This window comes from Varanus komodoensis, unplaced genomic scaffold (genome assembly GCF_004798865.1).
Source record: "Varanus komodoensis strain SLA01 unplaced genomic scaffold, ASM479886v1 scaffold16, whole genome shotgun sequence".
Classification (NCBI taxonomy): Eukaryota; Metazoa; Chordata; class Lepidosauria; order Squamata; family Varanidae; genus Varanus; species Varanus komodoensis.
In genome coordinates this window covers 16,174,578-16,246,666 of record NW_025335468.1, presented here as the reverse complement: position 1 = coordinate 16,246,666, position 72,089 = coordinate 16,174,578, and the positions used below count along the sequence as shown (strand labels likewise).

Here is a 72,089-nt window from a genome sequence, read left to right as displayed (position 1 = left end):
GAATTCAGTTGTTAACTATTACTGGGAATCTCAATGAGTCATTTATGGTGTAATTGCCCAGCCATGTTTATAGAATTTTATATATAGATCCAGACAACTTCCTCTTCTGTTTACACCCTTCCTGAAGTCACATCTTTAGTCTTTTTATATGATGCTTTTATTCTTCCAGTTTTGTAATCTGCACATTATTGAATGGATTAAAAACACAATGAATAAATAAATGTTGCAATCCTATGCACACCGAACAGGCAATCCTGAATGAATGCAATACAAAACTTTTCAAATGGTTAAAAATATAAGTCTAATGCTATGCACATCCACTTCTCAGTAAACCCCATTGCGCTCACAAGTAATTATGCACAGAACTGAGCTGTAAAACATTATCTGTATTCTGCATCCTCAGGAAAAGTGGGAAGAATGAACACAAATAAATAAATATGACCAATTATATTTTTGACAATATAAGATGGACAGGTCATAGCAGAGAGCTCTGACAAAATGTGATCCACTGGAGAAGGAAATGGCAACCCATTCCAGTATCTTTGCCATGAAAACCCCACGGACAGTACCAAAAGGCAAAGAGATATGACGCTGGAAGATGAGACCCTCAGGTTGGAAGGTGTCCAATATGCTACTGGGGAAGAGCAGAGGGCTAGTACTAGTAGCACCAGAAAGAATGAAGTGACTGGGTCAAAGCCGAAAGGACACTCAGTTGCTGATGTAGCTGGTGGTGAAAGGAGAGTCTGATGCTGCAAAGATCTATACTCCATAGGAACCTGGAATGTAAGATCCATGAATCAAGGCAAGCTGGATGTGGTCCAACAAGAAATGACAAGACTGAACATAGACATCTTAGGAATCAGTGAACTAAAATGGACAGGAATGGGTGAATTTAATTCAGATGACCATCAGGTATACTACTGTGGGCAAGAATCCCTCAGAAAAAATGGAGTAGCCTTCATAGTCAATAAAAGAGTAGGAAAAGCAGTACTGGGATACATCCTCCAAAATGACAGAATGATCTCAGTTTGAATCAAAGGCAAACCATTCAACATCACAGTAGTCCAAGTCTATGCCCCAGCCACTGGTGCTGAAGAGGCTGAAGTTGACCGGTTCTGTGAAGGCCTACACCTTCTAGAATTAACACCCAAAAATGATGTCCTTATCATCATGGGGGATTGGAATGCTAAAGTAGGAAGCTAAAAGATAACCGGAATAACTGGCAAGTTTGGCCTTGGAGTACAAAATGAAGCAGGGCACAGGCTGGTAGAATTTTGTCAAGAGAATACACTGGTCATAGCAAACACTCTTTTCCAACAACCCAAGAGACGACTCTGCACATGGACATCACCAGACAGTCAACACAGAAATCAGATTGACTATGTGCTCTGCACCCAAAGATGGAGAAGCTCTATACAGTCAGTAAGAACATGACCAGAGGCTGACTGTGGCTCAGATCATGAGCTTCTTGTTGCAAAATTTAGGCTTAATTTGAAGAAAGTAGGGAAAAGCACTAGGCCACTCAGGTATGACCTAAATCATATCCCTGATGAATATACAGTAGAGGTGACAAATAGATTTAAGGAATTAGATCTGATAGACAGAGTGCCTGAAGAACTATGGACAGAGGTTCGCAACACTGCACAAGAGGTAGCAACTAAAACCATTCCAAAGAAAAAGAAATGCAAGAAACGGCTGTCTGAGAAAGCTTTACAAATAGCTGAGGAAAGAAGGGAAGCGAAAGGCAAGGGAGAAAGAGAAAGATACACCCAATTGAATGCAGACTTCCAGAGAATAGCGAGAAGAGAGAAGAATGCCTTCTTAAATGAACAGTGAAAAGAAATAGAAGAAAACAATAGAATAGAGAGGACCAGAGATCTCTTCAAGAAAATTAGAGATAAGAAGGGAACATTTCATGCAAAGATGGTCATGATAAAGGACCAAAATGGCAGGGATCTAATAGAGGCAGAAGATATTAAGAAGAAGTGGCAAGATTACACAGAGGAACTATACAAGAAAGAGCTTAACATCCCTGATAACCACGATGGAGTGGTCACTGATCTCAAGCCAGACATTCTGGAATGTGAAGTTAAATGGGCCTTAGGAAGTCTGAGCAACAACAAAGCTAGTGGAGGTGACAAAATTCCAGCTGAGCTATTCAAAATCTTAAAAGACGATGCAGTAAAAGTGCTACACTCAATGTGCCAGCAAACTTGGAGAACTCAACAGTGGCCACAGGATTGGAAAAGGTCAGTTTACATTCCAATCCCAAAGAAGGGCAATGCCAAAGAATGGTCAAACTACTGCACCATTGCACTCATTTCACATGCTAGCAAAGTGATGCTCAAAATCCTACAAGCTAGGCTCCAGCAGTATGTGGACTGAGAACTACCAGAAGTACAGGAAGGATTTCGAAGAGGGAGAGGAACTAGAGATCAAATTGCTAACATACACTGGATCATGGAGAAAGCTAGGGAGTTCCAGAAAGACATCTGCTTCTGCTTCATTGACTATCCTAAAGCCTGTGATTGTGTGGATCACAACAAATTGTGGCGAGTTCTTGAGGAGATGGGAGTACCAGCCCATCTTATTTGTTTCTTGAGAAACCTATATGCGGGTCAAGAAGCAACAGTGAGAACTGGACACAGAACCACTGATAGGTTCAAAATTGAGAAAGGAGTTTGGCAAGGCTGTATACTGTCACCCTGCCTATTTAACTTATATGCATGAGAAAGGCGGGCCTATATGAATCACCAGTTGGAATTAACATTGTTGGGAGAAATATCAACAACCTCAGGTATGCAGATGATACCACTCTAATGGCAGAAAGTGAAGAGGAACTAAGGAGCCTCTTGATGCAGGTGAAGGAGGAGAGCACAAAAGTTGGCTTGAAACTCAACATTAAGAAAACTAAGATCATGGCATCCGGTCCTCTCACTTCCTGGCAAATAGATGGGGAAGAAATGGAGGAAGTGACAGATTTTATTTTCCTGGGGCTCCAATATCACCGCAGACGGGGACTGCAGCCAAGAAATTAAAAGACGCTCCTGGGGAGGAAAGCTATGGCAAATCGAGACAGCATACTAAAAACCAGAGACATCACCCTGCCAACAAAAGCGTATAGTCAAGGCTATGGTTTTCCTAGTTGCAATGTATGGCTGTGAAAGCTGGACCATAAGGAAGGCTGAGAGCCAAAGAATTGATTCCTTTGAATTGTGGTGCTGGCGGAGACTCCTGTGAGTCCCTTGGGCTGCAAGGCGATCAAACCGGTCAGTCCTAGAGGAGATCAACCCTGATTGCTCTTTAGAAGGCCAGATAGTGAAGATGAAACTCAAATACTTTGGCCACCTAATGAGAAGGAAGGACTCCCTGGAGAAGAGCCTAATGCTGGGAACAATTGATGGCAAAAGAAGAAGGGGACGGCAGAGGATGAGGTGGCTGGATGGAGTCACTGAAGCAGCCAGCGTGAGCTTAAGTGGACTCCGGGGGATGGTGGAGGACAGAAAGGCCTGGAGGAATGTTGTCCATGGGGTCAAGATGGGTCGGACACAACTTCGCGACTAACAACAACAATATTTTTGAGATTTACAGATGCCACCCACTGCAATTTAGGCTGAGTAACCATAATTCAGAATGTAGACAAGACACCAGAACAACAGACCCAAAGAACTCAAATTGTAGACTTCAAAAATAAGAAGATATCATGTAGCCCTTAACATTTCCTTAAGGGCCTTTTACCAGGGAAATGGTGACAAACCATCTCATGACAAAGTTTTAGATCAAGCAGTATGAGGGAATATAAGTCTGCTCCTAAACTAATATAATGCCAAATACTCTGGCATTATATTAGTTTAACAGAATGGTAGTGAGTGAGCTGACAAACCTTTTTCAGTTGTGGCATCCCAGTTATGAAATCAGCTCCCTGAAATGGTGCACCAGGCACCTACTCTTTATTCCCTTCCTTGCTTTCTTTCTGCCTTCTCCACCCCAGCAGGGAGAGCCTTTGAAAGGCAGGATCAAGCTGACTGTCACTGAGCAAACCCAGGTTCGACCTGGTTTTTTTCTCCAACTCATCTCAGGAGCCCAGGGCTATCATGGCAAGCAAGGCCAACCTTATCATTAGGCAAAGCAAAGCAACTGCCTTAGGCAGTACATATTGGGGGCAGTAGTGGCAGGACTGCAGAGGGTGGATGCCACTATCACTATCACTGTCATCGCAATACTACATGGTGACACCCCACTGATGACACAGTAGGCAACAGTGTGGCCCCCTTGAAAGTTCTCAAAAGGTGGCTGGGGGAATACAGGAGGAGGCAATCTGCGCGGTGCCCCACTCCAGTTTTCTGTACCGTTGCATGTTAGCAACATGGACTGAGTCCATAAAGGAAGTCACAGCCTTGAGCTTACAAGAACTGAGCAGGACTATCAAGGACAGGACATTCTGGATGGCATTTATTCATAGGGTCCCCATAAATTAAAGCTGGCTAGGTGCTATGGAACAGCAACACGTGAGCACCCCAGGCTTGAATGCAGCTCAGCAGCTCGTGCGAGAATTTTTAACACAGGTATAAGGAGAACCGCTGGATGCTGTACTGATCACGCTACCTGCACTTCCCAAACCAAGTGCAAAGACAGCCTCAGATTCTGTGCATTACAATCGTCTGAGTATGAGGTTGCCAGCAGTGCATGAGCCACAGTGACTCATCCAGCCCCAGTTATGTGAAATCCGAGGTGGTAAAGTAAGAGTAAAGACTTGTGCAATCTCAGCAAGAGAGCATGCATTCTCTCCTAATAGTTCTTAAAAGCTAAAAATAAAAGCGTCGCAGATAGACTCGGGGGGGGGGGGGGGGGGAGGGAGGGAGGGAGGAGGCAACCTTGCTATTTATGTTGAAGCCTCTCGTACCATGGACCACAGCAGGGAATGGACCCTGACTTCAGTGCACGCAATGGGCTGGCAGAAGCAGAGTTCCCCATGCCATCCACCTGCAGCGGTCTCTCCTGCCCCAGAAAATGATACTGAATGGGGACCCTAATGAATGGGGTGAGCTGTAGTGAGGAAGAGAAGATAGACCCCTAAAAAAAAGTGGAGCCCCCATTTGTGACTGGAGTCCTTCTATGGAGAGATGTCAGGCCTGGAATCCAACCACAGAAAGCAAACAGCCTTCACTAGCTTTGCACTTTAGAAAAGCCTGTCCAATTTTTAATATAGTTAAGTGCTTAGAGCAACCTTGAGTTCACAGCAGCATTCTGAGGGTACAATTTGGGGATTCTTTAGTTAATCTGTGTACTGTTTCCTAATGACATTAAGTTTTTGAGTAGAAATGTTGGCTGATTGTATCTCATGAGGCTACTTTAGTCGAATTAGCTTCATTCTGTATCAGTCAAAAAGAAATATTGCAATAGAAAGCCATATGTTAGTTAGTAGTAAACTTTTATCATAAAAAATTCCTTGCTTTATTTGTTCAGTTCATTTTTGCAGCAGTTCCAGGAGTACTTTGTTCCTAGTGTACATTTTTAATTCTTAACTGCTGCCGAATGCAGATATGAGCATGGAAATGGAAAGAACCAAGAAGTCAGACTGGGAGTTGATAAGCCTGAAAAGAACTGCAGGGAATTAATTAATGCTTGTAAAGTAAAGCTTAAGGGTGTGTACAAACAACCTTGTTAAACCTGTTCTTCCAAAGTGATCAGGCAGTGGTTAGAATTAAAGAGATTGTGCTGAAAGGTGTGAAGAATGAGGATTACAGGAACTTGCCAGTAGCTGAAGAGGAAGGATATGTAGCCTTGCAAACATTCCAATGCACACACAAACAGATCACTCAGATCACTGCTATTTCTACCTGCTGCATGCATTTGGCATGACCTTCCAAATAGGCAATGCATATACAAAGCGTTTGTGTATACTTTGTAGGGTTCATACTTACAGTGTACACTGTAGGGTGTTGTTTATTCAAGCTTTCCTGTTCACACATGCAGAACTTATGCGCATACGATTTGCACATATGCAGTCTATTTCACAGGGTATTCTGAACACATCCTGAAGCAGTGGCATTACCAGTAGGTACAATACAATAATTCACTCCTCCTTCGCTCCATGTGCATTCAACATAGTGATCTGGTTTGCATGACACAACTCACCAAGGGCAGCAAGCCATGGTTGACTGTCAAGTCATCTGAACCCGCCCCTTAATGTAATTAAAACAAAAAACCCTAACATAAAAATGTGCACTAACATTTTTTTCTGAAAAATTAAGAAAATTTCTGCCAGCCATGAACAGCCCTGGCAAGGTGCCGCCTGGGCATTTTGAAGGGGCAGTCAGTGGCTGCCAATATTAGGACTGGGGGGGGAAGCAGCTATTAAGCTGACTTTCATGATCTTGGAGAGGGGAAAAGTTGTAACAAGATGAAACCAAGTTGCAATTGTGGCAGGGAGTGAGGAGACAACTTGTTCCTGTTGAGGTGTCCGCTTGAAGGGAGCCTAGAGGACTGGGGAAGAAGGAGGGAGCTGACAACCCACAGTGAGTCTGATCATCTGTTCCCATAGATTGCTCAGAGAACAACCAGCCCAGGGTGGGTTGGCCTGATATATGGACCAATCCCCGCCCCTTTCAGTAAACTGTCATTTAAGCCTTTTAATAAGTTTGACATGGTGACCCAAATGGGATAGACTTTCTCCAAATACTGTCCCACCAAACCCATGATGTCTGTGCAGCCCATCTCATAAAGTCCATCCCTCCCCTTTGCTGTGTCAGTTTCAGGGTTGTCATCACTGTTGCTGTTGGGGCCAGTGTGCCTTTCCTGCCCTACCTGCCTTCTGCCAGAGCCAATTGTTGCTGTATGATCCATTGTTGTTTTGCATTCCAGCCCTAAGAGGATGTAACATTAAAGGATGTTTATAGAAGTTTAAGAGCTTTATCTCAGCCTCAACCATCGACAAAGCCAAATCACATTATTTCCATTTTAATGAGACAAGCTTTTTTGCCACATCGCAGAGTCTGTCTGAATAATAGACAAGGCAGTGTTTTTCATGGAAAATATGCTGCATGTTGTCCTACTTACATCTGTGTGAACTCCAGTAAAAAAAAAAGAAAAAAGGGTTTTTTTTAAGCTTCTGGAATTGAAGTTATACCAGGCTGAGTGATTCTATCCTTATCTTAGAGCACGGTGACATGTTCAGGTCCCTGCCAGGCTCCTACTGGTAGGCTGATCTGAAATGTTTATCATATGGGGATGTGGCAAACGGCTAGTGGGGCACGCAGGATATTGCATGTTTAGCACCTCCCCTGCTCCACCCACAGCACTTCCCTTGGGAAGGGCCATGGGAAAGCCATGGGGGCAGGGAAGGGAGGCCAAGGTCTGAACCCTCATTGCAGCCAGAACAATATGCCTTACCTCAAGTGGCGAGCCAGACTCCCCAGTAGCTTGTAAGATGAGGGCCCTTGAGGACTGCATCCTCAGGAAAATAGGCAGATGGCTTATACTGAGTCAGACCACTGGTCCATCTGCCTCTCTCCAGGGTTTCAGGCAAGCCCTACCTGGAGATGCTGGGGATTGAACTTGGAGATGGATGCCTTGTTCTCCCATTGAGCCATGGCTCTTCTCCATGAATTGTCCATGAATTGGACAATTCCAGGTAGCCATGCTGGCCATAAGAAAAAATCCAAAGTCTGTATTAGGGTGATAACTTTATTAGGTCATCTCACAGGTCACAAAATAGTGTGCAGTGTTTTGAATTCTCCAGAACACTTGCTTTTGACCAAGATATTGAGAAATAGGAACAGTATTCTCAATAACAGCAATGCTTGTATCATTCCTTCCCACAGCCTTCACTTATTCTGTATTCAGGAATGAAGAACCATTTATTTTGATGCATTACATACGACTTAAAACTTCCATGCTTACCAAGTGCCATGGACATAAGTATCCACTTTTAATTAATGCAGATTTTCATTAAGCAGAAAACAAGTGGAGGATATATGCCAAACCCTTCAGATTAGATCAGTGATGCGGGAAACCCCAGAACAATGTAAACTGAAGGGCAAGTTTCCAGAGTGCAGCTTCTTTATGAATTAACAGCACAACGTGCCAAAAATAATCCCACAGACATAAATACACCTTTGATTATGCTTTTATTACCATTTGATCAATCCTGACACCTTGGGAACAGAAGTAAACACATCAAAGTATCATGCATGTCTTTCGTCTAAGTTGAATTTAAACATTAGTAGACAAACAGTTAAATGTTGGGAAGTCAACATGTGCTTGTGAACCTCTTGCAAAGTGGAGGATGTGCAACAGGGAAGTGCTCAGTTTTCCCAGGAGCCTTTGAATAGGGCTTTTGTTAGCAGCCATTTAGAAGTCCAAGTACACAATATCTTCTACATGGCTCTGCTTATTGTAATACTCAGAGAATTTTCAAAGGTTAATGAGATAGTGCTTCACTGCAGAAGCCATGTTGATTCTTCTCCTGCAAGCTTGTCCTTTTTTATACTTGATAATTTTATCCTTGAAAATGCTTCTCACCAATTTACCCAGTACCTCTGTTAAACTAACTGGCCTCTCATTTCCTGGGGCTTCCATGGATCCCATTTTAAACATCAGTGTTACAGTGGCTACTTTTCTGTGATGGTTACTTGTTTATGCATCTTCTGCTTCTTCTAACAGAAATATAGAATTCTGGGATGAATCCCATCTATTTTCAAATTGTCAGTAAATCTTGAACCTAATCTCTCCTCAGCATTACTTGCTTAAGTTCTTCAGACTCCCTTCTGAAGAACTGAAAATGTCAGTTCAGGAAAAAATATATATGTCCTAATCTTCTGCAGTGAAGGCAGATGAAAATAATTCATTTGGCTATTAAGTAATACAGTATACCCCTGTGAAGTCGCGGTTCAGCATTCGCAGCCTCAGTCTTCCGCAGAATTTTCCGTGTGGTGGCTTGTTCACAAGGAGATCGTTTTCTCCGAGTGAGTCCAAACCGATCTCCTTGCAAGTAAGCCGGCGCCTCGCTGTGCTGTGGCTTGCTCACAAGGAGATTGTTTTCTCCAAGCGAGTCCAAACCAATCTCCTTGCGAGAAAGGAGACCGGTTTGGACTCGCTTGGAAAAATGATCTCTGCGCGCACCTGCCCCTGCCTCGCTGCGCACGTGCACCCGCCTCCCCCAGCCCTGCCCGCGTCCCCCCACCCTCACAGCCCTGGCAGCCCGCGCCCATTGCTGGCACCTTTCAACTGGCCCCCTGTTCAAAAATTTTGAGGACCCCTGTTCTAAGGCTTCTGGCAATGAACCTTTATCACATTCGTGGTTTTTCACAATTTGTGGGTGCTGAAGGAATGCAAACCCTGCAAATTTCAGGGGACTACTGTACCCATACCATCTATTAATAGTCCTTTAACTCCAGTGGTGTCCAGTGGTCCGACTGATCCTCCACAAAATTATTTCTGGAGTCCTCATTGTCTCCTTGCATTTCTTTTGTACACATTTGTGTTCTCTTTAGTTCTCCTCATTTGGGCAAGACTTCTGTTTTCTGAAGAAAGCCTCCTCTTCTCTAGTAGTTTCCATAACAGTGCTTCTGTAGTAGAAATGGGATTCATTCTGGTAGTATTTAATGGTAACTTTCTAGCTTACCTTCTACTGTGTAACCACCAAACATTCTGAATAGCTTTGACCCAGTTGGCTTTCTTTTTCATCTTCCTGTTTAGAGAAGGGGTTTCTTTCTTCGTTTTTCTTTTCTTTTGTTTTGCTTTTTTGTAGTCAGGATTGTGTTAGACTTGCTTGGCAATCTTACATATGTAAATTAAATATCATACCACTATGGTTGATGTTTCCAACAGCATTAGTTCAACATTAAAAAATGCACATATTTGGGAGCAAAAGTGACAGGATCCAGAATGGAAAATCACTGAGAACTGATTCTGCTCACGGATATGAGAAAACTACATTACCATCTTGGCCTCTCCCACAACCCATTTTGATTCATTTATGGACCACCCACAATTTTTCAAGGGAAAAAAGTACAAGCAGTTTACTGAGTAGGAAACTGGAGGCATATATAACTACAGAGCCAGAGGTCCAGTGGCATAGTGGAACTGGAGTTCATATGGATACAGCACCAACACTTTTTTGCTAGCAGGGATGCTGAACTCATGTCCCACCCTGTCACGGTTCCCTGTTACTTCTGAGCTCAGCAGTGAACTTGACAGTAGCTGGGGAGAAATGCCAGCAACTGCATATGGTTCCTTATTATCATGCAGAACATTGTGGAATGATTTGGTCTTGAACAGACAATTAAGATTTGTTCCTGGTGATGAGAACTTCTAGAACTGGTTTATTGATGTGGATCAACAGAGCTGCCTGAATGTTTGGACTTTTCTTGGGGCAGTGGAAACTATCCTAATAAATGCACAATACCATCACACCACTGCTGTGGCCAGAATTGCTGAACTGCACATGGCCAATTGCAGAGATGTAGAAAATCTATCATCTACATTCTGCTAGTGTCAGAGTCATTTGTGGACCTAAAGGTGGCTTGGGAAGCAGACCTCTGGGATCTCAGAGCTTTGTTGGGATGCAGTGTGAGCTAAAAACTTCTACAAACCACAATGGTCCAGAACAGAGACTTGTGCACAGAAGGGACAATACCCCAGCGAGACTACACTATGTGAGCAAGAGAATGTAAAACATGGGTCTCATGCATTCCTTTGTAGTGCCAATTCCCACACGTTCAGCAATTTTGTCCAAAAGTACTCAGAGAATTGTGGATGAGGGATGAATAAGAAATTCACTCTGCTGAGAGTTCCTCCCCACACCCATATGTAACTGATTAACAGTTCCTGGAGCTGAATACAGACTGAACTCAAATTGCAGTCAGAAATATTTGCAAGTTTGTAACGTGTTCTGCAAAAGACAAAAGCAAAACAGAAAACAAAATGTTGAATGTCATGTGCATATTTGAAAACACTGCAAGCAAAAAGTCAGGATCTGGGCAGCTTCAGGGTTTCCCCTGCTGGCCAAACCTTGGAATAACAGCCTGGTAGTTGCAGAACTCGTTCCAGATGCTACTGCAACTTCCAGTGCCTTCATGGGAGCCTAGCAGAAGAGCTATTTAAGAATTGGCTTCTCCCTCCAGAAGCTGCCTCAGTAACACCAGTCTCCAGTGTGCTGTAGCCCATCCTTGTGCTTTCAACTTTCTGTTCCTGGTCCTTGCTCCCACTCCTTGCTCCTGTTCCCGGCCCATGGCTCCTGCTCTTGGTCCCTGGTCCTGGTCCTGGTTCTGGTTCCTGCTCCAAGGTACCAGCTCCTGGTCAAATTGAGTCCCTGGTTCCTGACCTCTGGCCTGCTCTGACTATACTCTTGTTTATCGGACTATACTTGGCCTTGTTCCCCTATTTGCTCCTGGCTCTGACCTTGGCTTGTTTTGGATAAGAACTTGGACTTGATTTGGACTGGTGATTGGACTTTGGCCTTGTACTATATTGACTGTGTTGCCCAGATCCTGCCACACTTCTTGCTGCTGACACCATGGACTGTTACAAAAAACTGCAAACATTGGTGAAATATGCCTATGCACATGCTAGGCAATGGGAACACATGTGCATGTTTGACAAATGTACACAAAAAGCAAACATGTGCAAACACCATACAGATTTTTGTGAGAAGGGTGCTGTAAACTCATATACAACTGAAATTAAATGAACTGGGTTATGGAAATGCTTGACTCTTGATGGGGAGCTTGACAGAGTCCCCTAGTCCTGACCAAGAAAACAAACATTCTCACCAAATTCATTGCTGCCATTACAATTTATATTTAGTGACTACTTGAGCACTCTTTCTATAAAGAGTAGAGATTGTAGAATCCCAGAAATTAAATCAGTTAACCAATCAAGGCATGTCAGAATATGGTAGATACATCATCAGAGAAGCTGACTCACTATAGCAGATGGGTCAAGGGTATTTCAAAGCAAGATAATTTTATAGAAATATGGCATCCTTTTTATGGTTGAGAATAGATTAGGAACTCTAGGCCACAGATTTTCCTGAAGTCTTTCTGGAGTGTGTTAACCAAGGGAAACTTCTCAGCCAGCTATGTTTGAACAAAACTTGTCTCATAGACTTCATACTAGTAATCTGAAAAAATGACTCATCATACTCTTGTCTGTTTTGTTTTGATAAATTAAAATTAATAAAAATATATTTGAAGAAAAACACATAATCTTTAGAAAACATTAGGAATGATTTCAGGAAGTGGTAATTAATGAGTTCAGTTGTACTAGTCATTAATATTTTGTAATAAGATGGTATTGTTTTCTCAGGATTTTTTCCAAACAAAGGTTTTTGTTTTGCTTTTCTTTTTCTCTCAGATGTAATGAAAATATCAGGAATTCAATAGAGTTGCCCCCAGCTGAATGGCTCCCAGCACCAGTCAGCCACTGTTCTTCCACTGTATTCTACAAGCAGAATCACAGTTGACTGTCCACCCTATTTGGGATATTGTACTTTTTCCTTTATGTTCCTCCCACTGTGGGTTCCACCCACACTACTGGATGTGACATAACTGCTACAGGGAAGGAAAAGTTAATTCACTTGAGTGGCTATTTGAAAATACTTCTAAGGCATCCTTTAAAAAATCATTGATGTATTTAGCATGGGGAAAGTGAGGGTCCATGGGCAGGCTCCAGGATGCTGTGGATTCCCAAAGCCAAGGTCAGAGATAGAGCTCTAACTTTAGAACCTGAGGTCTGCACTCCAATCCTTCTCCCCCTCTGTCACAGCCAGTGGAGAAAGGACTGTAGTGAGAGCTGCTCTGAAGTCAGAAAATTGACCTTGGAGAGACGTGGAACTGGGCATGGGGAGGGGAGGAGACTGAGGCCATCACGGTATGGGGCATTCTGCTCCTTCATCCTGCTCCAAAGCCCAGAGCTGAATTGCAGAGAGAGAGGAGAGGAGGAGCAGAAATCTCCTCCACTGCTTCTCCTACTCTGCACTGCATACTCATGAGCCTCCGAGTTTGGAAGCAATTTAAATAATGTTTAGTTATTTCAGTAATTTTAAAAATTAAAAAGAAATAATAGCTATCGTGCTAATATGGAAATGCTTTTTTCAGACTTAATTAACAAAGCAAATGACATATAAGTGAAATAGACAAAACTTGAGAACAAGACCCTGTAGGCGACAATTTATCTGCATAGTTATTTATAGTGAAAATTATAGCTTGCCTTTTTAGGCATCTGCCAATTCAAGGCAATTTACATGAAGTTTTTTTCAGAGTATATAATAAATAAACTTTAAAATACTGTTATAAGATTAGGAGTTTGGTTAGGGAAGGGTCAATAGGACCAGTAGTAAAGGAACTGGCAAAAGAACTCTCAGAACCACTGCGTGTTATCTTTGAGAAATCATGTTGGATGGATGAACTGCCAAGTGACTGGAGGAGGGCTAATTTTGACCTCATCTTCAGAAGGACAGAAGGAGGATCTTGGGAACTATGGGGCAATTATTCTGACATCAATCCTTGGGAAAATTCTGGAGCCAGTAATAAAGCAGACAGCCTGTAAAAACTTGAAAATAATACAGTGATTACTAGAAGCCAGCACAGTTTTATCAAGAACACACCTTGCCAGGCAAATCTGATCTCTCTTTTTTTAATTGGGAAACCTTTCTTGTGGACTGTGGGAATGCTGTGGATGTAATACATCTTGACTTCAGTAAAGCTTTTGACCAAGTGCTTCATGATATTCTGATCAGCAAGCTAGGTAAAAATGGGCTCGATGGGTCAGCTGTTAGGTGGATCCGCATTAGGCTACAGAATCAAACTCAAAGACTGCTTATTAATGGCACCTTCTCAAATTGGGGAGAGGTAACGAGTGGCATACCTAGGTCCAATGCTCAGTTCTAGTCCCAATGCTCTTCAGTAATTGAATAAATGACTTGAATGGGGCACAGGGAATGCTGATCAAATCTGCAGGTGAAACAAAATAGGGTGGAATTGCTAACACCGTGGAAAACAGAAACAGAATTCAAAGTGATCTTGATAGGCTGAAACACTAGACTGAAAGCAAGCAAAATGAAATTTAATAGAGACAAATGCCCACTTTCACAGCTAGGAGATGGGAACCAAATACATGGTTACAAGATGGGGAATATTTGGTTTAATAACACAAGCAAGCAAGAAGGATCTTAGAGCTGTTGCAAATCACAAACTGTGCTGTGGCTGCAAAAAAGGCAAATGCTAGTCTGAGCTGCATTAATAGAAGTACAGCTTCAAAATCACTGGTTCCTCACTATTAGACACTAGTTAGGACCTATCTTGAGTATTGTGCCCAGTTCTGGGTACCACACTTTAAAAAGAATGTAGATGAATTGTTGGGGGTTCAGAGGAAAGTGACAGGGATGATCAGGGGTCTGGAAACAAAGCTCCCTGAGGATAGATTGAAAGAACTGGGCATGTTTTGTTTTGTTTTGTTTTGTTTTGTTTTGAAGCCATTTGATACAGTGCAAGAGTTCTGAATCATAGAAGTCAATCTTTGCTTCCATAAGAAGAGTCAGTGTTTTCTTGTTGTTATGTTATGTTCAGTCAAGTCACCTGTGACTTATGGCAACCATATGAATGAAAGCCCTCCAAAATTTCCCATCCATTACAGCCCTACTTGACTGTTCTAAATTCAAGGCTGTGCCTTTCTTTATTGAGTCAATCTTATTTGGGCTTCCTTTTCTTCTCCTTCTTTTTCTGCCTGTGACTTTCCTAGCAGGATGGTCTTCTCATAATGTGCAATAATTTTGTCATTTTGTTTGAAGGGAAAACTTTAGCTTTAGGACCCACTTGTTCACCTTTCTCTCAGTCCAGGATATTTTTAAAGCATCGTGTTCTAATGCATCAATTTTCTTCCTGTCCAGCTTTCACACCATTACATAGAAACCAGGAATACAATACTGTGGATGTCCAGTGAAACATCCTTACATTTGATATTTTCTCTTTCCTTCATTACTGCCCTTCCAAGTCTCAGTCTTCTTCGAATTTCTTGGCTGCAGTCTCCCTGTGAATTGGTGACTGAGTCAAGGCATAAAAAATCTGTCTCAATTTCAGTTTCTTCATTGTTGACAATAAAGTTCTGTGATTCTTCTGTAGTTGGTGCTTTATCTTATCTCTAACCTCTGAGACACAAATTCTGAAAACAGCTCTGACACATCTTTGAGAGTGTTCAAGGATAGGCTGGACATGCACATGGTAGGCATGTCATGAGCAGAGCCGGCTGGAGCCAGGGGTCAGGAAGCCCCTTCTGACTCACTCAGCTTATGTTTCTATGTTCTATGTCCTTTCTGATCAGCCATGATGAACAAGGCTCCAAGAGACAGATGGGCTCACTTCTCCAAAAGTCCTCATGTTCAACATACTGGACAATGTCTACATGAAGCCCCAGCAACCACCACCCTAATAACTAGCCTAATTATGGGGTCATCATCAGAGTAGATGTGAGGGACATTGTTGGTGACAAATGTTGCAGATCATTCACACCAATCTGAACTAAACTCTTACACATCCAGGAAAGCTTCTCTGGCCAATGCTGGATGAACTTAATGGTGGTGATGAAGTAAGAGCTGATTGCTACCATCACAGTGAAAGAGTAGGCCTTAAAATTGGCTTCAACCCATTTTTGTCAGATTTGGCCTGAGTCTTTTCCCCATTTGTGCACTAATCATATTCTTGCCCATTTCATTTAATGAAATGCCTTGAAAAACCAAGGAGGGGAACCTTTTTTACAAAGTGACAGAGGATATCCAGAAGCAAATATTAAAAGGTTGCCAGACTGTAGACGTTCACCTTTACAGACTTGGAAAGTTTGGAAAGAACATGTTTTTGGACACCCAATTATTTTGTTTAACCATGTATCTTATGGAGGTTGTGCTGCTAGTGCAACTATTGCTCTGATCCAGTTTTGATCCAACAGTTCAAGACCTATGTCCTAAATCCTAAGTCACAAGAGCTGGAAAATCCGCTGGAGATAGGAAGAAACCATGTCAATCCAACATTCTCCAAGGATGGACCATCAGGCTTTCAGACAGCAGAAGCTTATTCCACTCTAAAACCAGGGTGTTTCCATCACTTTTATCACACCATCACTCCACCTGATCCACAGAATTTCACAGGGAGTGCAGACATTATCATCTTCCACTTGTAACCCAACTGTGTTTGGCTACCACTTTTTCCATCCTGTTTCTTACCACAGAAAATAGTTAAGGAAAAAGAGACAGAGTGGGTGCACAATGCCTTCCCATTGGTTGCCCATATGGAAGCATCCCTAAACGGGAAGTTCTCTGTGTATGGCAAAGGACGTGCTCCTGGGTACACATTCTCCCACGTGGGGCAGAAATCCTAATCCAGTGTGTGAGCCCGCTAGACACTGCATTGGGCAATACACTACCAGAATTCCTACCCTGTCCAGACAACACAACTTCAGGTACAAACCACTGAAGTTGTCAGATTACTGGAAGGAGAGGTGGCATTCTACTGAAGCAGAGGGACCGTTCCCCTCCTTGCCCATAAAGTTTAGGCTATGCTACACCAAGAAATTTGGCGAGCTGTGCTGGGATAGAATCACACCTCCCCTGTCCCACCGCCAAGTCTCAGTAACACACACATGTTCAGCCTCATTTATGATTGATTCCTGGATGACTTATGTTTTACTACCTACTGATGTTAAACTGCAGCTCATAAACTCTTGATGCTAATGTGCATACCAACATTCCCAGTGTTGAAGGAAGGGCCAGATGAAGAAATAGCAAAAAAATTGTATTTTCTTCTGATCTGGCATGTCCCACCTCCATCAGCAGACCTCCTTCTGCTTAAGACATGATTCGAAATAGCGCTGTCTACCCACTCCCAGTTCTAACCCCAGTGCAGCATCTCAGTACACACCAATGACTCCCTGTCCCTGCACAGGACTCACTGAAAAATGATTCCCTGTGCAGAGTGCCCAGAAAAAACAGGACGATGGTTAGCTAAAAATGCGTCCTATGCACAGCAGCTCAGAACCATAAATAGGATAAACAGCAGCGGTCTATAAATGAAGAATCTGTAATTTCCTTTGTTACTCTATTTTCAGCAAAACACTTGAGGGACCTTTTGTGATTAGGAAATACAATGCTGGATGAAGAAGCCCTTTAGTATAAACAAAGTAAAATCTAACTGCTCTCTCCCTCTCCCTCTCCCTCTCTCTCTGGTGAGGATTGTCCCAATGTTGCCAAGGGTTCTAGCTCAGTAAGAGGGTTGGTATTTTGGCATTTGTTTTTGGCTGCAGGAAGAGAGCACCTATAAAGTTTTCCTAATCGCACTCACTAGCCTGCAATTTGTTGTTTCTCTGCTGAGCCAATGATCAAACTGGGGCACCGCATTATGCCAGCAATTAGCTTCATTCTGCAGCCCCCACACACATTTTATTGTTGTTATTCTGTTCAAGAGGGATCAAATCAGATTACATGCTTGCTTAAATGTTTAAAGAGAATAAACATGTTATGTATCTAGGTAACCAATTCCAAGACAGACTGGGAAAATGCAGTACTGATAAATATAGCACAGCATAATTATAAAGTTTCTTAAATAGAAGAAGAGAAGCCAAATGTAGTTTGTAAAGCCAGCATTTAAGGTTAGAAGATGACATTAGGAGAAAAAGAGAACAGCTGCCACTGGGCCTTTTCCTCTTCCTCCTCTTCCTCATAATGGCTAGCTTAACACAGTATGAAACATGGCACCATCACAAATGCAATGCTCAGATAAGTGTGTGAATCTAACCCTATGCAGGCATTCAGTGCATCACTTGCCCTAGCACAAGGGGGGGGGGGGCACTGTGGAAACATAGCCCCACCTTCTTTGTCTTGAATATTAATTAAATGGGTCTTCCATCCAGGCATCCACATGCATATCATAATCATCTACAGCAGGGGTCCTCAAACTTTTTCAATAGGGGGCCAGTTGAAAAGCAGTGGCGACACATGCGGGCTGGTGCACACAGGCCAGTGAGGTGTTGTCGGGTGTGCGCGAGGTGGCGTTGGGCGTGCGTGGCAGGGGCTCGCTCACTTGGAGATCTCCCAGGGAGTTCAAAACTATCTCCGAGAAAGCAAGCCACCACCTCCAGCCCACGCTGCGAGGCAGCGGCAAGCGTGTATGCACAGGGGAGGCAGGCGGCAGTGGCGGCTTGCTCACTTGGAGATGGTTTTGAACTCACTGGGAGATCTCTCAAAGAGTCCAAAACTAGCTCCGAGCGAGCAAGCCACCACCACCTGCCCGTGCGGCGAGCGCACGCGTGGGCAGCAGGCAGCAGTGCATGCCGGATAAATGGGCATGGTGGGTCAGATCCGTCCCGCAGGCCATAGTTTGAGGATCCATGATCTACAGGGAGGGGATCTAAACCTACTGAATGCCTGAATAGGGTCTATGCCCGTATGTACTCATATCCAATTAGTGCCAAAGCACTACAATCCTACAGAGGGGTTCCATACAGAAGGCATTTAGTGAGTGCTGATGCTTCCTCACATACAGTAGCTAGAGGAAGTTTTAGGCAGTGTTAACATCCTCCCAAGCCTCTCCTGTGCTTTGCAACCCTTTTGCAGCTTTTTTTTAAGGAAACAGCTTAAGGAAACATTTTCCAGAAAGCACATTGTGAGAAGTATCTGTATTTTCCCAGTTCCACTATTCTGCAGTGCCACCTTGTGATAGTGTAATGGAACATGTGGAAAGGTGAGGGTTGGGGGAACCAGGGGACAAATGGACCCAATCTTAATCCTGCAAAGAATCCCAAAGCAGAAGCCTTGGTGAGGAAGCAGGTTGAAAGCTGCATGCAGAGAAGCCTTCCATAAATCCAGGGTACAGCCGGACCTGGGTTAAATGTGAATTTAGAAATCTATATTCAGTTTATGTTACAATGTAGAGTGCCGCCTGTCAGAATCACTTAGGAGATTCTGAGGAGGAAGGGTTTCTTTTGTGCCATTTCTAAGGGAGAGGAGAGAAAAACAACCTGGTGGATTGATAAACCTGGCAGCCTATATAGCCCTGGACATCCTAAGGGGCAGTACACTGGGTGGGAAGCCCATGACCTCTGAACATAGAGGATTATGGGCATCCTGTGCATAGCTGGGGAAGTGGTGGAGGCAGCCTGCACTTCTCTGTTCTTTGCAGCCTGCAAGTCAGAGAGAGAGCTGATTTCACCTGTCCAGCCAAGGTGCTTCAGAGGGGGAGGGAAGGAGACTCAAAGACTGCCATGATGCCTCCTCCCTTCTCTGTCCCTTTGCCCCTTCTCCAAGGTTGTGTTTATGTCCTGAGAGAAGCAGCCAGCTCAGTGTTTTCCATGCCAAGAGCAGGGGGGGGGGGTCTGCATTTGGATCACTCCCTAGCTCTGAGGTTGCAGCTCTTTTTCAGTTTCAGATGTGGGAATCTGAAGAATCTTATGGCCTTCTAGATGCCACTTTACTTAAGATAAGTTTGCTTAAGATAAGCAAAAAGAGAAAAATGCCCATTTAATGTCTCAACATTCTATTGCTTAAAGAAATGGCACTAGTTGAGCTAAAAATTTGAAATTAGCCATTCAGAGTTTACTAATGAAGTCTATACTTTTACAAAATATCAGCCTAATCCCATAAATAGCCACAGGATCAGCAAGTTAAAAGGTGCTAAACACTGACATATATAAGCCTTTTGCTCCAATATATGGCATGAAAAATCATATATTTCTTTCACAATTTGAAAACTATAATGTACATTATTTAGGCTTGCCAATCCATTCCAAAGTTATTAACATTTTCCTGCATGTTATAGCCTATGGTAGCAACTGCTGATGAAATTATGTCAGACATGCTCAGTTTTCCTTCTGAAGCTAGAATGCTGCCAGCACTCCAGTTTTCCAAAAGGTCTTGCAGAGGAGATGTACCACATTCTATGTCAGAAGCCCATACCTGTAGGGCTTTTCTACATAAAATATCTATTGTGCACCTGTGATTGCTTACTCACCATTGTTTATTATTATTAATACACTGAATTTATATCCCACCTTTCTTCCTCTTGCAAGTAACCCAAGGCAGCATAAAGGTTCTCCTCCTCTCCATTTTGTCCTCATAACAACAAACTTGTGAGGCAGGCTAGCCTGAGAGGAACCCAGTGAGCTTCATGACTGAGTTGGGACTAGAACCTGGATTTCCCAGGTCCCCAGTCCAGTAGTCTAACCACCATGCCACGATGCTTTAGACAGCATTGTGAACTTCCAGTTGCTCTTCTGTTTTATCAAAACACTTTCCTGGGTTACTATGGAATAGAGAAAATGCTGTATTAAATTACAATGGAGAAAATAGTGCTTTACTTCCTGATGTAGTTCTGCTGTTCTACCATTGTGTAGCCCCACCGAGAGACTAGGTGCTGGAAAAGCAGGGAAGTTTTCAATTTAAAGCTTAATGTCTAAGGAGACTTGTGTATGAGATGAGGTCAGTATGTTGGGCTGTTTATATAAGTGGAGTATATAAGACAACCCAGATTTTTTGCTTACAAAGCTGAGCTCATCCCAGGGCTGAGGGAGGCAGTGAGTGTGGAGCAGACTGTACAAAGTGACACAATTAGCACCAGCCACATGAGCTCTCCACAACTGGGAACTTACCCATTTTGACCTTCTCTCCATTAACGATACTGCACAGAATGCATTGACGATCAAACAGGGATCCTCCTTTATCGGTTTGATTAAGTGACTGGCCTCCTCTTTCCCCCTTTTGCCAATTATTTCTGGCAGATCACAGCAATTCAGGCAATTCTGTTATCAACTGATGGAGCCAGATGGGTAGTGCAACTGTGATTTAACTATGTGTGTATGCATTTTAATAAATCAAATCTGCAGTATTTTCAGTCCATTTTTATTGCAGATGAGCTGCATGTAATTATTTTAATAAACCCAATAAGCATGTCAAAACAATTCAATAAATTACTGTATATATTGGTATATAAGGCAACCCTTGAAATTGGAAATAGCAAGGCAAAAATTGGGAAATCTTATACTCCAGGTGAAAATTTTTCATCATATTCATCATTTTAAAAGGGGATAGATAATAAAGACAATGGTATTTACAAGTTCAATTTTAAAAAAAAACCTTACTGGTACTGGGTGAACTCATCCTGAGTTGTGTTATGAGCTGTGCACACAGCTGCAGACCTGGTTCCAAGTCCAGCATCTGCCCCACCTTTGCCAGCGGGTGGCACACCATTCTGGGCCTGCTGTGGCAGCTAGGAAGGGGAGTGTTCCCCACATGGCTGTCTGTGCAGAGACACAGCAAGGCCCGGGCCTCCTTCCTCTCGTCTGCCCCTGCGCCGCTGGCACCAGCCGTCCTCCCTAGCCAACCCCAGCCAGCCAGCCCCCTCGTGGGCTGCTGTCAGCCTCCAACTATACAAAACCTTCAAGTGAGATTGGAACAGGAATGTGACTATTAACTAGCATACAATAACGTGACTTCATGAGACTCTATAAGTTCTGGCTGACAAACGCAAACATAAACCAGCATATAAGAGCCCCTTGGAACTGAAAACAGTGAAGCAAAAATTGGGGTCATCTTATATGCCCAACATATGACAAACACCAGGAAAACAGCTCAAAATATCAAGCTTGTCTTATACATGAGTCACATTATATGCCAGTATATAAAGTATTTATTAAAAAGAAGGGAGAAAGTGTCTTATACTTAGATCTAATATTTTATATTATGCATAAAACTATATTTGGCAGTATATTCAGGAAAAATAGGTTGGATGAGAAAGATCCTGATGCGAGCTCTTTTGTGAGGGAGTGTATGTTGAATTGGAAAATGTTACACTATGGGGACTGGATAGAGTGCAGTTACATCTTCATGGGAAGTCCCTAAAACTATCAGTCCCTTCGCAAAGCTACGTTCTGAGCTCATGTTGACAGCCAAGCCACCCTGCGCAGAGATCTTCCTCCTGGAATGGTCTGACCTTCTGAATCATCCTGATTAGAAGAACATAGCAGCCTGTCAGACGCAGTGGTGAAGCAATTTGTGCAGCAACATGCTCACCAGTAGTTGCTCTCTGCCATCTCTGAACTGTACCCAAGCCTTTTCATGTCATAAAGTGGCCACCGTACCTGTTAGTGCCTGGAGACTCCTTTCACTAGCTCCTTTCACTGCATGGGAACTGCTCCCACGCAGCTCCTCCCCACACTGTTGGGGCAACGTGCAAAGTCCCAGCAGTGCATCTATGTAATTTTAGACCCTGGGCTTCATTGGTCTTATCCCCACCCCACATTTAAACAGCCCCATGTGTTGCTCCAAATAATGAGATGCACATTCGGAGCCATGGATATGGTCAGCTGGCCACACCACACCAAAGGGGAGCCCTGGCATATTCATGCCAGCCTATGGACTCCTGCTGCTCTCGGAGTGGTCCTTTGGTGGCTGGATTGTGGAGCCCTGGGCCTCAGACCGGATGTGGAGGGGGCCCTGGATCCCAGACCCAATGTCTAGCTGTAGCTGCACCACTTATTGCGACTCCCACCCCAACCAGCGTTGTCCCTCTGGGAAGGCAGCAACAGCCTTCAAAAGATGATACCTCATGCTGGCCTATTGCAAGAAGGAGACCCCTGCTCTGCCACATGCTGCCGCGTTCCTTCCCACCCTCCCTGTTCCTGGGATTTGTTTAAGATTACTGTGCAGACAACTTGTTTCTACAAAGGGCTTAGTTCCTATTTACATCTCACTGGCACCACCTTAAAACCATTTATTCTAATTGCTCTGACCATATCAATTTCACAGAGAGCCACTGCTTCTAAAAAGCTAAAATCAGAGGTTTTGCGCTTGGCACCTGCCTGCAGGTCAGGCTCTCAGTGCTTAGGACCCCAAATGTGTGTGCAGGATGGCTGAGTAACTACTCAACAGCAAATGAAACGTAGTCTGAACTTTTTCCAAGTCATTCCAGTTCCCAAAATCAGTCTAGGTACAACCAGAATTTCCAGATCTCTGGGCTATCACCCAGGTTTGCCCTGCTTCAAACTAAACTGTTGAACAGTATCCTGAGTCAATAAATGTTATTGTTAATAATACACTGATTGTTTAGAAAGGGAAAACGTATGACCAACATTTGGAATTGCCAATGCTTTTCTAGTCTTGCTCTTGTCTCCCGATGCCAACTGTGAGACAGGAAGAAATTGAGCAGGAGAAGTTTTTCTTGGCATGCTGATGCCCTGGTAATGAAAGCCTGACCTGCTGGATCACTCCTTGGTGCAAGGTTGTTAAAAGCACAGAAGTGTGCGGCCAAAAAAAAAGCAATCTGACCCTTGCATCATCCGTAGTTGCATGTGTTTTTGCACATACAGGATTGAATGAGGATTTAATTTTAGTTTAGCTGTCTTATTACCATTCACGAGTGTTTGAAGAGAAAGCAGCAAATATTTACAGTAGCTATTTGAAAATGAAAGATAGATTGAGAAATGCCAATTTCAAAAGGGCTTGTTTGTTGAATATTTTAAAATATTGATAAACATCATGCTCCAGGAGAAGGAAAAAAAATCACTTGCTAGTTTTAATGTCCTGCTGAGTCATTCTAGCAGCTTAATATTGTGTAAGTACTTGGGAATGTTAAATAACTGGCTTCTTTAATTGTATGTATAAATCATCTCAGGTTGTTGTTTTTTCCCATCGTGTATATAGATAACTAAAACAGATCTGGGTTCATCAGTTTTTGCTTACAATGTATTTACTTAAGAGCAAGTGACCCTTTAAGGAACATTTCCTTGTGCATGAGGTAAATTATACTTGGGACTACAGCAAACTGTCTTCTTTCAAGCTGAAAAATAAACTGTAGTCATGTCTACTGTCACTGGTCTGTAAATGGGGAAGGGACCACTTTAGCTAAAAAGCTGTGGCTGAAAAATGATAGAAGGCTCACTTCAGTAAATATTAACCTGCGAAAAGCATTCTTAATTCACGGCATTGGCTGTAACCATTTTCTTACCTCCTGTCTAACCTGCTTTTCTTTATATGATATTTTGTGGAAGTTCTAAGCTTCATCGGTTTCTACAGAAATCTGAATGTTGCCAACCAGCAACAAGACCTCTCACATGCCATCTTGATGAAAGAGGTGGATGTGTCTAGCCTTCACCATGTAAAGGTGGCCTGGTCTCCATTCCACATAGGTTTTATTATATTATAATACTTAGAAAAATTATACCCTCTCCTCCTGCTGCTCAGAGCAGCTCCCAAAAATAAAAATCACTCATACAAATACAATAAGTAAATCATATAAGGATATCACCCAGAGATCAATATAGTTAGGTGTTCCCAACCTTTCCAAGCAGTGAGAAGTGCCAAGGCTACAAGGCTGCAGCTCTCCTTGGATTCATGTTCCTTTGGAATGAAGGCTTATGGTGATTTCCAATATTTGAATGTATTTACAAATATACACACTGAGCAAATTGAGGCATGGGTTGAGTACCCCAGTAGAGAGCCACATCAATTCACACCAGAAAGAGACAGTTTACTGAGCCTGAAGCCCAGGTATCTCTGCAAGCACATTTGCACATAGCGGGTGCTGTGATTTTCAGGGCAAAATACTCCCTACAAGGCAAGACACTCCATTATTTTTATACAGATTTATGACCGAGTCAAAAACCACTCACTGCCCTGTCAACTTCCCCCACCCCCATAAACTTGCTTACCAAATTTCCTTTTCCCAAGAAAGGGGCAGGTAAGATGAACTTCTGTACTTTCTTTCTTAAGAAGCTGGAGTTTCAGAGAAAAGTATAAAGGACACATGAACCTGAGGGCTGTCAGGGAAATGAAGGATCTTGCCATGAAGGAGGTATAAATCACACTACTCACTTTTCACGAGCAGCTCACACCTTTGCTTTATCTTGACAGCTTGTTTTTTGACAACTATCAAGAAGAAGCAAAGGGGGGGAAAACCCATCTGGAGCTGCTTCGAAGCATTGTCCGGGGTTGCTTCATTTCTGCAGCAAGCACCACACCCACACACCCACCCAGGACATTGAACCAGCCAAAGCTTCAAATTCCTGTACTCTCACCACTGCAAAGGTTTGGAGTGGTGCAAGTGCAACTACAATAACAAATAAAACACAAACATTTTGTACACATTTGGTGTGCACACAAAAAACTGCTACTCACCAACATCCCCTCCAAGGTGCCATTCAGTGAGACTTTGGAAGCCATCAGTCAAATTGGCTTTCGTGATCTCTTGGGGTGCGAGGAGGTAATGTGAAAAAAATAGTGTCAATGTAAAAACGGCTCACAATCACAGTAGGGGACATTCAGTCAGTGCTAGTCATGTCAGTGCTGCTTGGGCACTTGTGAAACAGCTGGCACTGGTGGATGTTGGGACAAATTTGGCAAAAGCAGCAATGGGTTTTTACCACCTTGCCATTAGAGTTACTAGACTATCTCTGGTATCCATGATGGATAGGTTGCCCAAGTCTAGATGCCATGACAACCCATCATGGATGCAACAAGCACTAGAACAAGCTTTGGATAGTCAGGGTGTCTTATTCTCCTCAAACAAGCCACCCTGGAGGAATCAGTCTGACTGCACATGACAGGATAAACCATTATTGGTAATAACCCATGATGGGTAGTTGTGGTGTGCAAACCCAGTCTGTTTATGTTTGTTCAAAATTCAAGCTAAGCTTCAATTGTTCCTTCACACTGAGACTTGTTTTGCATGATCATCATTGCCTGAACAATCCAGTGGAACCCACAGTGGTTTGTTTTAACTCCAATGCATGCTGCTTGCATTTACCAAAAGATTAGCCTGGGCATAGCTTATTGTGTCATCCAAAGCCAGGAAGTATGGGTTGTTGGATGAGGAAACAAACCTTTGAATAATGCATGGCCTGTTCTTCCATTATTTGAGGATTGCCTCCCATCCAACAAGTCATGCTAACTGAGCTTGGACATGGAACAAGCTGCATCCAAGTATACAATTCAGCAAATGGCACCTGACATGCCCTTCAGCTTAAACACACCATCATCCCCAATTTAAGCTGTGGTGATCATGCAAACCAGGCCAGAGAACTAATTATATTGTTTTTCACTGTGAAGTGGGGAGGCCCCTACCTACTCCTCTGACCAGTTTTTCCTATACCTATTGAGGACATTGCTGAGTGGGTCCTCGGTCAAGAAATAAGTTTAACAATGGGCTTCCATGGAGACACATCACCTGAATATCCTGGGCTATTTACACTCCATTGCCATGTTCAAGACTGCCTGAGGGCAATCCACAGAGATTGTACTGTTCTGACAGATATTTGACAGTAAACCCCTAACAATATAAACATTATTGTGGCTGCCAGACTATACTATTGATTTCTCCTTCCCTCTACCTCTGCCTAAAAGATGAGTTTCTAATATAGAGGAAACAATCTGGCAATCCGTGGGACAGGAGATCAAATTCAACCTATTCATTGCCTAGTGCCCACCCTTCTGGTATGATTGTCTCAGTATCCATACAATGTTCCTAAATACAATGTTTAATGGAAGATAGTTTGTCTTGTTTGTTTTGTCTCTTCTATTGGTAATGCTACAGCAATCTGCTAATTCTTAGTATACCAGACATGTGCCTTCTCCCATGTGCCATATTAAACTTATCTGTATTCTTCACTGAGGCCTACAGCACTGTTCATGTCTCAAGGCTTTAATCCTGTATCTGTCAACAAAGGATCACATTTACGTGAGGCTTTCAGGGTTCAGACATTGGTCCCCCTTTAATCTAATTCACCTGAAGCTTGTGCAGTTCCACAGGCAGTCTTCTCATGTATATAAGGTTTCTTTGATAGTGCTAGGGCTATGTATTCATTGGCAGTATGTCAACTACTTCGAATTAGGTGTTGTTTTTATAAAAGTAAACGCATTAATCTTGACTTCCAGGTGTTCTCTTGCATTATCTTCCAGAACATGCAAGGTCCATTCTATCATGTCAAACTTCAGCCATGTGTTAGGAACTATGATCACTTTACTTACCAGTGAATTCCACTGAAAATGAAGATTTCCTGGTATAAGTCACCTTGTTTATCCTAAACAGCATGCCAACTTTAAAATCTGAATATGTGATAGGCAAGGTTAGGCATGCTTAGTCAGTAGTAAGTCCCATTGTATTTAGGATGTTAGCCTTCCTAGTAACATGTGGTAGATTTTGTGTTAGGACTGTATGTTTTAAGGGTGGAAGAGCTTCCATACTCACTTTCTTTTCTCTGATATTGGCACCATTTGCTAAGAGTCCAGATTAAGAGTCCAGATTATATTCCACTAAGAGTCCAGATTATATTCCACTTTGCTAAGAGTCCAGATTATATTCCACTTTTTCTGTTTCTCTTTCCCCAGGTCTCATTCTGAGATAAATATTGGCTTGTCGCAATATTTTGAGCTTTATCACAATTTTAGAAAAGTTTTCCAGGTGTGAGCTAGCACTACTCTTTCATTTGATTTGGAGCTGTGACATGCTTTATGATTACCTGGCCACCTCTTCACCGTTTGCTATTCTAAAACATGGTCCTTCTCCTTATGCAGTTCCTGCAATTAATACTATAATATGTCTTAGCATGGGTTCTAGTTTCTTGACAAAACCTTGGCTGAACTTGACAGAGCTGGTGAATTTCACCTTCCTTCTTCCATTTGACCTTAAAAATATACACTGCAAGGGTGAAAAAGAACAAAGGATCAAGGTTTGCTTTAAAATATGCATTATAGCTCTAGAAGTGCAGTAGGTATAGGAAGACAGAGACAATTTCAGAGATGGTACAAACCAGTGATGTGTTTCAGTTCTGTACTCCAAGCAATCCACAGAAATAGTACTGTTCTGACAGATATTTGTCAAGACAAGTCTCGAGTCCTTACTCTCAAGTCCAAGTTGAGTCTCAAGTCATTGCAAGAAATTTGAGTCAAGTCTCAAGTCTCCCCATCCTCCTGTCCCTACTCCCTTGTCCCTCCCTCCCTCCCACTGCCTCTCTCATGTCAAAAAGAAGAGCTGAAGCCTAGCTTTGCCTTGCCTTGCCTTTCCCCTTTCACAACACACTCCTCCCTATCCTGCCCCAGCCCCCTTGAAAATTCCTCCCTCCCGCTGCCTCTGCCTTGTGCCTGCCTTCCAGGATATCCTGCCCCACAGTAAGGAGCAATTTGGTTAACAAAAAAGTGTAGAAATCTTGAGTCAAGCCCAAGTTGGTGAAACAACTTGAGTTGGACTTGGGAGCAAGTTGCTTGACTTGAATCCCCAACACTGGTACAAACTCTGTCATAGCGCACCTAACATAGTTATCTATGGTGAAATTTACAGAGAGTAGAGCTACTGTAATCCCTGACATCTGCAGGTAGGGCTGAAGGAGGCTTAAATCTTTGGGGTGGGAGGGCACTGTCAGTCCATGGAGACCAGAGGTGGGCAACCTGCAGCCCTCCTGATGTTTTGTCTTACAACTCCCATGATCCCTCATTATTGTGACTGATGAGAGCTGTGGCCATCCAGATCTTTTGGTCCACAAGTTGCTCACTCCATATACAATACTGAGCTAGATGGACCGGTAGCCTGATACAGGAAAAATCAGCTCCCTCAGTATCCCTAATTTCTTCATCCAGTGATGGCCAGTCTCTTTGCAACTGTGCCAGAAATCCAGTCAATGATATGTTATTGTGCCATCCTGATCTGCAGTGTATGGTGTTTGCAGTTCTGAGTGCCTTGGTATGTCTTTGCCAATAATTTCCACAGCCAGGGAGCTAGCTGGCAGTAATACAATGCAGGATAGACGCAGAGATGTAGACCTGACTCAGGCATAGCCAGCAGTACAGTCCCTCCTACTTCTGTCAGAGCCAAACCTGTCCACAGTTTGCACCATTTGTGGTAGATATGCCTCAGCTTGGCCATGAATGTCTTGGGCAGAACTTTAAGGGGGAAGGACAGTTGGAAAGATGTAGCTGGATGACAGCCTTTCATTCTTTCAGTGTATAAATAGATGATGTTTAATGTAAAGTAGATAATTTTTTAAGGGAAGCATATGAAATTCAGGCTGTGTAGGAGAAAGATTTCATTGTGTAGGTGTTTGCCCATCAGTGCTGACTCATATGCAAAACACTTTATTCCTAGTAATCCAGAAGCTAATAACATGGTATCTCATGGTTTTGAAGTATCTCATGACTATCTTCAGGTAGTCCTGTTGCGAATGTGACAACAATCTAGTCCACAATATGTAACTGCCATTTTGTTCTGTGCCGTGTTCTAAGTGACTGTGTTGAGGTCCAAGAAGCAAGTGGTCCTTGGACCTCATAGGCATCATAGGCTGACCATGACAACTATCTGAGTCCTGTGTGAGATAATATCCCCCATTTTCCCCAAGGAAGCAGAGGGTGGCTAGACAAAAGGACAAGCCATATCTTGTTGCAAAGCACACCCCTCCATCCCAAGTAGTGAGATGTTTCCAGAGGCAGCATTTCCTTGTGAGCAGGAATGGTGTCTCTATAATAAGTTTGTTTACAAAGCAGGAGGGAACAGGCAATTGCCCAGATAGACAACATCAGTCTTTAAACAGCTTCTCCATAAATAAACAGCATACCCTCAGGACCCCTCCGAGTCTCCTTTTCCCTAGCCAACTACAAAATCTCAGTTGTCTGTCTCCTTTGCTGGCTCCTTTCCAGTTCTTGCCTATTTCTCTCCAGTTCCCACCCTAGCAAGTAGGGTGTGGGCAATTGCTAGGAGAAACTCTGTCCTAGGCCATCACGCTCACCCAAGCAAATCTAGATAAAAGATTCTTTACACTTTCTATGGCAGTAGCAATATATTAAGAGTGCAGTGCTAATCACATAAGGAGAACCCTGCTTATGTGGATCAGAGCAAGAGTCCATCTAGAGCGGCATTGTGCTCACACAGTGGTCAACCAGTTGTGTGTGGGAAATGTAGAGTTAGAGCTCTGGCTCCCGTTCCCCAGCAACTGTTCTACCTCTGACACTAGAAAAAGCACGTAGCCACCAGGACTAATAGCCATTAATAGCCTTAGTCTCCACAAATTTGTATAAGCTCCTTTTAAAGCCATCATCTTGCAGTATCCTATAAACACTTACCTGAGAGCAAATCCCATTTAACTCTTCAGAGTTGGTTCTGACTATTGATCCTTACAGACTTGAATAGGCAATTCTTTTCAAACACTCTGTTCTATGATATGAAATTAAAGCTCTGTGTTTTGCAACTGCAATTTACTGATGTGTTTTAAACATTTAAATCCATGTCCTCTACAGTCACATGAGTTGTGAAGTCACCCACTATTGCACAAGGGTGGTTTGGAATGGATGGTTGTGTAACTGTGGTTAGGATGGACAAAGCCATGTGCTGGATTAGACGACCATCATGATTACAGTTAACACTAAATACTTAGTCCCTTTTGGGTAAAAGGGGAAATCTTTCAATTTTCAGTCAAATTATGAAATGGGAACCAACATAAGCCAGCCTGCAATCTCTTTACTCTCAATGGCAGTCTTTTAAAATGCTAATATTCAAAGCTATGGTGTGTGTGAAATCAGGTCTGATATGTTTTGTTTTCTAATGTGTAGTAATGGAAAGCACGGCAATTGGGGTTTTCAGCACCGTGACTGCGAGCCCTGATACAGATGTGCCGAGTCTTGCTGAAATCAGTTTAAAAGTTTGTGCATTAAGTACATCTGTGATTACAGCCAGGAACCACTAGCTCTTTTTCTAGAACGTTGTTCTTCAGCGCAACTCGGTGACATGGATTTAGTTTGCACAGACAGAGCAGAGGGGGGCGGTGTGCGGATGTGAGACATTAGCAAGGATTGCTTTCAAATCAGGAAAGCTACAATCACTGCACTTCTGTTTCTTCTCCTTTTTTCAAATGCCCAGCCCCGCTCGTTCATCCATCCTTGGCAATCTGCATCGGACAGCCCCGCTTTTCAGGGTACTCCACTTCGACTACAGCAGGCTTATAGTCACTGCGTCCTCATGCCCATTGCTTCTTAACGTGGCAGCACCTTAATCCTACAATTCTTGTCTGTTGGAACAAAGCCAGGGAACGGTTCCGCCAGAAAGCAATTTCGGGACCATCCCTCTGCCACTGGAAGCAGGATATACTGAGAGAGGGTCATGCACACATGAAAGCATACACAGCACCAAATGAAGTAAATCCTCTTGTCTGACGGAAACGGGGGCATAGCTGCCATTGAAACTCTCCGGGCGCGGCCTCCTCCTTTCTGTCACCGGAGAAAACCCGGGGATGGGGAATGGAGAGATACTCAATCCGCCCCAATTGACCTGATGCGCTACTTGCGCAGCCTACCCTTCCGGATCGCTTTTTACGCAGACCAGGGGATGTGTCCGTCTTTGTGAATGCGGTGCTGCACTGCGGCGCTGCTTCCCGTCAACCAACCTTTCCTCCTCCCTCTTCGTACTGTGCCCACCCCCTCTGCTCCCTGTGATTGGCTATCTCGTCGAAGTCTCTGCCGGGGATTGGAAGCCGGCATGTTGAGGAGGGTTTGGCTGCACGCGGTGTAATAAAGTTAGTGGGGCTGTCTCAGTACGCGTTAGAAGCGGCGGCGAGTTGGTCTGATCTCTATGGAGGTGACGGAGAGAAGCGCTCGGTGGCTGCTGTGGTGATTCGGAGACCCGTCCTGCCATTCACGCTCTCCCCCCCTCCCTACCCCAGCCCCGATCCCCGGCTCCCTCTCCCCCTCCCTTCTCTTGCCTCTCCCCAGCTCTCGCCGCCGCCGGTCCTGGGGACGCTGACGAGGCTCTAGGGAAGGTGAGGGGATAGTTGCGTCGGCTAAGGTGACGAGCTGGGATGGCGGCCGTCGTGGCGGTAGTCACGCTTGGAGCCGAAAATGCTTCGGGTTGGGAATGAGGCTGGAGAACGGGAGGTTGCGGGAGAAGCGGCTGTCGCTCTGCAAAATGGCCGCTACCTAAAACAGCCGCCATCTTGTCCTTACTGCTGCACGTTCGCTCTGAGCACAAAATGGCGGCCGTCGCCGGGTCCGGGCTCTCTCGGCCGGCGTCTGGAGCGCGGGCGAAGTGGGCAGACGGCCGCCTTTGTCTGAGCGCGGAGGCCGCCGCGCGATCAAGGGCGGGGTGGGTGGGCTTTGATTTTCTCGCCGCCGCCTTTGTACGTAGAAGGGGGAGAGACTTCTGGCGGCTCCCAACCGCATGTCTCTCTATTCCGCGGGGCAAGGTGAGGAGGGAGTATTTGGTGTGTTCTAAGATTTGTTCTCGCGTGCACCGCACCCCAGGAAGCCTCCAATCGGCCATCTTCGAGGTTAGTGGGTGGCTGATAGCCGGCTGAGATGCCTCCCAGCAGAGAACAAAGACCGGGCCTGGTCGTTGGCTGGGGCGGCTGAGCCCGGAATCGGGCGGCGCCCAGAAACGAGGGACGGGCAAGGGGCGGGGGAGCCCGAAGATGCTCGTGGCAGGCTAGTCCGCGTTCAGCGATCACGGGGATCTTGCCGGGCCGCTTCCGTAGTCGCTCTTTTGTTGAGCAGTCGCCATGCTGTCTCCCCTTCCCCTTTTACGCATTTCCAAGGATAGGCCGCCGCTGTGGAAAAATCAGCTGCACGTATTGCCGATGTGGTGCTGCTCTTTGAAATGAAGGCTATCTTTATTTTACTTGGGAGCAAGCCCTGCCTAAGTAAATGGGGCTACGCCAGTGAACTTACATGTGCTGAAGCGGCGAGTGTAACAGCTAAGTTACATGCCAAGGGAACCCTACTGGAGTGTTTTATCACTTCCGCCCTCCACTCAAGAAAGCCCAGGCTTTGTCGGCTGTTGACTACTTTGTTAGACAAGTGTGTAAAGCGTGTTCAGATGCAGTTCCTTCTGAGAGAGTGCGCCTAATTCCAGCTTCAGGAGTCATTTTTTATCAGCTATGTTTATACATCAGTGTTCTATAGCCATGAGGCTTGATGTTGGATTTGAATTCAGCTGTAAGATAGTACTTATGGTTGTATTATATACAATGTAGCATAGTTAAGAGCATGCAGTTCTCTACTAAAATCACTTAAAATCAAGATTTTGATTGTGAAGTCCTTTTTTACACAGAAATCTGCGTGGGATGTAGATGGGAAAGAAATTGGTGCCAAAGAAGCCCATAATAAAACTTGAAAGATAACTGCAAGATAATCTCCAGGGATTTTGAACTACAGTTCTTAGTTTCCCAGTCAGCATAGTTGGGGGAGTCTGGGAGTTGTAGTTCAAAAAAAATCCATAGAACACCAGGATGGGAAAATTAGAAAAGCAATGGTTTCAAAATTCTGATTAGCTTGAAAGATACATATTTAAGAGTTAGCCCTGAAATGCTCTTAAATTTTGATCAATGGGATTGAAAAGCTTACAGTACAAACTCTTCATTTCTTCCCAGGTTTTGTTTTTCCCTATCCTGTCAATTTATTATTCTTTTGAAGATTCTTCATTGTCAAGCCGCCAAAGTGGAGAGTGCGATTGCAGAAGGGGGTGCTTCTCGTTTCAGGTATGTAAAGCTAAAATTTTGATGGTTTAAGACAAAATAGCTATCCTGAAAAATTTAGACATTAATGCTAGTTGCCTATATGACTAGTCTGATCTACATTTAGGGACAAAGAGCAAGACCAAACAGGTTAGATGGCAAGTATTGGTATTTCTGTGATGCAACAACTTGTATAACTGCAACTGCGTGACAGAAGACCTTGTAATGTGACACTTACAGGGGGAGAGAAATGGCAACTTTGTCAACAAGTTACCCCCTTTGCCCATATATGTGACCATGGAAGCACAATATGAATTGTAGCTTTTACATGAGTACATCAAAGGTATAACCCACAATATATGTGGAAAAAGTAAGCTACTGTGCTTAGTGTGTGTGTCAGTGGACTCTTCAATGGAAGGATGTAAGCAGGTATTACTCAAAGGATATTGATTAGCTTGCAGCAGTACTGTCTGTACCCATAAAATTTGCTTCTAAATCTGTTTATGTATTTGAAAAAAGCAGTATGCTTTAACATTGTATAAAATGGGTGGACACCATGTTGGCTAAAATGTCTGGAGGGCAATAATTTCCATAAACCTTCATATGTTGACTCTGTTAGCTAGGGCTGATGATGGTTATAAATTAAAACATCTGGATCCCTGGCTTTCTGGACCTATTGGCTTCCTTTCTGTCAGCCTATTTGAAAAATATAAAATGTACTATGTAAGAGAGAAAAGAACTTTGACAGTTTCCAAGTCTTGCAATCCAGAGATTATTTGTTCTTGTGTATGCAGTTAGGTAACTCTTTAAATTATTTTTGGCTACTGTAGCAGAAACTACTGCTCTTCCTACAAAAATGCTCTCAACTAACTTTTGTTTCCAATAGTGCTTCTTCGGGCGGAGGAGGAGGTAGGGGTGCACCTCAGCACTATCCCAAGACTGCTGGCAACAGGTATGTCAGCTTATTGCTTGAGTTATTATGACTGCATGGAATGAATGGGGGTATTGCACTTGGGGATGTTGCAGAAGAACAAAGATTAGTGCGGAATTTGGAATACATAGGCTTTAATTTGTAAATTTCTAGATACTTCTATACCAGGAATGGTTTAGATAATGGTTTCGTATCCTGTTAACAAAGTAAACATGCTAAGGCATTAATGAAATTAGTGCTACCAAAGAAGACTGAGAAAATAACAAAAGTTGAATGGCTGGAGTTGAATGCAGACTTGAAAGCTCCCACTGTAGGCATGGTAGGAAGAATGACTTTTCAGTTTAAATTAAATATCTTGAACTTACATTGGCGCACACTGAGTTCTAATCTGAACTTTGTTTTTCCAAAATCAAGCGAGTTCCTGGGGAAAACCCCAGGGCAGAACGCTCAGAAATGGATTCCTTCACGAAGCACTAGACGAGATGACGACTCCGCAAATGACAAAGAACGACATGATGCAATCTTCAGGAAAGTAAGAGGGTAAGTTCTGTGATTATTATTTTTTTGACCTCAATTTTTAAATCCTTACAAGATTGAGCTTTGGCTAAAAGACTATAGCCATACTGGTTTAAATCTAGTATATGAAATAACCTCCCTGCACCTTGCTTTTACATCATTTTTTCTTCACTCTAACTCCTGTTGGTAGGTTCTAATTCTGCAGTAACAATATAAGCAATTGCCTTAATTTCCTGTCTGATGCTAGATCATCCTACCCAAGTTGTAATTTATAAGCTGAATGCAGCCCACCAGCTCATATTGGGCCTTCCAGGATGCTTGATAATCACTCTGTTTTGTAGTGTCATGTAGGGAGAAAGAAAGAGTTGATTGAGCTTGTTGTTTTGGGCTAAGTTCAGCTTTCTGCATTGAGAGGTTATGTTGACAAAGTATTGGGCCTTGACTGCTTCACCCACAGTCCCAAAACCTACCTAACCTCTCCATATTTACTGAGATTCCTGGTGTTCATTCTATGAAAATTAAGTCACTACTACGTAGCTTTTTCATACATGCTCTGAGGTTTTATCAGAGGTTCCTCATTAGGTCATTTTAGTTTCTTCCTGTTCTTTATTCTCTAGCTGCCTGTTTTATAGGTTCCCCCTTTTGTTTTCAGTTGCTGTACTCTCTACCCTGGCTTCAGAATCTTTTCTTACTGGCTTTGCTGTGTTTAGGGGGTCTTGTGACAAAACATGACCTGGTGTTCTCACAGATAGTAGACTGCAGTTTGTGTATTTCATGAGAAATATTTGGTGCCATATTAACCCATTGCTCTATAATGCAATGCAGATATGTACCTTTTCTATTGGGGGGGAATGCCCTTACCTGATGACAATTTCTGTTAGAAAAAGCTGGTACTGGCTGTGATTCCAAAAATGTTTAAAATGAATTAACAGATGGACTTTTGGTTAAGAGAAAAGTCTCAGCACTTTCCTTGTTCTGTTTCCTTTAGCATACTAAATAAGCTTACTCCTGAAAAGTTTGACAAGCTATGCCTTGAGCTCCTCAATGTGGGTGTAGAGTCTAAGCTCATCCTAAAGGGGATCATACTGCTGGTAAGAAAAAATACAATGGTTGGGAAAATGTTAATTTAATAAACAGCCTGTAATTCTGCACTGCAGTAGAAGTGTTGTATGGCTAAGCAGGGTGGGGGAGCTTGACCTACCTACATAAGCAGCATTGCTGAAGTTTTAACAGCATGTAAGGCAGTCTCCCAGCCTTAACCTGCTGAGGATGTTGTACTACAGCCTCCATCAGCCATGCTGGCTCTGGATGGTGGGAGTTGTAGCTCACATCTCTGGGGCACACAGGTGGAAATGGTGGTTATAGGGTATCAAGAATTAAAGTTTGACATTGTTCATAAAGGCTGAAATGTTTTAAAATAGTGGTAAAATCTGCTTCTGATTTTATACTATGTGAGGGTGCATTACTGTTTTCTGTGTCTGCAAGTAAAATTATCTACACTTAAATTTGTTAATAAATCTGTCGAATAAACTACTATGATAGTATTGTAATGCGCTCCAAGGATGGTTGTATCTTCCCTGTAGCCCATCATAGCAAATACTGTTGCACTGAATGAAGGCTAGCAAGTGCTGATGCAGTTTTTTTGGGTTGGTGTGCAAATACATAGCTCAGGCAACCACTTGCGAAACCTCTTGTTTCATTGGTAGGTGCATTCTTTAAATTGTTCATAATAAAATAATAGACTGGCTCTTCTCTGGTGTCCAAGAGTTGTCAATGGATGAGAAGCATTAGAACACATTTATCATTTGTAGTCTGCTGAAACAGTCTTGTAACCAATAGATTAGGCCAGTTCTTTGTTACTCCCTGTGGCGTCCCAGGGAATTGTGTGTACCTCACCATATCAATGCAAGTTAGTAAGGGTGTCTGGTTTTGGTCTGTATTTTGTGCTTGTATTGGCGATGGCTGTTCAGAGCTTAGGCTCTAGGAGCAGCTGTAACACTGGAAAATTAGGGAGAGGCTTCTGAGTGGCTATGAACTGTAGTGCAAGAGGCACCAATTAAGGGGTGTAGCATTTGGTACTAAAGAGCTAGATTTGAAGACCGTTTTTCCTTTTCAGATCGTAGACAAAGCCCTTGAAGAGCCAAAATATAGCTCGCTATATGCTCAACTATGTCTGCGACTGGCAGAAGATGCACCCAACTTTGATGGCCCATCAGCAGAGTGTCATCCAGGACAGAAGCAAAGTACAGTAAGTGCAAACATCTCTCAAGCTAAAGCTAATATGAGAATTGGTATTCTGCAGTGATGGGGCATTAAAACAGTTGCCTCTTTCTATTTCTAGACATTCAGACGCCTCTTAATTTCTAAACTTCAGGATGAATTTGAAAACCGCACCAGAAATGTTGATAGTAAGACATAATTCGTTTTGTATGATTCTTGTTTATATTCTTTCATCACAAAAGCAGAGCAATGTCTGTAAAAGTTAGTTTCTCTCTCTCTCTCTCTCTCTCTCTCTCTTTTAGTCTATGATAAGCATGATGGCCCCCTCCTCCCCGAGGAGGAGGAACAGAGAGCCATTGCTAAGATCAAGATGCTGGGAAACATCAAATTCATTGGAGAACTTGGCAAGCTTGATCTTATTCATGAATCTATCCTTCATAAGTGCATCAAAACAGTAAGTGGTGGGGATTTTCCACCTCCATATAAATTGAGACTGTTTTTACCTTAGGAAGAGAGCACTAATTACCGACAGAATGATTCAAAATGCACTGTAATTGATCCTAGTGATGTGCATATGCTTCCTGGATGAGAGTTACCCTGTAGTAAATGCTCTAGACATTTTGTCCTCAGAAAGTCCTTTCTGCTTGCTGAGAAAAACATACAGATCTGCAGAACCTCTATAAGCTGCAGGAATTTGGATCATACTGTTAGGGTCTTGACTAAGTCTGTTGGGCTTCACCGCTATACCATGTGACTACACATCAGGGACCACATTTTCATACGATTAGATACCTTGCAAGAATATTGTTAAAGGAAGCACAAACTGCCTTTTAGGGAAACTTGCAAGTTACTGTATATATTTTGTGTGTTAAGAACTCTTAATCTTCCAAGTAAACTTTGCGTTCTCAAGAATACAGTTTGATAGCAGCTGGTTTATAGTATTTCAAGGGATATCTTAATATTCACCTATAAACTCAACTTTTTAAAGAATACACAATATTCAGTAGTGGCCTTCTACATGAAAAGTTGTGAAATGGTAGCAAAACCACTTTACTAATAGAGTTATTTCTTGGCTTTAAAATGTTCAGCTTTTGGAAAAGAAGAAGAGAGTCCAACTCAAGGATATGGGAGAGGATTTGGAGTGCCTCTGTCAGATAATGAGGACAGTAGGACCTAGACTAGACCATGCAAAAGCCAAGGTAAGTATTGTCAGAGCATTATTGATTTATTGCCTAATAGTTCTATATTAATGGAAGTCTAGTAGAAAACAAAATGTATGCTAAAAATACCGTGTAGCTAGGAGGCAGTTTTTTTAAAAAAAAAATGTAAATATTGATGTCCCTCTGCCTATCCTAGAATAGTCTTAAGGTGTCCAAAGGATCCTTCAGCCTAATTTCAAAAGCCCTTTGCATGTTTTCAGTTCAGACAGACTGCTCTATCTGCCCCTTCCCTAAGAGAAAAGGAAGTGGCTGGAAAGCAGAAGGGGTGACCCACCCACTTTGGACCTTTGCACTATCCACCACCTGTATCCAGTTCCTGAGGGACCAGTTACAAGGGAATGCAGCCCTCGGCATGCAAATAAGGTTACCCATCTCTGTCCTAAGACAGGTTTAAAGATCTTTTGTTATCATTCAGGAGAAAACATTGTATCATTTAAAATGGCATGGTCAGTGATAGGTAGCTACTTTATAACAGAACTTAAGTAGGAAGGAAGAATGAAAGGTTTAGCATAGATCAGTCTTATTGAGACCTGGAAAGGGAAACATCCACTTTAAATTCTCGAACAGCATCAACTGAAGAGACATCCTTGCTGTTGTAACTTTCTGTGATATTAAATGGCCAACTTGACTGAACATGGCAAATTTCTTCCTTAACAGTCCTTAATGGATCAGTACTTTGCCCGTATGCGCTCCTTGATGATGAGTAAGGAATTGCCGGCAAGGATTCGTTTCCTGTTGCAGGTAAGAATGTATATTTGTTTGTTCTGGCAGGTCAGATGTTCTGGCATACATAGATGAACTTAATACTTCCGTTGCTTTGTGCTTAAAGGATACTGTGGAGTTGAGAGAACACCATTGGGTTCCTCGCAAAGCTTTTCTTGACAATGGACCAAAGACTATCAATCAAATCCGTCAAGATGCAGTGAAAGTAAGTATTTAACACACATTTAAATACATAGTTCAATAAAAGTCTTAGTGCAGGTTTCATGAGAAGTATGTCCTTGGAATTCGCCTTTGAAGTTAATGTATCTTAGATTCATTAAGTTGAATCTGCTTCTTGACTCTGTAATTAAACATTTTGTTTTTAAGGATCTGGGAGTTTTTATTCCTCCTCCAATGTCTCAAGGGATGAGAAGTGACTTCTTTCTGGAGGGACCGTTTATGCCACCCAGGATAAAATTTGACAGGGATCCACTTGGAGGGCTTGCTGATATGTTTGGACAAATGCCTGGTAATTTCAGTTTATTGTTTTATTTACTGGCTACATAATTGTTTTCTCATTTGAAACAATCATGAAATAGTTTACAAAAGAATAAAACAAAATATATGTACATACCAGTCTGGTGGTTTCAAGGATACCTTGTTACTGGGGGAAAGTCAAAGTAAACAGATATTCATTAAATGCCTAATATCAGCATTGAAGCCTGATCTCAGAAAGAGATCATTCGAAAGCCTGGGTGCCACTGCAGTGAAGGCTCATCTCCATATCATTGCCAAATGGAGATCTGTAGACTATAGCATGGACAGCAGAGCTTGTTCTGGTGGTTCTAGTGGCCTGGCAGGTTGGTATAAGGGGTATATAGCTTAGGAAGGGCCTTTAGATACTTTAAATGCCTTGATTTCAGACTGCAATATTGTGTGTGTTTGGTTTTATAGGTAGCGGAATTGGTACTGGTCCAGGAGTTATTCAAGATAGATTTTCACCCACCATGGGGCGACATCGGTCAAATCAACTTTTCAATGGCCATGGGGGACATCTCATGGCTCCTACTCAATCCCAGTTTGGAGATCTAGGCAAATCCTTTTTGAAAAATCCGGTAAATTACCTTTCTAGAATCTGAAGGATTAATTCAACTCCTGTAAATACTTCTTTGAAGGAAAACATTAATTTGAAGTGTTTGTAAGTGTTTGATGTCAAACTGCAGAAAACAACTTCTAATAGTTAATAATTTGTTTCCCAGGCCTTTCCTTTCCACCATGATTAAGAACATTTTAAAAATTGTCATTGTTCCATTAAAGTAGCTCTGTTGCATATTGGTGCTGCTGTATCATAGTGGTTAGTACTGAGTTAATGACCAAAAAGTCAAAAGATCAGAATTCACCTTCTGACATGAAATTATTTGGATATCTTTAAGCAAGCTATTGCAATAGAGCAATGCTCCCAAACCTTTTGGAGCATTGTAGGCACATCCGGAATTTTGAGAATGTGTTTTGGCTACCATTACAATACAGCTGCCAGGGGAGGAATTGCTTGTTCACAACATGGCTTCAGAGGCAGACATGGCTAGTCACAAAACTGGTTTCCTGGAAGGCATATTATTGCAACTAAATAAAAGGTAACTTGCATAAAAACTTAAGTATAGGAAGGGTCTGAAATCCGAAACACAAATCCACTCTTTTGAACCCACAGTTTGTTCCAATGCCCATTTCACAGAAGGCAAACTGAAAAAAAGGCTTAGAGACAAGTAGCTTGGACAAAAAGTGAGTACAAGGCATAGGTGGGGTCTGTGTCCCAGTACCAAAGCACATCAGCACACCAGTTTTATATAAGGTAAATGTGATATTCAAACATATGTTTCCTGCAGGACACTTCCTACTACCTCCCACCTAGTGTTTTCTAGGTGGCTGGAAACCCTGCAAAATGAATTGCTGGGCTGCAGCTACTCCCCATTTTTGTTTTCTCAGAATTCTTGGAAATGAAGATGGCATTGGAGTATTTGCAGCATACCTGACCCCAGATAATTTATTTTAAATCAGGAGAGATGAACAGCCTTACTCATGCCAGGGGAAGTGCCCATAGTTAAATCAGTACCCAATGGGGAACTTTTAAAGCATGCCTTAAATGATCTCCAAAGCTTTAAATGATGCTGAAGTGCTAAAATCTCTTGATAGCGATAGATGATAGTTTTCCTTCGAACAAGCATTCTAAGGAAAGCTAGTGAAGTGTTTCAGACACTTAACACTCTATATCAGAGCAAGTAATGAGATGTGGTTTCACTCTCCTTGAAAACAGGGGCAAAGCCAACTATACCATAATCAGAATCAGGGACTTCTATCGCAGCAACAAGGACAGTCCAAGGATATGCCGCCGCGATTTTCTAAGAAAGGACAGCTTAATGCAGATGAGGTATACATTGAGCCTGAACAGACTTGGTTTAAAACAGAATGCCCAATGATTATAACAAGACGCGTTATTACGAGGACTGGTGCTGGAACTCCCTTTCTATCTTCTTCCAGTTCTTTACTTTTTCTCTCAAGTCCTCCTCTCCTTCTTGCACCCTTCTTTTTTCTCTCCCCCCCCCCAAACATTCTTGGAGTTTCCAGTGTCCTGTGAGCAAGATTATGAGATATGAGGGCAATATCCTTAACCTAAAGAAGGAACAGTTAAAATGTTGAAAGTTTTGGATCCTGGTTACGGGGTGGTTTAGGGAGATCATGGTAATTAGTTCTTGTATCATGGAAATTAGTTCTTGCATTTCAGAACTAATTTCCACATAGTCATGATATTGATGAGGATAATTAATATATGTGGGCAAACTACAGTCCTACTCTGGTTAAGCGTGAGTCACTGCTGCAGTAACGGAAGCATGCTACAGAATTCTAATAAATTCACTCTTTCCACAGATTAGCCTGAGACCTGCTCAATGTTTCCTAATAAACAAAAACCAAGTGCCAAAGCTTCAGCCCCAGATAACTATGATTCCTCCCAGTGCACAGCCACCACGTACTCAGACACCACCTTTGGGACAGGTAAATACTTAATCAACTACTTGATATAAAGGTCCCAATGGATTATAGATGTGGTTAGACGTTTTCCCTGAAGTGTGTGTGTTTGTATAGATGGTTAAATAATGTGGAGCATTTGGAGTGATCATACCATTCTGTAGTCCATTGCATTTTCTGTGGAATCAAAGGTATTCACATGTACTGCAAATCTTGCAAGAGATTAGAATAGATGTTTTCAGCAAGTCATTCCGTTCTATTGAAAAGAAGTAATGCTTATAGGAAATCTCTTGAACTCTGTATACATGCTTGTTTGGGAGTAAGCCTAGGTAAACTTGCTGGCTAGTATGGATGTTTTGCACTAGAGTGTGGTGGTCCTCAGATCTCTTCATGGAACTTTTGTTCAGGAATTCCTGATGCTTTGGATGTAAAGGACTTACTGGGATATTTCAGCCCACCATTGTCAGCATGGCATTTTACTGGGTCCTGAGCTGTCTTAAGAATCATTTTGCTAACATAAGCTGATTAATACAACAGTTTCAAATCACCAACTATAATTCTGGATTATTCAGACTAAATACAATTTTGTGCCATTTGTTCAGTGTGCTAATGAGAACATCTATCTCTCTTGAAGCCACCTCAGCTTGGTCTCAAGACAAATCCACCACTTATCCAGGAAAAGCCTGCAAAGACAAGTAAAAAGCCGCCACCATCTAAGGAAGAGTTGCTCAAGTTAACAGTAAGTTTCATTAATCATTTTTGTAACAACATATTGAAGTTGCTGTAGACAATTTGGGTGGAAAAACATTTTTTGTTTTGTTATATCAGGAAGCTGTAGTGACTGAATATCTGAACAATGGAAATGCCAATGATGCTGTCAACAGTGTGAGAGAAATGAGGGCACCAAAACACTTCCTTTCTGAGATGCTGAGCAAAATAATACTTCAGTCACTAGATCGGTCAGATGAAGATAAAGAAAAAGCAAGTGCATTGATCAATTTACTTAAGCAAGAAGGGATAGCCACTAGTGACAACTTTATGCAGGTACTGTATGCAGATTTGTAATCTTGAATGATTACAAACATTGCTTAACATTGTTTAGTCATTTAAGCCAATATGGGTATCTAACTGGAGTATATTGAATGCTAGTTACTTTTTTTTTTAATTTTCCAGGCATTCCTAAATGTATTGGACCAGTGTCCTAAACTGGAGGTTGACATTCCTCTGGTAAAATCCTATCTAGCACAGTTCGCAGCCCGTGCCATAATTTCAGAACTAGTGACCATCTCAGAACTAGCTCAGCCATTGGAAAGCGGCACCCATTTCCCCCTCTTCTTACTTTGCCTTCAGCAGTTAGCTAAGCTACAGGACCGTGAATGGCTGACAGAGCTGTTCCAACAGAGCAAAGTCAACATGCAGAAGATGCTACCAGGTAAGGGAACAAAATAGTAATGACTTTAAGGGGGGGGGGGGCTTGAGATGTTGGAAAATGCTATTAAATACTCCAGACTTGGAACCTCAAGTGGTGGACTAAAGCAGGAATAGAGCAACACTGGTTCACGTTGACATGCAGAAATACCATTTTGGAAATTTTAAATATATGTTACAGAGATTGATCAGAACAAGGATCGTATGCTGGAGATCTTGGAAGGGAAAGGACTTAGCTTCTTGTTTCCTCTTCTAAAACTGGAAAAAGAGCTATTGAAGCAAATAAAGTTGGACCCATCCCCTCAAGCAATCTATAAATGGATTAAAGATAACATTTCACCGAAACTTCATGTAGATAAGGGATTTGTTAATATTTTGATGACCAGGTGAGATATGCAACCTTGAATGTTTTCTTTAGTAGTATAAATGATCAAAGCGTGCTATGTAGCAATTGTGTTTCCATAAAGGAAGAATCCTGATATTAATCCCACCATCTGTTCATGCATTTGATCCTGGTTATGTGAAGATGGAATTCATATGCTTTGTCATAGGTCTTGCCTGACTTCTCTTTTACAAGGGTGAAGGTTGATCAAAACTCAGTATTGATTCATTTCTACCTCTTCTTTCAGTTTCTTGCAGTATATTTCTAGTGAAGTAAACCCACCTAATGATGATCTAGATTCTTCATCTACTCCTTCTAAAGAGCAGTTAGAGCAAGAAAAACAGCTGCTTCTTTCTTTTAAGCCGGTAATGCAGAAGTTCCTTCATGACCATGTTGATCTACAAGTGAGTGCCCTGTATGCACTCCAAGTGCACTGCTACAACAACAGCTTTCCAAAAGGTAGGAATAAGATGGCCCCCTTCTTCCCAGTAGCTTGCTCTTGTCTTTTGGGGAGGAAGATGTTAACCTCATAGGAAAGGGACATTTTCATATCTTAAATGAAACATTCACTCCCTTTAATTAGGTGTGTATATAGATTTTGGAGGCATGAGTAACATGCTTCTGTTGTCAACCATAACAAAGTGTCTTACTGGAAAGTACAGATGGGTAGAAGATGTCTTGTGCTGCTGATGCTGAGGAAACACTCAGGAGTAAGATCACTGCTCTTCATCCATTTTTAATGGTAGCTCTTTAAAAATGGCAAATGTATACAGAAATGTTTTTATATAAAAATGGCAATGTGCTCTTTTGTTTTAGGCATGTTACTGCGCTTCTTTGTTCATTTCTATGATATGGAAATCATTGAAGAAGAAGCTTTTCTGGCATGGAAAGAAGATATTACTCAAGAGTTTCCAGGGAAGGGTAAAGCTTTGTTCCAGGTAAATTTCCCCTTTGCAGTCTCTAAGGGAGCAATCCTGTCACTCTTATGCAACATCTGAGGAGCCATAGGATTGTTTGGAGTCCCAGCTCTGAGGATTGAGACAGCATTTCAACCTCAGAAATCCCTGCATATCCCCCTGCAGCCCATCCAGAAGGGGCTTCATTAGCTAATCTCATGGTTTTGGCAAGGGGGAGTGTTGTGTGGTGGGGAAGGAGTTTAGGAAAAGCAGGATATCAGCTGTCCTGAGTCAATGACAGCCTCATTTCCTCTCCCTCAAAAACTCCTTCACTAGAAAGGGAGAAAATGGTGTGGGGCAGGAGGATGCAGAGGTGAAGGTTGCTTCTGTTGCTGCTCCCACCCTGCAGTGGATGATCGCAAATTTCACAGTTTGAAGGCTTATGTTCATCAGGGGTACAAGTGATAGGTTTCCATCCTAAGTTGCTATTAGAAGTTCCAGTCCAAACTTTTTTTAAGCAGAGGGTTTTTTTAATAAAGCTTCAAAGCATGGCTGTTAGAATGCATCCTGAAATGTACAAAGTCTTAAATTACTAATTGGTAGTATAACTGGGTTGCTACCTAGAAGGCAAGTGAAAGTGAAGCATATACATTTTCTGACTCTGCTGACATTTTCAGGTGAACCAGTGGTTGACCTGGCTGGAAACTGCTGAGGAAGAAGAATCTGAAGAAGAAGCTGACTAAACCAGCCAAAGCCTTAAATTGTGCAAACATACTGTTGCTATGATGTAACTGCATTTGACCTAACCACTGCGAAAACTCATTCCGCTGTAATGTTTTCACAATATTTGAAGCAGCAGTAGGTCAGTAGGACTTGCTTCTGCATAAGGGTTTTTGTAGTACGTCTTAATCATAGTCTACCATAAAAATATTTTAGAGTATCCTTAATGTTTAGATAACAGTGTATTAGCAGCATGCAATAATTACATCATAAGTTCAGAAGCAGTCTGTGTAAGGATCTTCTTTGATGCCAGTTACCATAGGCTGTTCATTAGAAATCTGAATAGCAACACTGAATACTGTAGAAATGCACTTTGCTCAGTGTAATACTTGAGTTGTTGCAATATTTGATTATCCATTTGGTTGTTACAGAGAATCCTTAACTGTAATCGATGGTGGTTGCCGTAATAGTATATTGCCTGTATTTCTACCTCTAGTAATGGGCTTTATGTGCTAGATTTTAATATCTTTGAGCCTGGGCAAGTGCACAAGTCTTTTTAAAAAAAGAAACATGGTTTACTTGCACAAAAATGATCAGTCAGAAGAGGTGGATAAATGCCCTTGGAAGTGGTCTTTGTGGGTGTGAAACAAAATGGTGAGAAACTGAATTGGTCCCTATTATAGTATTGAAATTAAGTCTACTTAATTTATCAAGACATGTTCATGCCCTGATTTTATATACTTGTATCTATCAATAAACATTGTGATACTTGACTGACTGTTGAAATGGCTGTTCTTTACATTTCTTTTCTACTAAAGAAAATAGGTATTGAAGAATGCATTATAAATTTGGTTCCTCTGTCGCCCATTAAATCAGGTACTCCTTGTGGTTAAGGGCTGCACTGGAACAGCCTTCCAGTTGTGACTGAGAAACAATAGTTTGTCAGTACACTTGTACTTCAGAGTCACGATTGCCTTTTGAGATGTGTGTAAATAAGCTCATCTAGCACAGTTGAAGGAGCTTTAGTGACAAGGTAGATAAAATTCCTTAGCCGGGACAGGCAACTTGGAGCCTCCCAGCTATTTTGGGTTGCAGCATGTAACAACAGTAGACAGTATCTGGAGGGCTGCAGATCAACTATCCAGTCCCTTCCACTTTCATAGTTTCCCTAGTCAAGGATGCCGTCTGTCTTTGAACTGGAGCTCCTCATCAATGGTATCTATAACAGCTTTTTAACTGAATTTAAACTATAGAACACAGAGTACAGGCTATTCCCTAAATAGCCTTTTCTTTTAAAACAATGCAAATATAAAACTCGATTTAAGAGAAATATAACTTCAAATATACTGGGAATTTAAAGTTTGACAAGTCAGAGGTGGAAAGCATCTTGTATGCAGCAGTTATGAAAAAACTTGGTGTTATGGACAAATTGGAAAAGTACACTTGAGCACTGTAAATGCTGAAAAATGGTTGGCACTTTTCCTATTGTAAAACAGCTGAAAAAGCTACAAAATGGGCACCTTAAATGATTAAGGGAGTGCAGGTGGTTCTAATTCAGAATGAAATGAGGGAGGAGTGTATGATGGTACATGATGTTAAAACTGCAAATATTTGTATTAAAATACCAGAATTCTGGGTCATTCACTGGAATTGAAAAGTTACTGTACCATGTGTCCAGCGGCATGAAATGTTGGTAGTGTCTAGCAGTCTAAGAAATGAAAGTATTAGATTTGCATTATTAAGTAACCGTAACTGCTGGCCATCACTAAGTCCAGCTATACTCTTCCACCTGCTACTTTCTTGGAATAAATGGCAAGACAATCAGCTTCATGTCCTGGCTAATGGCTAAAGCTACTGACTTGGCTATTGCCAGGTGTTTTGCTGAAGAAGCCTCATTTGAGCAATCTCTTGACAAAAAGGCATGCCACCAGTATCTGCATAATTCCCAAACAAGCACGGTATTCAATAGCAAAATTAAACCTTGGTGGCAAAGCAGGATTTTTCAGTTTCCTCCTCACATTTAGCAAAGCTCTTGCACTTGTGCTCCGTTAAACTCCAGGTTCACTGGTACGAAAGTGGGATTGGGCAGAAGCAGCATGGCAATAGCTTTTTACCTTCCTTGGATTCAATGTTGCTTTCCTACAAGTCTGAAAAAGGCAAGTGTTCTGGCCTTCACCCAAAGCTGTGGAATAACTAAAGTCTTAGCAGTTTTGTTACTGCTCAGGAGAAATTGGTGTATGTGCTACCTTTCTTACATGTTTTACAGTTAATAATGCTATTTGTAACTGAACCAAACTTAAGCTTCCTAGCCTTGCCAGTCTTCTACTATTTTCATAAAGAGCATGGTATATAAACAATACCCTGGATTGTAGAGCCATTTTAGGGTTGTAATCCCAACTGCTTTCACTCCCTATAGAAGTGCAGAGCCTCTTAACAGCCTGAGGTCTGAACTCATGTTGAAGTTCGAAAAAGACAAAAGCCAGTGCCTGGCCCATTAAGCATACTCACCTATTTTTGCTTAGCATTTGCTGACAGTAAGCCTTTTTATGTGCCCACCTGGCAACCCAATGAATGCATGCCCTCCAAAATGTCCTTCACAGTTCTTGGCTCCTGTATGAGACTATGGCTTCCTTTATGAAGTCAATCCAACCCTGAGTTGGTCTTCCTCTTTTGCCTTCCACTTTTCCCAGCATTATTGTCTTCAATGCATCTTACCTTCTCATGATATGCTCAAAGTATGACAGCTTCAGTGTGGTTATTTTTTGCTTCCAGTAAAAGTTCAGTCTTGACTTACGTAGGACTCACTTGAACTAATTAAACCTTGGGCAAGCTATTGCAACCTTTTAGAGTGGAGGGAAGCTGTCCAGTACCTGGGAAACTCCCAAATAAATGGTGGTTTGAGGGAAAGGGCGCAGGGCCAGGAGAAGGGGCATTGTTCTCAGGGGAATGGATAAGGGCCAAATTGACATTCCTCATCCCAGGTGTGTTGCCAAATTTCTACAATGGCAGCAGCTTTCCAACTTTCATTACCAACATGCTCTTTTAGCTGTACTGGAAACTGGGTTTCTAGGTTTGAGAAGCGGTTTCTCTTTCTGTTTCACCACTGCTTCAGCATCTCTTCAGTATGGTTTATTTTTGTAGGCCTAAATTGGGAGACTCGGGCTAATTCAGAACTGAAATGGAACGTGAGCATTTTAATCTGCCTAATAAAGCTTCTAAAGTGGATTTCATAAAGCTAAAAGAATAAAATACAATACAAAAGCAGTGTCACATATATAAGAACAACCTGAAATGCATGGGAGAATCTGAGAGTAGACTTATACCACTCCAATAATAATGAAGACTTAGAATTGACCATTATCATTGCCTATTACTATGTTCAGGAATTTCATCTGCTAACTGTTCTTGCAGTAATAGCTAGATGAGCTCCCCTGGTGGACTTTGGAAAAGGTAGCAGACATGTCCAAGCCAGATTTCCATGCATGTCTTAAGGGAGCAGCTTTTTAAAGTCCTGGTTTTAACCTTTAAAGCCCTAAAGAGCTTAAGGCTAAGCTACCAAAAAGAGTTACCTTCCATAGTTACCTCGCTGGATCCTAATACCCTCATCTGAGGTCCTTCCCCAGGTGTCCCCACCAAAAAAGAGACAGTGGGTGGTTAAAGAGAGGACCTTTTTGGTGGTGGTGCCTCCTCGGTGGAATGTCTTCCATTGAGAGGCTCACCTGGTGCTCACTTTCTTTACAAGGAGGTCATTGGATATAAGCCACCACACTGAGTTGGTTGTACAAACAACCCATGGTGCACCCAACAGGCAACTGGGCTCACTGAAGGTCGTTTGCCCCCTCCCTCCCCTGCTCCTTCCCACTCAACCCTCCAGCAGGAATCCCAAGTGACCTTACAGTGGGATCAACCCGTCTCCCCATTCCTGCCATGATCACAAGCTGTTTTCACTCACTACAGCTTTTTGTTGCTTGACAGCCAGCTTTCATGTTTCCTGTTTTGACAGCTACTTCAAAGAGCCCCAGCAACACACCAGAGCAGCTCTCCAGGACTGGGAAAGTTTTTTTCATATTTTTCTTGTTTTAATTTGACTCATGTGCACAAGGGTGGAGGTGCACAGTTCTGCAAGTCTGCAGTTAGAGACGCTTTGGCTGCATCATTGTCCTGGGGAATTGATTTGGATTTGCTCAACACAGCAGCCCGCTGTGGCTTGTCACCCACAAAGGGCTGTGAAGTCATTAGTTTGCATAAATTATGCTGGAAATGCTCTTACTTTTATCTAGGGCCATCTCTAAGGTAAGACACCACACAGCTATTGTCTGTAACAGATGGGAATCTGCCAGGCTAAATTTGTACATCCAGTTCAACCCATTTCTTTTCACAACCACAAAATTACAAGGTTGCAAGGAACAGCACCCTTGAGGAATCACTCAAAAACCTGCCCCCCAAAATGCCATTACAAGCAATACAAATATCCTTTGCTTGTTTTGCATCTCAGCCCTCAAACACACTGCAGTCTTAAAACATTTAGGATAAATCTAAATGTTTCAGATCTAAAACTAAATGTTTAGCCAGAGTGAACCCACTGAAATCAATGGGAATTATGTTGGTCATACCTAAATTAAATTCCATTATTCAGTGAGCCCACTCCTAAATATGACCAAAACTAGATAAAAACTTTAATTTGGAACAGGTTTCACTGAAACCAGTGGGATTAAGAACAGAGGCACGTTATCATCTTCACTCACAAAGAGTGAAGGATTCAAATCATTACAAGATTTGAAGTGCTACTAGCTGAAGTAGCACTTTGACGTGACCCATTTACTCCAAATGGGAGTTGAGGAATGTGGCTGACTATGAGCAGAATAGGTGTGTGAACCTGTCCTTATTTCTTGATACGGTTAGGACTGAGAAAGAAGTGCTTATTATGGGACATATTGATGGCTGCACCAATGCAAAGTCACAAAGCATGGCAGACAACCATTACTCAGGTTTTGCAGGTCATTACGCAGTCACAAACATTTAGGGCCAAGTTGAATTACTCTTCATTATCCTCATCAACTGGAAACCAGAAATACTCCAAGATTTTCTTGCCTCTTCTAGCTGGCATATTCTCCTGCAGCTCAATGGGGCAAAGTTCACACATCTGAGTGTGCCCAGGGTTTGAACTGGGTGCAGTAACTCTATATAAGGCCCTGCTGAGAAAAAAGGGAAAGGGAAAAAAGGAAACATCCACATCGTTATGCTCGTAAACCAGCTTTAGCCCTTTCACACAAAAAATCACTCCTGCTTTTCCCATACAAGCGTTCTTTTCCAGAAATCTAATTTAGAAGAGAAAACCTTATAGGAGTCACAAATCTGGCCTACCTACTGTGAATACCCAGAGATCTACCGATAGACCTGGATTTCTCTTCTGGCCAGTACTGCTCTCTATTTTTTCTCACTAAGGTTTACACTTACAGAAAGTTGAACAATACTTTACCCACTCATACCCATGCTCATTATTTTACCCATTTGTTTACCCCAGTTTTGTTGTCATTTGCAAAAGAATCACATCAAGTTATGCTAAACGTGGCGTTGGCAACAAATTGGAGACCTTTCAACCTAGTAGGCAATTTTTTATCCACTAGAAAATTAAACAGATTTTTAAATAAGCGGTTCCACAGAAACCAGAGAATTACACAGGGCGAAGTCCTGTAGAAGTCATGAAGGTTGTCAGAACAGAAAGCCCAAGCACCGGCATTTGTTAAACTAGTGCGACAATCTTTAAGTACAAATTTTCCCCTTCACCTTCTCCCTGTTCACCCTAATCAGCACCATCCTGGTTTATCTGATAAGTTGGTGCAAATGCAAAGCTGAATCAGGACAACTAGGAAGACTGGCTGGCAGCGTCTGGGTAGGTTTTTAGTAATTGCTAAGCTTTATTTGTCAACCTATAGCTAGTCTCAGGGTGACTTAGAATAAACATACAGTTCCAACTGTGAATTTGATAGCTATTATTGTTTATATGAATCAAGCACTGTTCATTCACAAGGGGCTTTACAGGGATAATAAACAGGACATGTTCCTGTTCTAGGGAGCTGAGGGACAAGATTTGGGCAGGGAGGGCAAATAGCAGAGGAAGGCAAGGGGAAAGAGCAGGGATAAATGTAAAGAAATACAGCTAAATGAACTTAGGCTATGTTTTGAATCCAGCTAAAGAAAGTCTTCTCAAGCAAGAGTGGAGTTTCAGCAAGGATATGAAGAGAGAGAGAGAAGTGGGATATCACCATATAGGTGATATATTCTAGGAGAAACTTTCAGGCACAGAGGATTTGATGGCCTGTTGGTGGACCATTAACCCACAAGCTAAAGGAAGTCCCTGTCAGAATGGCAAGTAAATAGCTATAAGAACGGCTGTAAGAGGTCCATCTAGTCCAACATCCATGGATTTGGTCTACTTCCAACAGTGATCACAAGGTGACTCTGGAAAGCTGACAGCCCAGTCATTACAGGCAACAGCCATCCCCTGTCACTGCTGCCCAGCAGCTGGTATGCAGAAGCAAAATGCCTCTGACTTTGGAAATAATACACGTCCATTATGGCCAGTAGCCACTGACAGCTTTCTCCTCAATGGCTCTGTCTCCTCTTCCTTTGAAGCCATCTCAGTTGCTGGTCATCACTATATCCTGCAATAGTAAATTCTGTAGTCCCTGATCATTTTTTTTCTTTGAATTTCTAACTAGAAGCATGAGGCTAGATAAGATTCAACGGTTTCCTAGAAGTAAAAGGAGTGGGGAAGGGGCTCTTTGAAGTGCTGCCTCTTATTATGGTGATGCTCCTTTGCTATTACCTAGCAGGGAGAGGAAGAATAGAAAGCGATGGTAGACAGTTCATTTGTCCAGAGTATGCATAAAAGGCAGAAATGAAAAGGAATGCCTTTCCATTGGCATCTTTCCTGTCTTGAACTAGTAAGAATGCCAGTAAACATATTAAATGTATTGCCTGTCAGAGCTTCTGTGCCGGTACTTCATTGTGAAGAGCAAGGCAGAGATTATGAAAGGCCTACCTGTCAGTGTTCTTGGCCTTGTCTTCGTTGTCAGTACTTGGGACTGAAAAACAGACCCGCTCTCCTTCCTATCACAGATGCAAAGACAAGGAATCAGGATGTTCTAATACAAAGAACTCTTTCCCCAAGAGCTTTTACTGAGGGCTTTGTCTATGTTACAGCTCAAACTGGTGACTAATCTAGCTGATTGCAACAGTACTTCTCTAAGTGCAGCTACATTTGCACACAGCCCATTCATTCTTGTCAAAATAGAAGCAAAGGATCCATCCCTATCACTTTGCTCAGTATTTAAAATAAGATTGATCTATTGATTTGATTTGATTCCAGCCACATTAGCCATGAAAGACTCTCTGATTTTTTTAATGTGAAAAATAAGGTCACACCAGGTTTGTACAACATGACAATCTATCACCAATCTATCACTGGTGATCTCCCATGGTAGGCTATTATGTTGTGTAACCCATGTCAGAGTAACAGAATTAGTACTTGGGAATAGGACAAATATTACCTGAAAAGACACAAGCAGGATGAGGGATAAGAAGAGCAGCTATGACAACATATGAAGAAAAGGTTTGTCTACTCAATTTGTAATATTCCCAGATTTTCTCCTCTTATGGCTATCATATAGAAAATATCGAAAATATACTGACTGATCCACTATTTCCATTCCAGCTAACCAGTAGGAGTTAGCTTACTTCTCCGCTACAACTGCATCTTCTTGTGGCTGTCCAGCAGAGCTGTTCTAGGTTTGCAACAACTGACCTGAGGAGTGAGACCCATGAACCAACAAAGATCTTCTGTGACAATTTTACAAGGTGCTTTGAGGATGCAATAATTCAGAAGTGCTAAGAATTAGATGCTATGGTGAGGGATAGCCTGGAGGAGGCATTCAGAAAGTGGATCAATTTCAATTAATACCCACTGAGAATGCAGACAAGATGCTCCAAAAGGTTCAGCAGCCACTTGGCCCATGCCCCTCACGGCTTATGAGAGCAAGGACTCACCAAGTGTCACCTGCAAATGGCAAATGCTTCACTTCAGGAGGAAGAGGTGCTACCTGCCCTTAAAGAGGACCTCTCTGGATGCAGGAGTGTTGCACAAAGATTGCTCAGCCACTAATGCCCTTTTTTGGGAGAAGATAGTAAAAAGGGTTGGTGGCCATTCGACCAAGCATGCTTGAAGGAAACTAATTATCCAGACCCATTTCAATCCAGATTCCAGACTGGGTATGATACCAAAATTATCTTTGTTGCCTTAGTTAATTGTTTGTATCAGGTGAGGGATGGGGGAATGCAATCTTGTTGATTCTCTTGACATCTTAGAAGGTTTTGATACTATTGACCGTGGCATTCTTCAGGAGTGATTCTGTAGGCTTAAAGCTGGTGGTACTGTAGAGCAGTGGCCCCAGTGCTCATTTCAGGGCCACCTCTAGAAGATAGCAATGGAGAGTTACTGCTTGGCATGATGAGAACTGACCATCTTGCTTCCAAGTGATTTAATAATTATATGACAGCGTTTCAAGATGTCATCAGGGGATTTGGAATGTGATGCCATCAGTATGCTGGTAACATCCTGTCCTCTCTCTCTGCTGCATTTAAATCAAGAGAGGTGTTTCTGGTGCTGGATGGTAAAGCTAGTACTGTATTTGATGTGGGCCAGTAAATAACTGAATTCAAGTAGGACTGTGTGTTCCAGGCTTCTGAGTCCAGGAGGCAGAGAGAGGGCCTTTTCTGGGCAGGGTTGCACTCCCCTGGAAGTTGCACATGGAGGTCCTCCCTGATTCAGCATTGTCACCTGCGGCTCCGGTGTCCCTGGGGGCCAGCAATGCCTGTTCCCAGATCTGGCTAGTTTGCCAGCTACAGCCCTTCCTAGGCAGAGGTAAGTTGGCCACAGTGACCCACTCTCTGTAACCTCCAGTTTCGATGATAGCAGTGCACTCTATGGTAGGTTGCACTTGAAGGTATGTTGAAAGCTGCAACAAGTGCACAGGTGACGACAGGTAGCACTGGAGGGACTCCCATAACTGATCATTCCCATCTCCCATCATTCTAAAGCATTTGCACTGTTTGCCATTCGCTTCCAAGCTGAATTCAAGGTGCTGAGGTTATCCTACAATGCCCTCACGGATTGAGTCCCAAGAGTTCTTGGGTGTTACGATCAACCCAGGTGGCACTGTTAACAATAGCACCACCCTCAGAGGCTTGTAAGGTGGGGATGTTAGTGCATGAAAGGGCCATCTCTGCCATGGCCCCGAGACTGTGGAATTTCCTCATTTCTAAGCCGCTTCTGGCACCTTCCCTGATTGCATTTTGACAGCAGGTCAAGAATCAGCTCTTTAACTAAGCCTATGGAAGTGGATGAAGGTAGATCATATTTCTTCCTACAGCAAAGCTTTCAACAGAGGTTTTGATGGTGGCTCTATTTATTTTATATTGATTAATTGCTACATGTGTATCCTGCCCTGGGACTGTATGGTAAATGGTGCGCTATACATTTAATAAATAAATGCACACCTTGATGAGAAGCCTTGTTCTGGCAAAAGAATCCCTTCTTTTCATAGGAAACAAATCCTGGATCCAAGCCAGAGTTTCCTTCCTATATAATCTATTCTACCAAAACTTGTAATTGTATTGCCTTATAATAAAATTTCAAAATGCCAGACCTCTTTTATTTTTAGGTCAATGTTATGTTTGAATAGTAAGACTCAATTTTTTCCCCCGTTGGAACGAAATTATGTACAAGCTTTCCTCATGTTTTAATATTAGATTCAATACTACCAAGTGGATTATTTTGAAATCAAGAAAGCAAAGTGGGAACTATAAACTTCTTCACTAAATATATCTGTGTAAACCATGAAACTTTATGTTCTTTCCAATACAGAAAATCTGATTTAATTAAAATAACTATAGACATATCATTCAACTTGGCTAGCAGAAGAGTGAACTGTTGTACAGTATCTTACAGATTTATCAGACCACTGATTTTCAAATAATGACTAATTACAAAGCTTTGCCTGGTTTTCCTAATGACTGCCAACATCCTTTTACTAACATTTAAGGAGCAACATCCTTTCTTCTCCAAGCCTGTAATATTTAAGCAAGGATAGATATTGTTTGAAAGTTGCACTGGAGTGCTAAACATACACACTAGAACAGCCACAATCATTGCTCATGTAAATCATACTCTTTTGTCTACTTGCAATTCCATTATAACATGTTCTTCATAAAATGTCAAAGCTGCCAAGAGACAAATATAACCTCCTCCTAGGAATTTAAAATATGCTTAAAGTGAATCCTAAATATGTAATTTAATGTAACGATTCCACATATAAAGTGTTATTAATTCAACTAATTCTAATTCCTGTTAATGTAACCTTGGGTTTTACATCTTAGGCAAATTAACCAGTCAGGTTGTCAAAGCTGATTCAGTTATGACAGCATATACATGCATATTTGGTAAATGTATTCCTATCTTAGCCGCCTCTTTAAAAATCAGTTAAATTTCACTGCCAAAGATAGACAGATCTGTCCTATAAAGGACAGAGAGTAGGCAGGAAAACAACCCACACAAAGTGATGCACCTGGTTTCTTCCATTTCTAGTCTCACATGATGCAAGGCTATTCCACCCAGTGAAAACAACATTTAATGCACAATATTTCCGGCATTTTCTCAGATAGAGTGTATTCTTAAATTGCTGAATTAAATATCTCTATGGGCCCAACAGCCTCCATTGTTAAGGTGCCGTGATAGGAGTCTGCTCCCAACTGCTCAATGGTAGGGTGAGGCTTGTTTTCGTGCCTTTTATTTCGTTTCCCAAGTCATAGGATGAAATCCAGAAGGGACAGGTCAGTATAAGGAAGGCATTCTGCCTCTATCTTAATCATGCGCGGTTGGGCTGCTATACTGAACACTGTCTTATTCTGCAAAACTTCACACAGACAGTTTCCATCTGGTTACACATGGAATAGAGCACTGCCATTTTCTCAACTGTAATCCCAATGAAATTTCATATTACTTACCATAAATTTCTGGAGGGTCCCATCTTCATGTCTTAATGCAGTTATGTGCTCATTGCTTTCACTAATGCACAAGAAGTAACTCTTCAGTTTCACCTGACACTAAGAGAAAGGGAAGCAGAAATGTCATTAGCATGGATGAAGGCACCATGACTGGGAGGGTAGAGGTATTATGCAAAATAGAAGCTCTGAAAAATAGGAAACCAAAAGGCACTTTATACCAAATATGAAGCCAAACATAGAGAAAAGCAGGACCAAAAAAATAAGCAGAGGCTTATCCTGATAGGGGGTCCATGAGAGGAAGTAATCTCTGCTGGAATGACATTCTGTATTTCATTGACTTCTCCATTTTCTCAGAGGAAAATCATAACTAAGATTAACCTGTTCATTTCAAGGAGAAGGGTTAGGACTTGACTGGTAAGACCTATAAAATGCAGCAAGCTAGCAAACAGTATGTAACACAAAAGGCCGAGCATTGTTATTCCAGACCTCATCAATCCAAAGGATTGATACTCTTGCTAAATGCAGAATCTTATATTGAAACTAACTGTTCTCTGAAGAGGGTTCTAAGGGATGAGAGTACACATAAATGCAACCAAAATGTGACATTATCCACATGTTTTAAAATAAGTGCAGAAGACTGGCTGTGTTTGTTTGCTTACAGAAATCAGCTGTGGGCTGCTACTGATCAGATTTTGCACCATGTTGTTGGGGTGGGGAAATTAACCCTGTTCTCTGTGCCTTTTTAATACTAACCCCCTGAGTGCTATTAGTTTCATTTTAAAGAATTAAATGACATCTAAGCAGACCGAGGAAAGTTGGGGAGGAAAAAAATAATGAAAAACTGGCCCAAGAACAAGTTGAGGCTTCCCTGCTATTCCTGCGACTATGCCAGGGTCTCAGTCCAGATCAGTGGATCCTGCAACTGCTCTTCCCAGATGAAAAGCCAGTCTAAGCACAGCCCCAAGGAGCTCACCATGTCAGTTTCCAACACCAAGTCAATATGTTTTTAGTTCAAACCCTGGAGTCTTTGACATAATCACAAAAGTTAACTTTTGTCCATCAAACATTAAAGTGACACATACAGCTTTATTTTGCCTTTTTGATTTTTCCTCTTCTTGGGAATGCAAAAGCTCAGCCAAGACATTATATTTCTTCATCCACATCTCACACTGTTTTTCTTTGTCTTCTTTGTCACGTTCTAGCAGACGCTTCCCTCTTTCAGCCTCATAATGCAGCAAGGTCGCTTTCTCTAAAGCTTCCTCAGCAGCTTCAATTCTGCATCTTTGAGAGATTTCACTATAAAATCACAGGGGGAACATGCAAAGCAGTTAGAAGAAAATTAAAGAAAGAAGAAAATAAAACAGTGACAAGCACCATGCTGCAAATTGATTGCAATGTTCTTTGCTTTTTTGATGGTTTAAGGACCTTGCTGACCTGTTCCTGTTCACCTTTGCATTTTAGGAGTTAAAAGCAGAAGTCATGCATGGCAGAAGTATTTCTCAATAAAGATCTTTCTTTCAATAAACAGAAAACTTGCTGGTTTGAGGCCGGAATTAAGCTTCTCTCATGTTGGCACAAGCTCCACAAGAGGAAGAGGTTAACACCTAAGACTGGAGCCTTAGGAGATCTGCCCGGGGATCACTCATGGTATTGTGCAATGTCACAAATTGTTCTTGCTTACAACTTTTCCTTGGTCTTTTAGACCCAGTTCCAGACAGAGGAGGCTGGGCTGCCTGGGATCAGCACAGATGACCCCCACTTCCTGCATTGCCCCAGTAATAGCATGCCTTGTAAAACATCTGAATCTTACTGTACTGCTAGAGAACTCTCCCAGTGAGTTGACCCATGCCAGTTTATAACCCAACACCTGACATCACACCCAAATTATATTTTGACCAAATACTTTCTATACAAGTTCTAGGATGTGTTGATCTAATCTGCTCAGAGAAGCAGCAAGAATGCCTGTTGGACTGGCCAGAGAACTATAAGCAACGTCTGCCTTTCAGATGTTCCCTCTTTTTGCAGATGGAAGAGAAGAAGCAGGACAAGAAGCCAGGCGATATCATCATTTCATCAACCCGCAACTCCCAATATTCCAGAGTTATAATTTTTAGGAAAGATGATCATCCTGTAATTTGATTTATTACTGTGAACATACCAAAAAGTGACGTGAAACTTTTGTCCAACAATAAATATTAAAATCATCAAAAAGAGAAGGTGCAACTAAGGGCTGGAGAGCCCGTGTCAACAGAATTCAGTGCTCCTTTAACACTGACATGGTTGTGGGATGTAAACAGACATGGGCAATACTGTTACCCATGGCTGTTAATATTCCTACACAGGTTGTTAGAATTCCTGAGCTTCTTCTTCGTCAGCCTCCCTAGATTAACAGAAGCTAACATCATGACATCAGGGCCATTTGCATCTATTCCAACATTTTTTAAAAAATCATGTGTATTTTGGGGAATAAGTGCGCCTTAGGACAATTGCATGGAGGGAATCTGGCGACCGAATCTGTTCGAAGCAGGCAAAGACATTTATTCTGTGAGGTTCTGAGGCAGCACCAGGGTTCCCTCTTCTGGCCAGAGACCAGGCTAGCAGCCCTGGTGGTTGCAGGACCAGGCCCACAGTCACTCGCAGCCACCTGGAATGTTACAAGCACCATCTGGGAGCCCTGAGGGAAGAGCTATATAAGAACCGACTCTTCCCTTCAGATGCTGCCTCAGCAACAAGGGGTCTTGGTGTTGTTGGAGTTCCCTGTGCCTTCTGGAAACTTGCCTTGCTCCTGCCTCTGCTTCTGGACCATGCCTGGCTTCACCTGTTCCAGCTTCCACTCCAGTCCCAGGTCTCTGCTTCTCCTCGGCTTGTCTTTCTGGCTTTCAACTCCTGACTGGCATTGACTGCTCTGCTCTGTTCGAATTGGCCTACCTTGCACTTCTGCTACCCGCCTTGACCTTTGGACTGCCTGACTACAATTTTATTTATTATTTATTTATTAAAACATTTCTATGCCGCCCCATTCGCCGAAGCCTCGGGGCGGCTCACAACATAAAGTTAAAATACAAAAAATAACAATATAAAATAAGTCGCCCTTTGAAATGGGCCTGTATATTGAACTGGTTGTCTGGGTCCTACTGCTCCGACCTGATACCCAGCTGCCCACGTCCCAGATGCTGCCATATTCAGATTTATAGCTTGCCCCAACCTGAAGGTTCAGGCTGCCTAACAAAAACAAAATCACCATCAAAGCAGAAAAAACTATGAACTTTTTAAAAAATCTAATTCAATATAATCAGATAATTGTATTCCTTTCTTGACTTTACCCTGAGTCCCAAAGGCCACACTGAGCAGGTAAGTCAAATAACATTTCCAAAATATTGTGAGGCTTGTACTTTTCAGATTACAGGAGTAAGGCAGGGCATGCGTCTTTATACCTTTGTGGACTAAACCTGATGGAACACTTCACAGTGGATCTCAGAAAGCATTATGTGGGGAGGGGAGATGTTAGGATTGTTTAAAACTAACATAAAATACACATCCCATTTTTAAAGCAAATTAGGGAAGGAGGGACTGGGGGAGATGAGTTACCCTGAGCCCAAACAAGGTGAAGAAATGTTAAATGAATAAAACTAGTGCATTCCAGTGTCAAAATCTGGAGCACGTCTAAGATGAAATATACAAATATCTGCTATGAAAAAAGCAATTGCTTTCTGGAATGGCTTAAAAAGAAAAGATCTAAATTAAAATCTTACTTTTCTTTACACTTAGCATTCTCTTCTATTGTTCCTTTCAGTTTCTGCTTTAGTTCATTCCTTTCGTGCTCCAAATACTTCTTTTCCTCGCCGATGACTTCTCTTTCCATTGTTGTTCTCTCTAGTTTCATCTGACTTTCAAAGTGACTCCTTTCTACTTGAGCCAAGAGCTGGTGCATTTCTGTTAACTAAAACAAGAAAGTATTTTCCCCACCTCTCTAAGAAAGTTGAAATGACAAGGCATAAGCAATTGTAACACTTAAAGAGGAAAAAAGTGAAAGGCAAAGCAAGAAGAGACAGTTTTTGAGAGAGAAGCTGTAATCCTTGTAGAATCAGCTGCCTGAAGCAACCAAGAGTGCAATCCTAGATATGTCTACTCAGAAATAAACCAACTCAGCTGAACAGGACTTAATCCCAGGTAAATGAATATAGGTCTGCAGGCTGATTCACATGGTTCTCTGCTAAGACTCAGTTCCATGATACTCCAGCACAGCCCTGTCTCTTGTACTTGGTTGTGTTCCTTGCAACTATTTCAGCCTAACTTCATTTCTCTCCCAATCCGTCTAAGGACCAGCATCAGGACTGGAACCTGGAATCTCTTGTGTACTGAGCTGCTGATTCACTGAGCTACAACTCCAGATAAAGCTCCTTCAGTTCTGGGCCATCTAGCTGAGACGCCTGGTTCCCATGCAGGCGCCTAAGACCAGAGTTTGGAAAAGGTGTGCCATGGATGAGGCATCAGATCACTCCAAAGATGTGGCTTTTTACTGTCTGTTCCTATAGCTGTAGGGAAAGAGCAGTGATGGGGAATTAGTGGTTCTCCAGATACTATGGACGCAAACTTCCATCAGCCAATTATCAGGAATTATGGTATGGTTGTCCACCTGCAGGGGGGTTGCAATCAGCTATCGCCCCCTCCCACACAGTCTAAGAGATTGAACAGAGAATATCTGTGAGCACCAATTACCACATACATTATGTAAGATGGTGTACTCCACCCCCTATTTCTTTCTCAATTTTCTTTGTAGTTTCCAAATCTTCTCTACAAAATATTTTTCTCATTTAGTGCTGTCAGTTGGCTGATTGGCTGGGGAAAAAATAGGTCTGACCACTGATTAAACAATTTTAGCAGAACATTTTGGTGATTATAATGCACTCCTTTGCATAGTGCCAATATTTCAATATAGATGCCTTTTTCAGATATTACACTTCACAAAGCCATCCCTTATTGTCAACTTTATTGAGACTTCTTTTTCCGTTTTCATTGCAGAAAGGAAAGTGTGTCCATTATACTGTTTTTCCCCTGGGTTTTGTATTTCTTAGCCTTTCTCTGTATTCTGTTAAAGAACCACGGTGTGGCATTGTGACATAGCTGTAATATAATGGATTTGAGGCAATGTGCGAGGCTTTTGTTCCAGTTTGTGATGATTTAAATATTAATAGCAGACTTTTGTCACTCAAAAGCCCTGTAAAAATGACTGGGAAACATGGGAGAGGCTCTGGAGGACAATGTTGTGAAAAGGCCCTGCAAACGTCCATTAGGGAGGGTTCGGATGTGCATAACAAATGCTTCATGCAGGCAAGACTTCCTGATTCAGAAAGAACAGGAAGTCTTGGGATGGAAAGCTGGGGGAAGGACTCTTCCTTGGGCGAAAACTCCTAGAACTGACCAAAACCTTTATCTCTAATATAAATAACTTGCACACTGTAGGTCGGGGTAGACAATCTGGCATCCCCCAGAAGTCTTGGACTACAATTCCCAGCAGCCCCAGCCAGCAAGGCCAGTAATCAGGAAATTTGGAAATGGCAGCTCAACGTATCTGGACCATTGATTTGTAGTCCAAATCACAGCATCAGATTGCCTGCCCTGACTTCAGGATAATGAAATGGGGATGCCCTGGCACCTCAGGAAGAAGCCCTGAAATCCCTCGGGGGCCATTTAGCAGGGGCTCTCTTGTCAATGTGTGCTCAGCCCTGGCTGGGGCAGTGGCTGCTGCAGTCCCAGAAGGCGATGTTGAGATCTCCATGCCACTTTTGCCCCAGTTGTGCTTATTTTTCACTGGATCTGTGAATCTGAAAGTACAAAGGTGTCAAAGCACGGCAACATCCAATGGATGCCCCAACAAATATTTTCTCAATGAAAAGATTTATTTACATTATTTATTTAGAATTTTTGTATGCCGTCCCATCACTTATAACCTCAGGATGGCTCACATAAACGTAATACAAATACAGTTAAAACCCGGAGACACCCTGGCTCCACAATTAAAACCTATAGATGTTAAGCGTTGTTAAAATATTGTTTAAATAGAAATGTCTTAGCCTGGCGCTGAGAAACAAATGACGGCGGCGCTAGGCTCCCCTTTCTGGGGAGCGCATTCCACAAATGGGGTGCCACCGCAGAGAAAGCCCTCCTCCGGGTACTTTGCCTCCTGATGTCTTTCACAGAGGGTTCCCAGAGGAGGGCCTCTGCTGCCGATCTCAAGGGGCGGGAGGGCAAATCTGGAAGCAGGCGTTCCTTTAGGTATCCAGGTCCCAAGCCATTAAGGGCTTTATAGGTGATTACCAGTACCTTGAATTGAGCCCAGACTTCGATGGGAAGCCAGTGAAGCTGGTAGAGGACTGGGGTTATACGAGAATAACACCCAGTCCCCGTCAGCAACCTGGCTGCTCTATTTTGCACCATCTGAAGTATCCGGACTGTCTTCAAGGGCAACCCCTTGTACTAGGCAACCCCGTGTACATTAGCTTGTACTGTATACAAAAACATAAAACTGGTTACCAGGCATGGTCAAATTGGGAAGATCTTAAGCCTTCCACAATGCCTGGTGCATCAGTCAAAATCAGAACCCCTCTCAGAATCTTGGTTTGGTTTGGTCTGGTCATGGCTGTTTCAATTCTCAGAAATACGTAGTGCAAGAAAAATGCATGTAGAAGAACATGACCAAAGTTAGTTGGATAGTCTGGTATGACTCACACTCGATGCACCTGATAGAAAGGCGGTATAATAACACAGCATGTGGTTTTAGAAGCAGTTCATGCAGGCTAAAAGCAGTTTGGTGTAAAGAAGTTCCAAGTCAATATAGACAGCCATCAAAAAGTTGGAGTTTCAGTTCTGGCTGTAGAAACATGTTCAGGGGTCAGAGCTGAAACTCTTACATTGGAATACCTCCCACTGCTCTTGCAACCAGCACAGTTCTTTCTGCGCTAACAGTGGCTCCAGGGAAAAAAGACCAACTGTGGAGCCAGCATGGAATGGGCTTTTCAAAGGGCGCAGAGGAGAGGAGTGAAGCTCCACGAAACATCCCAGCAGACCACAGATTCTGCTCCTCATGAGCAGGGCAAACACTTAGGCAGCCAAAATTGGCTAAATGTTATACAGAGCAGGAAGGGTCTGGAAGCGATTTTTGCTTAATCCTTTTAGCTCAGAGGGTTACAGGCAGGCACATTGGATTATTCCAGCCCTTTTATTAGTCTTTTCATAACATTGTTAAGGAAGACTAACGTGGTTTAACTGCAAGCACCCTATAAACCTGGGTGTGTGAGTCCAAGTAGTGGAAAGCAAAACATGAGGTAGGACTCCTTGCTTCTCTCATGCAAGAGGCACATTCTGCTAGCTTTTTGCTGGCAGAGAAAGACAGGAAAGTGAAGTAGGTGGTGGCCCAAGTTACAGTACACCAAAGGGAGAAACTGCACAGCTTATCCTAGTACCAGAAGCATGAAAAGTTATTCCTATTTTCAGACCTTTACACAAACCAGGAACCTTGAATGTGGGAGCATTCGGGTGAGGGGAGTAGAAGTGGAACCCAGTTCTTGACCAGTAAACTGGGGTCAGAAGAGACCAGCTGCTCAGCTGGAGGGGCTCCATCGCTCTTGCCCTCTGACAGCAAGAGCACCCCAAGGGTGCAGTCTTATTGAAAGGGAGGGGCTGCCAAGAAGTTTAGATTCCACTCTTTACATGAGCGGAGGCTTCTCTTCCCAGCTTTGGTAAAAAGCTATTTAAAGCTATTCTGTCAACTGTGGAGTTACAATCAAAGAAGTGCATTGCAAAGGACCATCTTGAGTCTTTGGAAACTGAAGGAGGAGGAAAAGGGCCAGCTCACGACATCAGCAAAGACCAATGGCTAAACACTGGGAGCCAGTGAGGCGAAGTGGTTAGAGTGATGGACTCAGGAGAGTGTTGCTGTTGTTAGGACAAAATGGAGGGGAAAAGAACCTTGTAAGCCACCCTGTAAGTTCCTTGCAAGAGAAGGAAAGGTGGGGTAAAAGTGTAATATAATATTTATTCATTTAGGGTATTTCTAACCCATCCATTACAGTTCGTCTCTGGGCAGCTTACAATAATGAGTACCCCAGTTTTCCAAAATGCAATCAGTTGACCAGAGCCAATACCTTTCTCTTCAGCTGTTGAGTTTCTTCTTTCAAGCTGATGTTCTCCTTTTGAACTGCTTCCTTTTGCTCTTGACACAACGTTTTTTGGGCTTCAGCTTCTGCTCGGCCCTTCTCCGCTTCAGCCTGGGCCAAACTAGCTTCCTCAGCAAGCCTGGAGTATTTTGTAGCTGTCTGCTGAGAGGCATTTAGCTTCTGCTTCAGCTGCAAGAAAGCCACAGGGTGAGGGAGCAAACAAAGAGCTTTGCCTGGTATATCCAGACAAAAAGCCTTATCCATTGAGTCAAAAGGCAGGATTCACATCTTACAGGAATACTGCTCAGCCTGCAAAGCTATGCAGGCAGCCTGAACCCCGTTTGAGTTGCTGTTCTGAGGCCAAGTGAAGTGGTAAAGAAGAGAACCTCAGGTGGTAGGAAATGACTACTAGAGGACATTGGGAAGTGGCCATTACAGGTCTCAGCTAAACACAGCCAGTTTTAATTGTATTAGGATTGCTAATAAGAGCCTTTTTTAAGGTTCTGTGCCCACATTTTTAACTAAACTGTGGTTCTGGCATCCTTAATAAAACCTAAGTCTCTACTTCATCTTTCCATGATCACCTTTCTAAAATACTTTCTTTGGGATGTATCTTGTCAAAGAGGCAAAGGTGGATTTGCCCCTCTTCAAATTCATAATTAAAAGCTGAGATCGTCTGACCCCATAACATTTTTCTAACTATCTGCAACCAAGCAGGAGCATAGAAATCTGACTCATTTAGGCTGAATTCAGGCAACATAGCAAGCCATGGTGGGCACAGGGGGAGGTTATCATTGTTGGTCTGTCATGTTGTGAGAATCCAGTCATAGTAGTTCATCAGTAAGTTTGGTCTTTAGAAATCATGATAAGAAATGAGTTTGTTCCACGGTTTATCTGTACCACCAAGGCTTGTCATGCCCAAACATGCAACTGGAAAGAGTGGCAACTTGCAGGGGCTGCCCCAGCCATCCACCCTCTACACATGTGGACCAATGAGGAAGAAGCAAATGACAAAGGCAGGAAGTGGTGCATCTTGGGATTGAATTTTAGGAGCAGTGGCTGATGTAATACATGCCAATAGCAGGACTGAGTGGAGAAGATGGATACCACAATAATGTAAAAAACAGTTGATCATCTGTCGGGCAGACCATGGTAAAAATACTGTGAGCCATGGTAAACACACAGGGTTGCTTGCTGTGTTGTGTGAATGCAGCAGTTGAATCAGACCGTCGGTCCATCTAGTTCAATGTTATCTGCACTGTCAGGCAACATCTTGCCAGGGTGACAGCCAGAATTATTTTCGTACCCATACCTGGAGATACCAGGGATTGAAAAATGGGAGCTTCTATGCAACAAACCATATGCTGTACCACTGAGCTATGTCTTTGCCTGATTTGCTTTCTGATCAAGTAGTTTGTAAGCCTCTTTGTAATAGCATGGTTCTTCTTCTATGGTGTTTATATTTTACAATATAGTGCATGCAGCCCTAGGATTCCTTGTGGGTGAAAGGCTGCATACACATTTTAGCAAATAGATATAAATTAAAGTATGATCCCTGAGAATTTACTATGCTGTGAAGGTTGTCAAATTCATCCATCATACACTATCAAATGCTTATTAGTTTACGATGAAGAAGAAGCCACATTCCCTGCCTGCTATTAAGCCAAGACGCTAAAGCATGGAATAGTTTTGCTCTGCTCTAAGCACTGCAGAAACATATGAGAAATGCAGAATGTATGAGGTAAGCTGGGCTATAAGTAAAATGTTAGTGAATCCTATTTTCTACTTACTAAGATGTGGGTGTGTTTGCACATCAGAACACAGTTAGCACATCAGAATCCAATCCATGCCAGGGACAGTTTCAGGCAGGGTTTGAGAGTGAGATTAAAGAGGCACCCCAATCAGATTTTTAAAAAAATATATAATCTTGTTTTTCTTAAATAAGAAAATATAAGGTATATTTACTATTCCAGAAAACACAGGGAATAGTTCATCTCAAAACGGCAGCTGTGACATTCTGGCATCCTCTTACAATGAATGAAAGGGAAACTATGAAAACCTTGCTTTGTGAAAGTTTCCCCCTCATTTCTTAAAACCCTTTTTAAAAATCAGTACAAACTAATTGTACAAGGATAACACCACAGGCTACACAGCACTCTGAAACTTTCCTGTACAACAGACCTGTTTCCCAGAGCCTTGAGGGGCTCTAAATGTTTGAAGGGGTCTCTTGCGATATATACAATTTCACTTGTGAATGTGGAAATGCCACCACTCCTGACAGTTCATTTTCCTGCTCTCATTTTAAAAGAAACCAGCCAGAAAGTGGCTACAATAGATAGGTCTCTGTTTTATGGTGATGTCTGAGACATCCTTCTGGCAAAGCTCCTAGAACTTTATTGGGCATTTGCATGTCTCAGACCTACTTCTGACTGTTTCCACTTAACAGCCATGTATGCCTAGGGCTATTTTGTCCATCTTTGGAAACACAGTTATTCAAAACATCAATGAAGAAACTGTGTCAAAAACAACCCCCAGTTTCTATTTCAGAGCTGATCTTGGTATGACTTCTTATCAAACTAGAATATAAATGATCAATAATAACAATTTTAATCATATGCAACCCATCATATATCAACTATCCTGACAACAGTGGAAATACATATTCTTATATCAGGTCTTGCTAACATTTCCCATAACAATATTCACAAATCCATACCATGATCAGCCAGATTTTGAATTGTGTGTGATATGCATTCTGTGCATTGTGTGTGATATGCATTTAGTGTGCATTCTGTTTTACAGAATACAAGAGGATAGGTCCCTGCCCCAAGAAGCCTACAACACTTGCTGCCAAAATATTGATTCTGATCCAGCCAAACATAAACTACTTCTAGTAGTAGTACTTCCAGGTTTACACTGGCTACTTCTCAGCAACCAAAAGATAGGAGTCAGTTTTTCAAGAAAGAATTACTTAAGCGATTTGTAAGGTTTCCCTACCATATCCTTTTTCTGTCTAATGAGAGGAAGGTGACCTTGAAGTTAACAGAAATCAACACTGTATGAAATAAGTCAAATTATCAATGGTATAATGGTGGGCGGCAAATTGCATTCCCATTTACATTTGCAAGATGGGTGGAAGGGCACATCTATCTATGCTCTGCTGAAAGTATAGACCTAGCTGTATCTCTGTGTACAGTTCCAATCCAGCAACACAGCTGAGCAAAAGCCTTCTCTTGATGGATAGCTGTATACCTTAAATTATAATGTGTCCAAAGCAGCACTTAGAGGAGGGTGAGAAGAAGTCATTCTCTCCACTGCTTGTTAAGATCATGTTATGCCAGTGTCCTGTGAAGTTCACTTGCTTCAAGTGCATTTCAGTTCCAATCAAAAAGCTAGTATTAGCTTTCAAAACCCTCTACCATTTAGGACTAGGTTACCTGGACCATCATCTCCCCCCCATACACACCTGCTTAAGATAGTTCTCAGAACCCTCTTCCAGGTGCCCCCACCAAAATAGGAAAGGTGAACAGAAACTAAGAAGAGGGCTCTTTTGATGGTGGCCTCTCAGCAGTGTAACGCCCTTTCCAGAGAGGCTCACCTGATGCCAAATCGATGGTCTTTTTGATGCCTGGTTTCTATTTTCCCTGGATCGTTAGTCCTTCAGTTTTGTTTTTAAATACGTATAATGTTTTAGATTTTTCCCTGCTGGGGATTTTAAGTTGGTTTTATTTTGTGTTAAATGTTTGCAGTTTTTATATTTATATATTTTGTTTTATTATATTGTATTTAAGGGTTTACATTATAGCAGACAACCCTTTATTGTTTTTTGTAAGCCATCCAGAGACTGTGCTATAGGACGGTATATAAAAACTTTGAATAAATACAATATTTATTTTAACACCCACCCAGAGAGCAAGTTGCTGCTATTATTATTTGATAAATATTAATAATAACCCAGAGAGGTTGGCTATGGGGCAGTATAGCAATGTCATAAATTTTAAAATAAGCCACTTCTGAACTGCAGAAGTTCAGTTCAGATTTTGCTTAGCTATCTAACAGTCTATGAATGGGATATATGCCATGTCTTGTTGACTAAAAGTGATTTCCTTAAAAAGAATTTTGAGGCAAGTTATACCGCAGGATTTTCATTCCGGTCATCAGCAGAACACCACTTTCTAATGTTGAAAAACATTTTAAATTACTACTTTTCCTCTAGCTCATTTCACTGCAGTGTACATGTAAGCTTCATCTTTAGCTAGGCAATGTGGTCAGTTTAAAACCAACAGATTAATCAAATTAATTTAATACCTCTTTAACTGCAGTTTGCAGTCCATGGTTTATATTTCGGAGGTTTCTCATGCCCAGCTCACTTTCTGATTTCATACAAATTCTTTCCAGATGCAGCTCATTTGACAAGCATTTGTTCTGCTTTTTCAGTTCTTCACATTCCTAGTAACAAAAATATCATTCCTCTCATAATATTACTGGGGCAATATTTCAGCAGGTCTGTCTTAAATTCCACAATTTTCAGTTAACAGTATTTGAACCTATTAATTTTGTACATGTCTACCATGCAAGAAGGGATAGTCAAACATTCCTTTTTGAATGTATGAATATGTATCTTTCAAGCAAAATAAAATATGCTAAGCAATTATTTAAATTTAAAACACGTAACATTACAAAAGTATTCTAGGACTATGTTAGAGAAATCATACCAACCATGTGACTCCCATAGTGGACAAAGAAGCAACAAACCTAACAGGGCATTCGAAATGCACCAAGTAGCCTGCAATCTCATTCCAGTAAACCACAGAAAAGAAACTGGCAGTGTCCACATGACTTTTGCCAATCAGATTCCAAATTAACTTTCATCGGTATGCCATGTGTGTATATTTTTTGCATACATGCATACCCCACTAGTAGGAGAAATGAGGTTGGACCCAGTGAAGTTCAATCAATGTAGGTCCCACTGAAATCAAAGGGAGATACTAATGACATTGTCCCCACTGAAAACAATGGGAACTAAGTTGAACAATCTTGGTCTGGCTCCAACCCATGATGCTGGAAATTAATGCAACTCTGCTGGTTTAACAGGTCTGTAGCAGATGCAAACCACCGACATCAGGACACTGTTCGCTCACATATCAGACGAGTGGCAACTAATTAAATTAACTTCCACCAATTTTCTGCATCCCAGCTGTTCTGCCTTCCCGTATGTTTCAAACTTGGTGGACTCCACACCACAGACTCACCCACTCTCTGCCTTCTAAACTGAATTTAAACAAAGCCTTTCCACAGCACTCTGACACAGTGGCCTGTCCTCAGACCAGAAGCAGTTGCTGTTGTTGTTAATATTATCATTATAATGCATTTATATTCTACCTTTTTTCCTTTTGTGAGGAATATAAATTGGATTACATAGTCCCCCTCCTCTCCATTTTGTCCTCACAACAACAACCACCCTGTGAAGTGGGCTAGACTGAGAGTGAGTGACTAGCCCAGGGTGAGTCCCACAGTGGAGTAGAACCCAGATCTCACAAGTCTCAGACGAACGTGCTAACAGCCTCACCAGTCCTTCCTGGTGCTTCCTAGGAAGCCCAACCCACTCAGGTCAAACCCAGGACTCTTTCATATTGTTACCCCACAAGCAATCAGCAGCTTCTCCTGCAATTGGTTGGCTCCCTCTTAAGCCCACATTATAGCTCCTTGGAATGGGTCAGCTTTGTGTCCTTTATTCACTGACATGTTTGTATGCTTCTGGATGTTTTAGGACATACAAACTATTAGTTCAACAGCTTTGCAGAGACAAGTTTTTCATTTTTACTCTAGGCACGGATCTTAAAAGCAGCCCTTCTACTCACACTAGGTCCCAATCCAGACTGGGAGCTTTGTAGCTACACTAGTGTAAAATGGGGCAAAATACATAGTCGTTAGATGTACAAATTTACTGTATTTTATACTGCAAGTAGGGTTTACATAACTGGATTCTCCTCCCTCCATTCAGAAAACTAGTCATAACTGGAAGAAAAGATTCCTGCCTTCTTCTGGGCATATAATTTTTTGTACATGTAGGAATCTCTCTCTCTCTCTCTCTCTCTCTCTCTCTCTCTCTCTCTCTCTCTCTGTGTGTGTGTGTGTGTGTGTGTGTGTGTTTTAGGGACAGGACAGAAGAACAAGGCCTCAGATGGACAGGATTTGTTTAATACAAAGCTGTCAGTATATGTGCTCATTTTGGAGTGCCATAGTGAAACACGCACACACAGAAATACACCCTGCCCCCCAAAAGCTCACTGTCGGAAATAAATAATGAGGAAAACATCAGAGGATAAAGGGAGACTCCCAAAACTAGAAAGGGAAGACAGTGGAGAAAGGTGCATTACTGAAAATTAAGGAGATATGACAAAAGACATGCAGAAAAGGTGGGTATTGAGAATGAACTAAAGTGTTGTGGATTTCACAGCAGTGAAAGAAAGTGTTGTCACATGTTGACATACACTGAACAATACCCTGGCTGTCAGTGCTTACCAAGCGAGTATGTGTACTGTATACACAAAAACATGTACATGCTACTTCTTGGCAAGCATTCGTTACTGATATGATGTTTTAAGTCAAGGGAGTAGAATGTTCAGCTCTGTGCCTAGAAGCTCACTGTAGGTTTCCTTTATGCCATCTGCAAGGGAGTACTGCTATAGAGCAATACTTTGGAAGTAAAAATGGCCAGACAAAATAATCCCACATGCTGAACAAAAGTAATGCTATGGCCCACTTAGAGCCTGTGGACTGCCAGTGGCATGGTTCTGCAATTTTCAGGCTGTCCAGTTCCAAACTCAAGCCAGTCTGATTCAAATATTTTCCAAACCACTATGCACACCCTCCTTTGAGATTTTTTCCATAGAAAACCTACCACCCCCCAATTCCCAGCATTCCTGATCATTGGCCATGGTAGCTACGGCTGATGGGAGTTGAGGTCCAAAACAGCTGGAGGGCATCTGGGGGGGGGGGAGCTGTTGTCAGGTAACAGGTGTATGATTTGTGTATGTTGCTCCCTGTAATTAAATTTAAAGGGCATAGACAGGGGCTGTTGTCAAAAATAGGTATGGTCAAGTACCTACCAAGGGACCATATCCCAACTATGACCCACTAACAAGAGCTCTTTGGAGATCTTGTTTCCCTTTACCATGGCAACCTGCTTTTCCCAGGCTCTTGTTCTGACCCAGTCAACAGTGGTGGTGAGAAAGGCAGCAAATACCACTTCTTACTTGCTCACTGGCTCCATGACTATCAAGGAAGCAAGTAGTAGCAATGAGTAAGAGGACGAGACATAGCAGCAGCTAGTGCCAGTGGCAGTGAGAAGGTAGACTCATACAGGCAGGG

General features: G+C 42.3%; 1 protein-coding gene and 1 non-coding gene across 2 annotated transcripts; both read left to right on the top strand.

Annotated features, from left to right (window-relative positions):
* The first annotated feature begins 31,849 nt into the window (after positions 1-31,849).
* Positions 31,850-46,268, top strand: EIF4G2 (eukaryotic translation initiation factor 4 gamma 2). The gene is made up of 23 exons (XM_044426103.1): positions 31,850-32,036; positions 32,199-32,277; positions 33,376-33,483; positions 34,346-34,411; positions 34,805-34,930; positions 35,895-35,997; positions 37,023-37,154; positions 37,248-37,314; positions 37,429-37,580; positions 38,215-38,325; positions 39,004-39,087; positions 39,176-39,274; positions 39,436-39,577; positions 40,003-40,163; positions 41,360-41,473; positions 41,971-42,096; positions 42,704-42,808; positions 42,898-43,113; positions 43,243-43,501; positions 43,679-43,883; positions 44,127-44,338; positions 44,696-44,817; positions 45,453-46,268. Exons 1-23 carry the CDS (start codon positions 31,850-31,852, stop codon positions 45,516-45,518), a joined length of 3,042 nt encoding a protein of 1,013 aa, XP_044282038.1. The 3' UTR covers positions 45,519-46,268.
* On the top strand, positions 41,512-41,705 carry LOC123021424. The gene has a single exon (XR_006414315.1). It is a non-coding gene; the product is annotated as a small nucleolar RNA SNORD97 (small nucleolar RNA).
* Positions 46,269-72,089: the final 25,821 nt, after the last annotated feature.

Excerpts from the sequence above, each read along its gene's own strand:
- EIF4G2 (XM_044426103.1), top strand. The coding sequence starts at position 31,850 with ATGCTTCGGGTTGGGAATGAGGCTGGAGAACGGGAGGTTGCGGGAGAA. Across the intron at positions 42,809-42,897 it reads AAGAGTTGCTCAAGTTAACA|GAAGCTGTAGTGACTGAATA; the intron begins GTAAGTTTCATT and ends TTGTTATATCAG. Across the intron at positions 44,818-45,452 it reads AGGGTAAAGCTTTGTTCCAG|GTGAACCAGTGGTTGACCTG; the intron begins GTAAATTTCCCC and ends TGACATTTTCAG.